Here is a 72,089-nt window from a genome sequence, read left to right as displayed (position 1 = left end):
GGTCTTATTAGAATGGAAGCTAAAGCTCCTGACAACAACATATATGTCAAGTGCCCATCCTCAGAGGCAGTTTCTCAAGAAGTCTTTAGGCCGGCAGAGTTCCATGTTGGTGGAGTGTTTACCTTTTACACCGGGACGCAATAAAAGACCACTGACTTCAATTAAAATCAAATTAAAGCAAGCTTATTATTTTCATCACCCCAGCTGCCTCTCACTCCTAAAATGGCAGGAACAAGACAGCAACCCCACCTTTCCTACAGTCCAGCTTTATAGCCCATGAAGATACACAAAAGTGGGATTACAGATAATAGAACTCTGACAAGCATCACACTAATGGTAGTTTACATTTTTTTTTTGCTGGCCCCAACATCAGAATTTATGAGGACCATTAGAGCCTCAGAGAGGGTCGTTGTCTGGCCAGGGAAGGCCAATATTCATGAGGTGTTAACAAAGATTCAGAGAGGGCTGTTATATGGTCAGAGAGCCAGGCATGGGTGAGTTCAAGGCACAGGAAGGCATTCCAAGGAGGTTCAGAATTTGCTGTAATTTATAGTTAAGCCAAAATTATCTTTTCATGATTGTGGCATGATGTCTCTCAATTTTAATTAAAGATCAGTTTGGGTCTATCATTCCCCCCTTTTCTAATGTTTCCCTTTCAAATCTTTGATAGGGTAGGGGAAGAGCACTGAGGGGATTTTAATATCTCTGGTCACAGTCTCCCTATTTTTGAACTCACCCAAAACTGGACTCCCTGATTTTACCTGACTTAATTATTTAATTATATTGATAGTCTATTTATTTTTGGCTCCATTGTTGTAAGAAGAGAGGCATCACTCATTTTAGATTCTTCTGAGCTGAGAGAGGGTGAAGTGAGGGGGCATGGCCTGAGGGACATGAGTTGCCTTTTAGAAGTCAGTTCGGTTCGAAGTCTGGTTGAGGAAGAACAGGTTGTTAAGTCATCTGGGGATGGGTTCTTCTATGAGAGAAACAAAAAAACATGAGTACTGAATAAATGTTGCAGCAGCTGGAACATGTCACTGTATAGAAGTTCCCTCACCAGTCTTTAATATCCCCAGTTATCAGGACTGTCAACTTAATATTTAACTTTTAGTGTTACAGTTTTCCCTCCCCATAAGATACAGTTTAATTATTTAATGTCCTCTGATCTTGCAAAATCCTTTTTTTAGTATGAACTCTGTGTCTAATAGAGAAACCTTTAATTCTGTAACTCAGGATGGATAATCGTACTAGCAAACACCAAGCCTACCTGTGTAGGTTAGGAATATCTGTAGGCCTTAAACTAATAACTACTGCCTCTGGCAGCTCCTCTTGATAGTCTCTTTTTATACTTATCAGGCATTCTTGTCTGAGAATCCTTCTTTGTAGACTCCAGTCTTACTTATTTTGGGAGGCTAACATAAACTGTATACCTTAAAATATTATTATTACTCTTATTATTTGAAATGCCCAGGAATGGTTGTATTTTGGTTTTCACTGTCTTTGCTATGTGTTTAAGATGAAGCAGTCAAACTGACTTTTGTTTCTATCTATTGTCAACAATCATCTGAGCTTTTATGGGAGTCATTCCTGGGGAAACTTGAGAGCAGCTTCTCAGTTCTGCTAGTGCCATTTGCGCTAGGTGGGTCCAGGTCTTGCTTGACCATGTGTCTTCCCTCAGAAGCATCAGGGATGTCTTCCTTCTCTGATGACTGTCTTCTTCATAGAAAATACAATGATTGGCTTTCTGTTCTCCAGTAGTCTCTTTAATCTCCCTGATTAGGAGGTTATGTGGCTAAGAGTTGCAATGCTTTTTAGAGAAGTGCCCTGTTCCCTGGATACAGACTGACTCAGAGGGCAAGAACCAAATATTGTTTTTTTTTTGTCCCTTTTCATTTAACTTTAATTTTAAATCCTAATCTTAAACATCCAGCAAATAAATTTTTACAGTCTTATATTAAGAGTACTGGGCTTTAATGTCTATTATTTAAAATTATTTATCTTTTTATTAATTTGGATCTGTATTATTCTTTCTGTCTTGTAGGTGATGACTTATTATCTTAAATTAACCCATGTTGTGTTCTTAAAGCAACACTTCTCTAAAACAATAACAGGGAATCTTTAGATCATTTATTAGGAAATTACAAAATAAAATTAACAAGAGTAAATATACTTAGTTCGTGTAATAGCTACCCTGAATTTTTTGGCTGAGTTATACATTTTATCCCCTGTATGAGATCCTAGTAATCTTGACAGAAAAAAAAAAAAAAACTTTTGAACATAACTTTAAATGAAATAACATATGACCTACAGCTTTCGTAGCCATTCTCACATGTAGTAGGATGGGACACAGAGCCGTATCTCAGGTAAGGCAGGGCTCTTTATAAATTGTAAGTGTTTTAGTTTTTAAGCTAATTTTTGTTTTTTAAATATCATTTTACAAAGTTTACATGAATTGTTTGAGGTCAAATGAACATTAGCTAACACCATATGATATAACATTTGAAACATGAATTAAAGAAAGGCTGAAAGTTTTTAACCTTTACATAGATTAGGCTCTCATTAACTTAAAAATACATTGAAATTGTTCCCCAATGTAAAAAGTAACATAAAAGTTTACATATCTTTTTGATAACAGGTAAATAAATCCCCAATATATATATATTTTTACCATGCAACTTCAGAACACCAGCTTGATATAAGGCTCTTTTAAAGTTTCTACCTTACAGGCTTGTACACCTGGAAGATATGTGCACATTAATAGCATCACAATTACATTGATATTTCCACATTAACCAAGTTTAGCTTTTAAAGAAATGGCAGTACAGTGCTCTAAAATAACAGTTCTTATTTAATCAGTTGTTTAATTTTTATGGTTGCTTGCTCTAGAAAAATAAAACCTAATAAACACAATGTTATGGGTAAACTTATGTTTTAAGAAATTTTTGTCTCTTCAACACATGACTGAATTTTACAATCTTATACAGACTTTAGAACAAACTTATACAGATCTTAGTAAATCAATCAGATATCTAACAAAAGTACTCATGAATGAGTAATCCCATATCAAATTTACATTACTTATTTATCAAAATATTAGACAAATGTATTGAACAGTGTAAACCATTTTATTTGTTGAAGGAAAAGTCCTAGAACCAAGGCATATTAGACCTTTTGTTGACATTAATATTTTATTAGATTTTTGAACACCTAGAAAAACTTGTAAGCTTAAATTTAAAGACATTTATTTTTATCTGTTTTTCCAATTTAAATAGAACCATTTAAACCACGTGAATTAAAGATCTTTGAATCCACTTTTTAAAATTTGTTTTTATGAGTGCTCCTTTTTTTATGAGCACACCTTATATATGTTAATTTGTGTATCATATATATGATAGACGTATATATGTATATATAGACATACAACACATACCAATGTTTGCACACATAATAATAGTAAAGACCTTGTAGATTTTTGCAGGTGAAATCTCCATTGCAATGTTTCAAAAACTCCACTGTTGGTGAAAGAGTACTTATCAGAAAAACATTAACCTAGGTCTGTAAGATCAAAATCATGAGCTCAAAAAACTAAGGAAAAAAATAAGAGTCCTAGAAAAAATGACTGGCCAGTAATTAGTAAATACCATCCAATTTACACTTTCCCCACCCTAGGCCTCAGATAAGTCTCCTACTGAGCTTGTAGGCTACTTTCATTTGCATTTCAACATAAGTCCTGGCTGAGGAATGGAAGAAGCAGGGAAAAACTGCTATTCTGAGCAGACACCTCAGGCCTAAGGCATTTTAACCATAATTTTCAGGTTCCCATGTTGAAAATTATGATACAAGTTTAAGACACAATTCACAAAAATTTATATCTTTACATCTTGTTTTGTCAACAGATACCATACTATGATTTACTATCCTTGTCCAAATTAATGCACTGGTACACACTGTGATATTTTCCCAGTCAACCCAATTCAAAATTGGTGAAAAATAAGACTGAATGTTTGGGAAGTTACATGCCAACTTGAAAGTAGAGTTCTTTAGTTTTCCATCCTAAGTATTTAAGTTCTCTGGTATGAATTATCTGAAATCATAAACTAAACAATTACCTAAACCCGACTTTTAACTGCAAGATTGTGCAATGCTTCAAAAACCCATTCAGATACCAGATTGTTACAATAAAACATCATCATTTAGACACACATTCAGCCAAGATTATTCCCAAGAAACAATTTATAAAATCAACACATTATTGCACAAGTCTTAAAGGGCCAGAAACAAAGACACAAGACAGACAGAAAGGAGCTCCAGACTATGGCTGACAGACAAAAACCTTTAAAACAGAGCAGATAAGAGAACAATCTCCTACACCAGTGGCACCATAGATTTCCCCACAAGGGGACCAGATGTTTTCACAGAGAGGCAACCTGAAATGTAATATCAAGGGTCTCCATGCTGACTTTACTGCCTTTAGTGTCCCCTTTTACCTTTTCTTTATTTTTAAGAAGGCAGAGGTGGCATAATCCTTACAGTGCAGGGAAGGAAGGAGGGAATTCCCTGAAGCAACAGGGCTTTGGCAGCTGCTCAGAGTCCCTAAGTTCCTCTTTTTACTTACAGGATTAGTTCCTCTGGTTTGGTTCCACCTCAAGTATTCTCCATCTCCTAACATTTCAGTAGTCAGCTCTCAAAAAGTTCCAGGGTCGGGGGGCGTATCAAAATTTGTAACTTAAATTTCTGTTCCTGACCTTGAAGCCAATTAATACCAATTTAATAATGAGGACAGGGTTTGAGAAAAATAAAAATGGACGTTTACTGCTTTGCTAACAAAGGAGAGACACAGGGGACTCTGTCCATTGTGGTGACTCTCTTCATCTGGAGGGACAAGGGGTTTTAAAGGAGTTTCACTTGTTAACCTGAGAGATACTCAGTTCTTAGGTTGCCAGCAGTCATTGCCCTCTGCAGTGGGTGTGCTCCAGGTAGCCAGCTAGGGGATTCTCTCATCCTGCTTAACAAAGGGGGGTAAAGTTCATCACAGTTCCTTAAAACACAGTCCAAAATGGTGTCAGGCTTACTTGCTTTATTACCCATTTTCATGTCCAAGATCCTTAAGTTTTTACCACAGAAATCACACAACAAAACACACAAAAACAAACAAACAAAAATACAGAACACAGAACAAAACACAAAGAAACAGAAACCCGGTGCCGAAACAGAAAAACAGAGGAGCAATGCAACGTTTTGCTAAAGCTCTGGGGTAGTAGCTCCTGCATGCCCGTCGGCACCTTTCTACCCTTTCAGAGGAATTCCTTACAGAGCAGAACAGAGGACAGAATGATTCTTGTTACTGTCCCAGGCAGTAGTATATGTGAGCCTCCCCAGGCCACCTCTCAGTCATCACAAGAGTTTTCACTTAACCAGATATCAGATGTTATAAATGTGCCACTTAACTATAGAGGCCTCCTCCACCAGAAGCTCGCTAATAGTTTTAGTGCGATGGTTCACTGCAGTGCTCCCCCCGGAATGAAGGCTCACTCCAAGGCTTTGGAACTTGGCTCTACAGCCCGGAGCCCTGGAGGAAAAGCCAGCTTCAGAATTTCCAGCAGTCTGGTCTTGTGATCTGGTCAGATCATCTCGCTGGGGAAATCCAAAATGTTAGACCAGGACGCAAGAAAAGACCACTGACTCCAATTAAAATCAAATTAAGGCAAGCTTATTATTTCAACCGGCCTGGCTGCCTCTCCCTCTCAAAATGGCGGGAACAAGACAGCATCCTCACATTTCCTACAGCCCAGCTTTATAGCCCAGAAAGTTACACAAAAGGGGGGTTACAGAAAACAGAACTTTTACAAGCATCACATTAATTGTAGTTTACATTTTTTTTTGCTGGCCCCAGCATCAGAAATTATGAGGACCATTAGAGCCTCAGAGAGGGTCATTGTCTGGCCAGAAGAAGGCCAAAATTTATGAGGTGTCACCAAACTCTCAGAGTGGGCTGGGATCTGGTCAGAAAGCCAGGAATAGGAGAGTTCAAGGCATGGGCAGGCATTACAAGCAGGTTCAGAATTTGCAGTAATATATAGTAAAGAGAAATTATCTTTTTATGGCTTTGTGGCAAGATGGCTCCCAATTTTAATGAAAGATCAGGTTGGGTGATCAACCCTGTCCCTTACTTTTTGAAAATCCTCTACCACCTCCAAGGTTGTGAACTCCTGAGCATTTTTCATTCCAGATATGTATTTACAGAATTTCTAACTCTTCTCCTCTAATTGTGTCTTACTTGGGGCGAAGGTAATGTAAAGGCATTGTTCTGGATGAGAGTGGGAAGATAATTGTATACCACATATTTGCATACACATTGGATTCATTTTCGAATTTTTCATTCAAAATACTAAATCCCTCACAATAACCCATACCCTACTAGACTCTAACTACTAATACTAATATGATGGAGAAAAATAACCCAAAGAGAATTGAAATACAAGAGTTCAGTGGAGGCAAAGTGTATATTGGACTTGCCCTTTGCAAGATAAAAGGTAGGTGTTATAAATCTAGTCAATTTTAATTGAACAAGTTCTCCATGTGTTTTTAAATTTAACAAATATGTGAATTCCTGTCTCCCTTTCTCTGTAGCCTATTCAGCACATATATTTTTATATGCACATATAGACTCCAATCTGATATCACAGGTAAATTTTTGTGAGGTGCCTGACTTGGCAGATACAAATTGTGAGAAGAGATCAATCCTCCTAAACTCTGTTGGAACTGAAAATTCAAACTAAGGGGAGCTTCTTAGTTGAACAACATTATACATAAATCCATGTTCAGTAAAATGAATGTTTTTGGATCTGTGGATGATATATATTTCATGGTGAAATTCTATTGGCATATATATAGCGACTTCTTAATGTCTGTTTGTGTGTGTGTGTGTGTGTGTGTGTGTGTGTGTGTGTGTATATATATATATTTACTATCCAGATTTTTCAAATTATCAAATATGTGTTTTATATACACTCCCTAAATTCATTCATGTTCATGTATGTGGATTAATAATCAACATTTCACAGGATTATTCTCAGAAATATTCATCCACCTGAAATACATATTTGTTTCCTAGTACTGAAAACTAACTTCAGTGAAAGGTGCATACAAATCCTAATATTTCTAGAGTAACTGACTCAGTTTAACATCAATGCAAGTAGATTCCTATTGGAAATGATGTGTATTTTGACATTCATTTTTATTCAACACTGGTACATTACTATTTCTGCAGTTTATGCACATCATAGGTTATATATTTCATCCACTAATTTGCGAATTTATAGGCATTTGTTTCACTTTCAGTCACTTCCTGCTCCAGAACACATGTATTTCTCTCTGTTTCTTGACTGGACTTTTCATGAAACTTCTTGCCAAATACATTATTTTCGAATTCCATAATCACTTTTGAAACAGAACTCACACACCCTTCATGATATACCATAACCATAAGATGACCATTAGATATATAACTGGTTGGAATGAATGATTGTATATCAATATAATATTTCTTATATATTTTCAGATATCTATTCAATCCATTATTTAAAGTGGATCCAGTTATATTAGTTATTCAGAGTATGGTGTATTCATGCTTTATCTCTATATTCACAGACACAGGATACACCAATTTGTACTCCCATACTAATTTATACGTCTTTAAAATATTGCTCCCAGAAATGGTGGAAGAAATACTCATGTCAACTGATCTACATATATATTTTATCACAGAAATATTCTGGACACAAAAAGCAAAAGTCACACTTACAATTGTACCAAAACCTAATTTGAAAGTGATCATGGATTACTAAAATCTTCCATGTACAGGTTGCCTAATGCTCTCAAATGTCAATCCTATTGGTGACCACATATTTGTTTCTTCCTAAGATTATATATTCAACCTCAAGCCTGTTGAAAATGTCTAATCCTATCACTCTCTTTATACTTTGCTGGATTTCCTAATATCTCTATTGATGTCTGCTTTCCTACATGTTTTCCCCAGTTCATCATTGTGACTGACTCTTCACATTTGCTGACATTTACATTCACTCTCTACCTGAAACCCTACTGCTAAAGAACTTTTAGTCCAAATCCTATACTCACTCTTCTTTCTAAGCCAACGGACTACCTTCCTAATCCTACCCACCATGGCTTTTTAACTGGGTGTTCTCTTCATCATTCAATCATCCAAGGTACAACGTCCTATACCATTGTATATTGATTTATCTGAGACAACTGTGCAGCACATAATTCAAAGCTTATTATCCCACTAAAGTGCCCAATGCCCTTCTGGGCTTCAAATCTTACCTAATTTCTGCTTTCATACTTATATTTCACCTATATACTCTTGTAAATATCGCAAGTTTCCAATACCATTATTCATCCCACAGAATGATTCCTAACCCAAATTGAAGCTGTTATTAAACCTAACCATACACTCTTCCCTTAATATAACTTACAGAAGAGCTGGTACAGAGTTGGTCTTACAATATAGAAATGTAGGTGATCTTCCACCTGCTGAGAACGTCAAAGATCCATGGAGAAGTGATCCTTGGAGAAGATGTAAGCAGCTATGTAGGACCTGAGAGAGCAATAGTCATCTTCCATGCCAAACATCCTGGTCAGGATGAATTGATGTGTCTAAATCAGCCTCTCTTTTCTTATTGTACAGAAGATGGACCAAACCAGGCCTGTCTGGATGGCAGTTCCCGAGTGCCTATGGTTGACATACAATTCTAACTTCTTAATGTGTCACAGGTTGTAGGGGCAGCCTCCATCTCATGGGAACCTTGGAAGCAACTGTTAGGACAAAGTGGTTTCCAAGGCAGTGACCTCATTCAGTTCCTGAAGGAAGTGACCTTACCTCACTTCCTTGGTGATGGAATTCTCTGAACTTGGGATCCAGGAAGCCAAGCACCCAGAACCAGTCCCAGTCCCAGTCCCAGTGGGCTAACTTGTTTGCTTTTCCCAAGGTCAGAGTCAGTCTTTCTTGGTACCTACTGATGTGAGGATGGGCAAATGCTAGCAGAGCACTGAAGAGGGGCCTTTCTGGAGTAAGCAGGTAGGGGCTCACCACTGGCTCCTGATAACTTCACAGAGTTGGCTAAGAAGAACAGATCTGAGACAGGACATGCCATTTTGAGGGAACATACTGTGGCCCACCAGTCAGAGGACACTACGGATAGTCTCAGAATTACTTGGGGAAAGGAGGTGCCTTTGTGGGTGTGGGTGTAGGTTTGTGGTTTTCTCTTGTTCTGAGAATAGGTATGAAAGGCGGTTTGTTTGGATTCAGTGAACTGTTTCTAGTAAGTCCTTTGACAAGGCGAGTATTTCTATGACTGTATATTCCATGGTGTCCGTGGATGTAGGCATGAGAAGAGAGAATACATCAATGGATGTGTCCTGTCTAGTAGAAAGCTTTCCAGCATTCATCATGCCCAATTTATGAATGGACTGCAACTTGACTTATGGATGGGCAATACATGCTATCCTCCTAAGTTCCTGTTTTCTTTCTGAATTCTGGTTTCTCTAAAGAATAGGCTCATGGTTTTGTGTCCAAGATATGTACCACCTCCAAGCTCTGTGACATGGATATGTACTGGTTAGCTGAAGGGCATGGCCAGCTTCTTTGAAAACTCAGACATCACTGTGACCAGTAAAGTCTCAGTGGAGAAACTCTGCTTTGGGCCTTTGCTTACCTATTGTTTTATTGCCCTGAATGTCAGGAAGGTCTCTGCATCAGGTCAACCATTTGTGAAGCCTGAAGAAAAGAATTTTCAAATGGAAATGAATAGGCATCACCTGTGTCTCTTTGCTTAATTGCTTTAGAAAGGGATGTGTCTGAATCAGCCTCTTGGCCCTGTGTGAGGCTGTGGCTTATATTCTCAGCACCAGATGGATCAAAAGAAAGATCCCATCTGTGCATTCAATACCAAAATGGCCAAAATACCAGTTATTCTGGATGAACTCTCTCGCCTTCCAATGTAAAGTCCCTGACCTCCATTAAGTGAGAATAGGGATCTTTTGGGTCAAATGACATCTTTAAAGCCCTGCAGAGGCTAGCCTATAGGTGCTTGGGTTTTCTCATGACTCCAATTCAGATAAAGAATCTAAAACCCACAGTCATTAGGCCTCAAATTGGAGAAGCAGAGCAGCATTAAGGCAGGCCTATTTGATCACTCCTGGTTCACAGGAAGGGTGTCCAAGCAACCCTAAATTTAGGCAAATGAGGAGCAAGGGAGTTTATTTTGGACACTGTCGTGGGCTGCGCCCCTCATGGAAACCTCCAGCCAGAGGATATGATGAGTGTCTATATGGAAGAATATGAGGGTCATGTGGGAGTATTTTGGATTTAATTGTGGACATTTGTATCGCGGTTGGAAGTGATGACTGGGTCCACCTGGGCTTTAACTCTGGTGTGATTCCCCTTTGAGACTGAGTTCTGGAACTGAACTCAAAGAAGTATTACTATGAATTTTGTTGGGATTTTATTAGGCCACGCATGAGAGTCGCCCTTGGAAACTGAGATCTAGGCCCAGTGTGGCTTTCCACAGAGCACTGTGAATCTAAGCCAGGATATTACATGATTTTATTCTGAAAGACATGGCAGCCATAGTTGAGACTCAAAACACACATGGACCTCACATTGTAGACCTCAATGGGCCTGGCTTCATGTGACCATTTGGCCACTCTTTGGGAAGCCTTGCCTGTGAGAGTTCTCCAGAGTTTCACTGAAATGATCTTTCTCAACATTTAACGGTTCCTGAATGAATTGAAACCCACAGTGCCTCCAACTTCATCCTTGAAAAATGGCTAGATAAATACCATAAAATTTTTGAAATTCCCATCACCAGGTAACACTGGAGAAAGTTTGGATATCCGGTTGCTGATCATGAGTATACCAGACAGTGCCTTGATTGACTGGGTTTCATGAAAATGGTGTAGAACAGAGATGCCAGTAAGTTGGAGCCTGCTCAGTAGTTGGCCTACAGCAGTGGAGGGCAGGTGTGTGATAAAACTTCTGTTGTAGGGCCATGTGGATCTTCCAGGGGCTTCCAAATGGATTGTGACTGACATGGTGCAGCCAGCAGATCATTATATGTAAAAACATCTTGTTAATTGGAGAGGTTTCACGGCAATGTTCAGAATCAGGATGCTATGGTCAAGGGGGCAAGCTATGTGGGGTAGAAGGATGCTTGGTGCATTCTCTTGCAGACAATGACTCACCACACTTGACAGAACTCCCTCCAGCACTGTGTCCCAATTGAACTCCTTGTATTTCGTGAAGCAAATACCAAACTCCCACTGCAGCAGCAAGAAACACCAGGAAAAGTGGAGAATGACCAAATGGCTTTACAGTCCACACAGGGAGACACTTAGCCCCCAGTGGACAGAGTTAACCTACATATAGAGAATTCAGCAATGCTGCCTCATGTTCAGAGGACAATAAGGAACTATGTCCTCCATGTCACATAGATGCAGACCCAGCTTTGATGGTTTCACTACACATATTTCAAGTGCCCGACCTCAGAGGCAGTTTCTCAAGAAGTCTTTAGGCCAGCAGAGCTCCATGTTTGTGGAGCGTTTACCCTGTTCCTAACTTTTGGAGACTCCTCTACCACCTCCAAGGTTGTGAACTCCTGAGCATATTCCATTCCTGATATGTATTCAAAGAATTTTTAACTTTTCTCCTCTAATTATGTCTTAATTGGGGTGAGGGTAATGTCAAGGCATTGTTCTGGATTAGAGTGGGAAGATTTTTGTGCATCATATATTTGAAATACTGAATCCCTGACACTAACCCATACTCTACAAGACTCTGACTACTAATCCTAATATGATGGAGAAAAATAACCCAAACACAATAAAAATACAAGGATATCAGAGGAGGCATGCTTTATAGTAGGACTTGCATTTTGCATTACATAGGGTAGGAGTAATACATCTAGTCAATTTTTAATTGAAATAGTTCTCCATTTGTTTTTAAATTTAACACATATATGAGTTACTGTCTCCCTTTCTCTCTAGCCTATTCAGCACATGTGTTTTTATATGCACATATAGAATCCTAACTGGTATCACACATACATTCTCGTGAGGTGGCAGACTTGGCAGATAGAAATTGTGGGAAGTGATCACTCCTCCTAAACGCTGTTGGAACTGAAAATTCAATGCATGGGGGAGCTTCCTATTTGAACAACCTTATACAAAAATACATGTTCAGTAAAATGAATATTTTTGGATATGCGGATGAGTTATTTTTCATGATGAATTTCGATTGGCATATATATATTGCTATTTTTAATGTCTCTGTGTGTGTTTTGTGTATATATATATATATATATATATATATATATATATATATACACTCTCCAGATTTTTCAAAATATGAAACATATGTATTATTATACTCTCCCTAAATTCTTTCATATTCATGTTTGTGGATTTATAATCAAGTTTTCTCAAGATTATTCTCAGAAAGATTCATCCACCTGAAATACATATTTGTTTCCTAGTACTGAAAACTAACTTCTTTGAATGGTGCAAACATATCCTAACATTTCGATAGTAACTGACCCTGTTTAACATCAATTCAAGTAGATTACTATGAGACATGATGTGGATTTTGATGTTCATTTTTATTCAACATTGGTACATTGTTATTTCTTCAGTTTATGCACATCAGAGGATATATATTTCATCCACAAGTTAGCAAATTTATAGGCATTTGTTTTACTTTCAATCACTTCCTGCTTCAGAACACATGTATTCCTCCATGTTCCTTGACTGATCTTTTCATGAGACTTCTTTCCAAACACATTATTTTTGATTTGCATACTCACTTTAGAAGCAAAACTCACACACCCTTCATGATAAACCATAACCCTAATATTACCATTAGATGTATTACTCGATGGAATGAATGATTTTATACCAATATAAGATTTCTTATATATTTTCATATATCAATTCACTCCATTATTTAAAGTGGAACCAGTTATATTATTTATTCACTTTATGGTCTATAAATGCAATATCAATATATTGTATGACACAGGGTACACCTTTTTGTACCCCCAAAACTAATTTATACTTCTTCAAAATAATGCTCCCAGAAATGGTGGAAGAAATAGTCATGTCACCTGATCTACATATACATTTTATCACAGTAATATTTGGGACACAAAATGCAAAGGTCACACTTATGATTGTACCAAAGCCTAATAGGAGAGTGAGCATGGATTACTAAAAACACCCATGTCCAGCGTGCCAATGCTCTCAAATGTCAATCCAATTCATGACTACATATTTGTTTCTTTCTAAGATAATATATCCAAACTCAACCCTGTTTAAAATGTCTAATCCTATCACTCATTTTATACTTTGCCTGATTTTGTAATGTCTCTATTGATATCTGCTTTCCTACATATTTTCCCCAGGTCATCATTCTGACTGTTCACATGTGCTCACATTTACATTCACTCTCTAACCGAAACCCTATTGCTAAAAAACTTTTGTTCCAAATCCTATGCTCAATCTTCTTCCTAAACATACCGACTATCTTCCTAAATCTACCGACCATCCCTTTTTCACTGGATGTTCTTTTCTACATTCAATCATCCAAGGTACATGGTCCTATTCCATTGTATATCGATTTATCTGAGACATCTGTTCAGAACGTAATTCAATGCTAAGTGTCCCAATCAAGGGTTCAATGCCCTTCCAGGCTTCAAATCTTACCTAGATTTCTGTTTTTATACTTATATTTCACGTATATATTCTTGTAAATATCACAGGTTCCCAATACCATTGTTCAACCCTCAGAATGATTCCTCACTCAAATCGAACCTGTTTTTGACCCTAATCATACACTGTTCCCTCAATCTAACTTTACAGAAGAGCAGGGATGGAGTTGGTATTTCAACACAGGAATGTAGGAAATCTCCCACCTGTTGAGAACCTCAAATGTCCATACAGAAATGATCACTGGATTAGTTGTAGGCAGCTATGAAAGACCTGAGAGAGCAAAAGTCATCTTCCATGGCAAAAAACCTGGTCAGGATGAAGGGATGTGTCTGAATCAGCCTCTCTCTTCTTAATGTAGCGAAGATGGACCAAACCAGGCCTGTGTGGAGAGCTGTTCCCAGGTGCCTATGGTTGATATACCATTCTAACTTGTGAAAGTGTCACAGGAAGCAGGGGCAGCCTCCATCTCATGGGACCCTTTGAATCAACTGTTAGGACAAAGTGGTTTCCAAGCAGTGAACTCATTCAGTTCCTGAACTAAGTTAATTGCCTCACTTCCTTGGTTGTTGGAACTCTCTGAACTTGGGATCCAGGAAGCCAGGCACCCAGAGCCAGTCCCAGTCCAAGTCCCAGTGGTCTCACTTGTTTGGATTTACCAAGGACAGCGTCATTCTTACTTGGTACCTACTGATGTGAGAATGGCCAAAAGCCAGGAAAGCTCTGAAGAGTTGCTTTTCCTCAGCAAGGAGGTAGGGGCTCACCGCTGGCTCCTGACAACTTCACAGAGTTGGCCAAGGAGAGCTGATCTGATACAGGACAGGCCATTTCAGGGGAACATAGTGTGGCCCACCAGTCAAAGGACACTCCAGATAGTCACAGACCCATTTGGGGGAAGGAGGTGTCTTTGTGGGTGTGTGGGTATGGGTTTGTGGTTTGTTTCATGTTCTGAAAATATGTAGAAAGTTGGTTTGTTTGGTTTGGAGTGAACTGTTTTTAATAACTCATTTGACAAGGTGTGTGTTTCTATGTTTGTGTATCCCATGGTGTCCGCGGTTGTAGACATTAGAAAAGAAAATGATTCAATGGATGTATCCTGTCTAGTAGAAAGATTCCCAGCATTCATCCTGCCCAAATTATGACTGGACTGTGGCTTGCCTTATCAATGGGCAACACCTGCTAATTTCCTAAGTTGCTGTTTTCTTCCTGAATTCTGGCCACTCTCCAGAAGAGGCTCATGGTTTTGTGTCCAAGATATGTACCACCTCCAAGCTCTGTGACATGGCCATGTTCTGGATAGCTGAAGGGAATGGCGAGCATCTCAGAAAACTCAGGTATCAGTGTGACCTGTAAAGTCTCAGTGGAGAAACCCTGCTTTGGGCCTTTTGCTTACCTATTGTTCTGCTGCCCTGAATGTCAGGAAGTTCTTTGCCTCAGGCCACCCCTTTGTGAACCCTGTAGAAAACAGTTTTCAAATGGAAATGAATGGGCATCACCTGTGGCTCTTTGCTTAATTGTTTGAAAAGGGATGTGTCTGAATCAGCCTCTTAGCCCTGTGTGAGGCTGTTGATTAAATTCTCAGCACCTGATGGATCTAAAGAAAGATCCCATGTGTGCATCCAAAACCAAAATGGTCAAAAGAGCAGTCATTGCACATGAAGGCTTTCGCCTTCCTCTGTAAGGTTCCTGACCTGTGTCAAGTGAGAATAGGGAACATACACCAAGCCAATTGATTGCTCCTTTTGGAAAAATTGTACTACCGATGACAGCATCAGCATAAATACCCCAACATTACCACAAGTCGCTGCACCAACAGTGCAGAATGCATAAAAGTGCGTTCACAATGCATAGAAGTGATACATAGTCCAGGCAAGTTCTGCAAGCAGTTCAGTGATGGCTATTGCAGAAGCTGTAGATTAGTTTTATCATTGTCTTCACCGGCACTAGGATGAAGATAGGAATTTTGGCAATAATGGATAAAGAAAAAATTATGTAACATTCCAGAAGGCACTAAAGGAAAACAATTTTCTTAACAATTTACATTATCTTGAAGACAATTATTAAATATAATGAAAGGGAAAGGTGAAAGTAAACAAAAAGTTCTGTTAACCTCTATTTTGTTCACATGTTAAAACAATCCTCAAAAGTTGTTTATCCAATTTAATTTAAACCATTTAAATCACGTGAATAAATAAAAATATTTGGATCCATTTTTTCATTAGTGCTCATCATATATGATATATGGACATATGTACATTCAAACATATAACACAAAACACAAGTGTGCACACATAATATAATACATAAAACACATAACATAATAGTAAAGGCCTTATAATTTTTTACAGTTGAAATCACCATTGGAATGTTTAAAAACTCTATAGATAAAAAATAGGACTGATCACCAAAACATTAATCTAGGTCTGTATGAGCTCAAAAAAACAAAATAGAATGTGGGAAAGAACAATAATAAAATAGATATTGATAAAAGCATCCTGTTTTTTTTTGCAGATGTAAGGATAGCCAAACTGGAGTTTTTGATATCAGCTATTATGGATTTGAGCCAAATCATCTTCTTTTTGGTCTATAGAAATCACTTTAGGTAATCTCTCTGGAATCCAAATTGGCTGCTGTTCTTCCTGTGGAAACACACAAACAGACACCTGACTCCAGACAATTACTGGGTCAGCATCTTTCCATTGTCCTGTTAGAATATCCTTCCAAAGTATCTTGGGATTATACACATTTTTTGGACACATATGCCTTTCCACAGCACTAAGTCCTGAAGAATGCAAATTTTAAAAGTTTAGAGTAAAAAGGGTTATTTTAAGTTTATCTTTGAGGAATATATACCCCTTCGCAATTCCGTCATTTTGCCTTAATAAGTACATTTTAATAGTTTGATGTGCTCTTTCAACTATGCCTTGTCCCTGTAGATTGCAAGGGATTCATGTAATATGAGTAATGCCAAATGATGAGCAAAATTGTTTAAAAGAGGTAGAAGAATAACCGGGGGCATTATCTATTTTTAACTGTTTTGGAATGCCCACAGTGGCAAAATTTTTTAAGCAATGAGCTATAACATCTTTAGTTTTTTTCTCCAGCATGAAGGGAGCCCATCAAAAATCCAGAAGAAGTATCAATGGTAACATGCAAATATTTTAATTTTCCAAATTCTGGCAAGTGTGTGACATCCATCTGCCAAATATGGTTAGGTATCAATCCTCTAGGATTGACTCCAAGATTAACTTGTGGTAAAAAGGTCACACAATTTTGACATTGTCTTATTATTTGTCTGGCTTGTTCCTTAGTTATTTTAAAACTGTTTTGTAAAGTATTAGCATTGATATGGAACTTTTTTTAAAAAAAGTATATCTTCTTCTAGTGTAGACAAAATATGTATGTATGTCATGTGTAGTTTTATCTGCTAAATCATTGCCCAAAATATGGGCTCCAGGCAATCCTGTATGTGCCCTGATATGTCCTATAAAGAACGGATCTTTTTGTCCCAGATTAGACATTGTATACTGGAAAGCAAAGAGAAAACACTACAGGAAGGGAAAATCCTACCAGCATCTTCAAGGGATACTATAGCATTCACTATATACTGACTATTGGAAAATAAATTAAATACAGAAAATTAAACATCACAAAAGGTTGTAATACTGCATTAAGCTCTACCTTTTGAGCTGATTGTTTCAGTACTAAAAATGTAAAAGTTTGATCAGGTGTAACTATTGCTGCTGTACCATTATTTGACCCATCAGTGAATATATTTGGAGAATTCATGATAGGTGTGTTTCTTGTCATTTTTGGAAAAATTATAGGATGCAATGACCAAAAAGACAATAAAGGATTAGATGGTAAGTGGGTATCAAATGAAACATTAGATTTACACATGATTATTGCCCAAGTATTTAACTCATTAGCTAATTCATCAATTTGACTCATAGTATATGGAGTATTAATTTTATTGGAAGAAATGGCAAACACTCCCTTTGCTGCTTTTATTCCTATGATTATTAATTGTCCCTCAGCCTCAGGATACCTAGTAATAATAGTGTTAGAAGAATAAGATAAATGTATCCATAATAATGGACCTTCTTGCCAAAATACTCCTGTAGGAATATTTTTGTTGGTAGTACAATAAATAATAAAGGCAAAATTATAGGAAATCTATTCAATTTCATATTTCCCATATATATTTCAATGATTTTTAATGCCTTTCTTGCTTCAGGCGTTAACATTCTGGGTGAATTTGGATCTGATGGACCTTTTAGTATATCAAATAAAAGTCCCAACTCTCCTGTTAGTATACCTAGATAAGGCCTTATCCAATTTATGTCTCCTGATAACATTTGAAAGTCATCAATTGATTTGAGTTGATCTACTCGTATTTGAATTTTTGGTGGACTGATCATGGTTGAGGATAATAGAACTCCTAAATAATTAATTGGAAAATTTAATTGTACTTTATCTATTGCTATCTCTAGATTATAATTTTTTAATAAGTTTGTTAGTGTGGCATAACATTCTAGCAATGGGTTTTTAGTTTGGTGTGTTTAGGTTTTTCCATATAGTGAAATATTTGTAGTGTAGGATTTCGATCTCTAAGTGGCTGGATTACTTTGTTAACATAAATTTGACCCATAGTTGGGCTGTTAGCCATCCCTTGAGGGAGTACTTTCCACTCATATCTCTGATCAGGACCTTCATGATTCAGTGCAAGGATAGTAAATGAAAAACGTGGACTATCCTCAGGATGAATTGGAATTGAAAAAAAAAAAACAATCTTTAATATCTATAATGAAAACATACCAAGTTTTTGGCAAAGCAGACAATTGAGGAATCCCTGATTGAGCAGGTCCCATAATAACTATCTCATTATTAATGGCTCTTAAATCGTGCAATAATCTCCACTTTCCAGATTTCTTTTTGAGGACAAAAATGGGAGTATTATGTGGAAATACAGAAGGTTGTATCTGTCCTTCCGCTAATTGTTGTTTGACCAGGTCACGGGCTGCTTGTATCTTTTCTTTAGTCAGGGGCCACTGAGGAAACCGTACTGGTCATTCTGATTTCCTAGTAATTTTTATTGTCTCGTCTCATTGCCTCTTTCTAAAAATCCAACCCATGTCTATCTCTTCCTTGATCTATTTGTATTGGTGCTGCTATAACTTGTTCTTGTTTTTCTTATCTTTTTCCTTTCCTAAAAACCTGTCTAGCCATAATAGTGGGTGCATTTTGATTGATGTTATTTGTTAATGTCAAACTTAATTGATCTAGGACGTCTCATCCCCATGAATTTACGGGAAGTTGATCCAATACATATGGCTGTATAGTTCCTTCACATCCTTCAGAATTTTTCCAATCTAATACCATTGCACTTTTATGGGGATTAGTTGCCATTCCTTGGCCTCAAAGCATTTGAGTGGCTTGTTTTAATGGACAATGTTTTGGCCATTCTTGATGAGAGATGATGTATCCAGTAGCCCATTAAATTCATGTCCTTGAATATTTAGTTTTAGCATGGGGTGAGAATCTAAATTTAAAGAAAGCATAGCCAAATCTACACCTGTGGAGCCTAATCCCTCATAACGTCTTTCTACAGTACGACTCAAAAATTTATCATGTAAGCTGGGTATTATTAGTAACTGTGCTATTCTATCTCTTGGTGAAATTACTTATATACCCTTTGGAGAACTGGCACTAATTTTTATTTCACCTTCATAATAGGATCAATTACCCCAGGACTAATCATAAGTTCTTTTAGAGTAGAAGAGCTGCATCCAAAAAATAAGCCTACTGATCCTTTGGGAAGAGGTCCTTTCACCCCTGCGGGAATGATTTGATCTCCCATCTCTGGAGTTAGTACTGATCTGGTGGAGGCGCAGATGTCCAACCCTGTGCTCCCTCTGGTTTGTCTGATGAACGATCTGATGGACAATGTGTTCTGGGCACTAATCTGATGGGGTTGCTGGGTTCTTCCAGTGCTCCGTATATTTGTGGTTTTGGGCCCCAGAGCATTGGGGCCCCATGTCGATTTTTTGCCAATGGAGCCCGAAGCCTTTCTCCATGATATCGTGGATAAACACCTAGTCCTTTTTTCGTTTTTTGATAATTAAGTACCCTCTATGGTGGTTTGAGAATGGCGTTCATTAGCCCAGTGTCTCCCTCTACGACATCGTGGGCAAATACCGGGTATTCTACTCTTTTGATACCTAGTTTTGTTAAACCCTCCTCCTATGGGGCAATTCCTTTTAAAGTATCCTGTTCATTCACTATTGTAGCATGTGCTTGTCCTGGCATCTAAAGCCTGTTTTACTGCAGCTGAAACAATTGGCCCTTGTTCATTAATGTGTCTGGCATCTAAAGCCTGTTTTACTGCAGCTGCCACGACTTGCTCTTGTTCATTAATGTCTCTACATAATTTAATAAATGTGTTCAAATCTTCATGTTTCCATGGCCTGTTGATATCTCTGCACCAACGATTTGCTTGGTCATAAGCCAGTTGTTTTATTAATGACATTGCTTGTTCTGTATTCCCCAAAACTCTGGTAGCTGTTTGAATAAAGCTACTTACAAATTCAGCTCCTTGTATTACCTTAGATAATTGACCTTGTAAACCTCCATGTCCTTGTAAAGTCTTCCATGCCCTAACCGCCTCTTCAGCAATTTTTGCGTATACGCCAGGATCATATGCAATTTGTTGGTGCTAATCATCATAAGGTCCCTCTCCTAACAACATTTCTAGATTTCTCTGAGGATAACCAGCTGCTGCATTTCGCCTAGCCGTCTCCTTGCAAAATTCCTCATTGGCAACCTTCTGTGACAGGTATTGACCTCCATTTAGCACAGCTTTACACATATTAGCCCATTCTGCTGGCGTCATGTTCAAGTTGTTAATGGATTCGACCAAGCTTACTATGAAGGGTGCTTTAGGACCATAGGTTGTTACATCCTCTTTTAGCTGCTTCACTGTTTTGAAATTTAAAGAATTGTGAATTCGCTGACCTCCTACCTCAAATAGAGGTCATGTTAATACTTAAGATCCTGTCTCAGGATCCGATCTATCGACTTCAAGGTTTTGGGGCCTCCCAGGATGTGGAGGAAGCCTTTTTAGTTGGACATTTACATCCTCTGGTGATAGAAAGGTGTTAATCACAGTCTCCTGTAGAGGTGGCGCTGTTGGTTGGGTACTTACATCCTCTGGTGATAGAAAGTTGTTAGTAGCAGTCTCCTTTTGTAACTTTCCCACTGATGGCCTTTTCTGCTCTAAGCTTTGTTCCTCTATCTTTGTCTGAACTGAAGGCTTTTGACTAAGCAAACCAGATATGAACGTCCACAATGGCAATGTGCTAACTGGAAGAGTCCCTGGGCTGTTCTATTCTATTCTGTTTAAATCTTCACCATGATGATTCCATTGTGATATATTCAACAAATCCTCCTTAAAAAGCCATGGGCTACATTTTTGTATTGTATCAATGAATGCTCTGACTGTTCTTGATTTTCCTGAGATGCCTCCTTCCTCTAACAATTTACTTAACACTCTTTCAGTTTGTTATTTACTAATTTCTGATTCAGTAATTCTACTATAATACAACCCAACAAGATGACGCCAAACAAAACCAAGACAGAATGAAATAAAAAGGGAGCAACAAAAAGTCATTATAGCCTTTCTATCCTTCTGACATGTGCATTCGTCCTTTATCCCTCTCTGTTCCTCAGACTTAAATAGTTTTTCCTCAGATGCGAGCAGTTTTTTTTTTTTTTTTTTTTTTTTTTTTTCGTCTCACTCATCTCCAGGGACAGGCAACTTAAACCAAAGTGAATTAAAACAAAAGAGTAATCTTAAAATGGCTACCCATCCTTTCGACCTGCCCTCAGGGCCGAGCAGTTTAACTTATCACTTACCCTCAGTCACTCCCCGTGCGAGCCACCAAATGCTGCAGTCTGGCTGGGCACGATTCAGGAGGCATTTGTCAAGAGAATTGAACTTTATTTTTAGAACCACACATGCCAAGCAAAATAGCTCCTCAGGAAAAACCCTCAGAGCCCAACTGTCACCACTGTCTTCCTTGTAAAGTCTCTCTCACACCCATAAGCCTCTCCACCTCCCAAAATCCTCCTGTTTTTGAGGCTGATTGGCTGGGTCACGTGGGTGGAGCCAAAAAAGTCCCCCAATGAGCAGCTCTGTGGTTTGAAAGGGCAGGGAAACAACACAATGTGCATCACCGCAGAGGACCCAATCAGCTAGATGTTGCTGGGGCTGCTGTGAGCCAATAATCAACCGGCAGCTGGAAATGTGCTGGCAGCTGAAAGTTTGCTGGGGCCCCTTCAGCTGTGGTTCTCAACAAATTCCTGTCTCCTCTCTTAGTAGCCTATTCAGCACATGTATTTTTATATGCACATATACGATCCTACCTGGTATCACACAAACATTTTTGTGAGGTGACTGACTTGGCAGATACAAATTTTGAGAAGTGATCACTGCTCCTAAATGGTGCTGGAACTGAAAACTCAACCTATTAGTGAGCTTCCTAGTAGAACAACATTATACATACATCCATTTTCAGTGAAATAAATACTTTTGCATCTGTGGATTATATACGTTTTATGATGAATTTCGATTGGCATATATGTTTCTGGTTTTTAATATCTGTGTGTGTGTGTGTGTGTGTGTGTGTGTGTGTGTGTATATATATATATATATATATATATATATATATATATATATACACTCTCCAAATTTTTCAAAATATGAAATATATGAGTCAGTTTATACACTCCTTAAACTCATTCATATTCATGCATGTGGATTTATGATCAACTTTTCAAAAGATTATTATCAGAAATATTCATCCACCTGAAATATAAATTTTTTCCTAGTACTGAAAACTAACTTCAGTGAATGGTGCATACAAATCCTAATATTTCTAAACAATACCCAGTTTAACATCAATGCAAGTAGTTTCCAATGGGACATGATGTGTATTTTGCAGTTCATTTTAATTCAAGTGTGGTACATTACTATTTCTTCAGTTTATATTTCATCAACAAGTTCACAAATTTATAGGCATTTGTTTCAATATCAATAACTTCCTGCTTCAGAACACATATATTCCTCCAGGTTACTTGACTGGTCTTTTCATGAGACTTCATTTCAAACACATTATTTTCGATTTTCATAATTACTTTTGAAGAAGAACTCACACACTCTTCATGATAAACCATAACACTAATATAACCGTTGGATGTATAACTGGTTGTAATAAATGTATGTATATCAATTTAAGATTTCCTGTATATTTTCAGATAACAAATCAATGCATTATTTAAAGTTGGAACCAGTTATATTATTTATTCACAGTATGGTCTATTCATGCTTTATTTCTATATTCATTGACAGAGGGTACACCTCTTCATTCCCCCAATACGAATTTATACATCTTAAAAATTTTGCTCCCAGTAATGGTGGAAGAAATACTCATGTCACCTGAACTGCATATACATTTTATCACACTAATATTCTGGACACAGAAAGCAAACGTCACTCTTATGATTGTACCAAAGCCTAAATGGAAAGTGAGCATGGATTACCAAAAACATCCATGTCCAGATTGCCTAATGCTCTCAAATGTAAATCCTATTGTTGACTATATATTTGTTTCTTCCTAAGATTATATATTCAATATCAAGCCTGTTGAAAATGTGTAATTCTATCCCTAACTTTATACTTTGCCTGATTTCTTAATGTCTCTATTGATATCTGTTTTCTTACATATTTTCCCCAGTTCATCATTGTGACTGACTTTTCACATGTGCTGACATTTACATTAACTCTGTACCCGAAAACGTATTGCTTAAGAACTTTTGGTCCAAATCCTATACTCACTCTTGATTCTAAACCTAGCAACTCTCTTCCTAATCCTACCTACTTTCCCTTTTTGACTGGATGTTCTCTTCAACATTCAATCATCCAAGGTACAAGGTCCTATGCCATTGTGTATCAATTTATCAGAGACATCTGGGCAGAAATAAATTCAAAGCGAAGTAACCCAATCAAGGGCCCAATGTTCTTCTGGGCTTCAAATCTTACCTAGATTTCTGTTTTCCTACTTATATTTCACCTACATATTCTTGTAAATATCACAGGTTCCCAAAACTATTATTCATCCTGCAGAATGATCTCTAACCCAAATCAAACGTGTTATTAACTCTAACCATACACTGTTTCCTCAATCTAACTTTACAGAAGAGCAGGGACAGTGTGATCAGGAAAGTCTCAGTGGAGAAACCCTGCTTTGGGCCTATTGCTTACCTATTGTTCTGTTGCCCACAATGTCAAGAAGGTCTTTGCCTCAGGCCACCCATTTGTGAAGCCTGAATAAAACAGTTTTCAAATGAAAATGAATGGGCATCACCTTTGGCTCTTTGCTTAATTGCTTTGGAAAGGGATGTGTCTGAATAAGCCTCTTGGCCCTCTGTGAGGCTGTGTCTTAGATTCCCAACACCTGATGGATCTAAAGAAAGATACCATGTGTGCATCCAAAATCAAAATGGCAAAAATTGCAGTCATTGTTGATGAAGTCTCTCGCCTTTCTCTGTTAGGTTTCTGACGTCCATCAAGGAAGAATAGGGATCTTTTAGGTAAAATGAGTTCTTCAAGCCCTGAAGTGGTTCTTGTGTTTTATCATGACTCCAAATCACATAAAGAAACTATACCTATCAGTCAGTAGTAGTCAGTCAATATTACTCCGAGAATTGGTTGAAGAAATACTCATGTAACCTGATCTACATACACATTAAATCACAGAAATATTCTGGACACAAAATTCAAAGTTCACATTTTTGGTTGTGCCAAAGCCTAAATGGATAGTAAACATGGATTACTAAAAACATCCATGTCCAGGTTGCCTAATGCTCTCAAATGTCAATCCTTTTGTGACTACAAATTTGAATTTTCCTAAATTATATATTCAAACTCAACCCTGTTGAAGATGTCTAAGCCTATCTCTCACTTTATACTTAGCCTGATTCCATAATGTCTCTATTGATATCTGCTTACCTACAAGTTTTCCCCAGTTCATCATTGTGACTGACTCTTCAAATGTGCTGACATTTAAATTCATTCTCTAATCGAAACCCAATTGCTAAAAAACTTTTGTTTCCAATCCTACACTCACTCTTCTTCCTAAACTGACGGACTACCTTCCTAATCCTACCTACAATTCCCTTTTTGACTGGATGTTCTCTTCTACATTCAATCATCCAATAACGTTCAGACGAGCGTCAGAGGAAGAGACCACCAAGAGACTGTCCTATGCAACAGCTAAGGGTTTAATGGGGGTCCATCATGCTGGGGCTCAGAGGTCACTTGAATAGAGCAGAGAGCCCTGAGAAGAGCTTAAGCAGATCTTATATACTTTCCTTGGAGAGGACAGGGATGGAAATTTATTGATGGGTCAGGGTGAGTGTACGGTTTGTGTGCAACCGGGTGAGGGAGTACACTCTGCATTTGGCAGTTGGGGACAGCACATTCTGGGAAAAAGATTAGCAAACAGTTGTCAATATTTCAACAGTGTTTTTCTAAGCATACAGAAAAACAGGAAGTGACAAGTATCTATTTTATTAACCTTTCATTCCCCACATCTTTTTCTGGCTACTTTTAATCATAAAAGTGATCATTAGGGTGTGTACACTCTATTTCTGCTAGTGGGGTATTGCCATATGTTTAACTTGTCCAATTTGAGCTTGGAGAAAAGAAATTACACAGTTGAGCAAACAGGGTTATATAGTTTGCAATAATATGAGGATTATTATTGGACCGGCCAGGGTTGATAAAAGCGTAGTTAACCAGGGGGAATGTGTGAACCAAGACTCCAACCACACTTTTTGGGCCTCTCTCTCTCATTGATGCTCTTCAAGGTGTCCCTTTATTTTACTCATAGATTTTTTTTACAACTCCAGTATGGTCGGCATAAAAACAACATTCATCCTTCAATGCAGCACAAAGGCGCCCTTCTCTCATGAAGAAGAGGTCCAACCCCCGACTGTTCTGAAAACAACATCAGATAGAGAGGTAAAAGATTCCTGCAAAGCTCTGAAGGAGGTTTCTAATATCTTTAAGTTTTGGTCTATTGCTGCTTCTAATTGGTTCATTTGTTGTGTCCCATGGATGAGGACAGTGGTTTCTGTGCCCACCCCTGCAGCAACTCCTATTCCTAATAGGATGGCTAAAGTGAGGGTTTATGTTCCCAGTGGAACCAGGTTGTATGCCCTCCTATTTGATCTTGAAATGAACCTGCATCATGATAGTGCACTCTGGGAAACATCTGCATCATTACAAAATTAATCACATCTGTTGATCATTTTATGAAAACATACACAATGTTTAAGTATATAAAATTATATGGTTGTAAGGACGGACAAGGCAAGGCACCTAAGATAGCACTGAAGACAGGGAAACATTCCTATTTGGATGCAACCAGATTCAGAGGGCATGGCTTCTGTTGTAATCAATTAATCCCCTGAACCCCAAGTTTAGATAGTTTCAGAATTTTGTACCAAACATGTAAGGGAAGGAGCTCAGAAGTTCACAGTCTGCAGAAGTTCACAAAAAAGCAGTTTTTGTTTCTGTTTTTTCCTCTGTTCTGGGCAAGTTAACTTTTCAAGGATACCTGGGAGGGGGAGAGCTTTTCCTTCCCTTTCTTTTTTCCCCCTGCCAGCTGTTACCATAAAGTTCAGTTGGTAACTTCTTTATCTTAGAAATGTAGCCATCTCTGTGAAGCCTCAGCTAAGGCCAGAGGCCTTGTTCACATATTTTGTGAAAAACTACTAAGGGGGTGTCTATCTTAGATGTGCTGTGTTTTTTATCCAGTAACCAAGTTGAAAAATGCAACACGAAAAGAGAAAGTTTATCTACATTGAACTCTTTTATACGGACTCTTTTGCCTAAAGTCCTAAAGTCAGTCATGGAGGAGACTTCTGGAGAAGGTCAGTTAAGACATTTCTGTGGGAATGATACAGCAGTGGAAAACGCAGAAGGTGGGGCTGAAAGCAGCTCCGAGTATCTGAGAATGAGGAAGAAGACATGTAAAAGAATAATTGGAAAGAGATTTGGGATTTTTCTAGGAAGAAAAACATGAGCAGTAGAACATTTGGAGCAGAGGGGAAGACGGGAGTGAGTATCCCACAAAGCCTGTGAGGGACTTTAAATTCTTATTAACCTGTTTTCAGTGATGACAAAGCAACTTTAAAGGTCATTTTCATTACATCTTGAATAAGGGTCTGAGGGCTCTCCTCATCTGGTTTGAGCTTTGGGTTAGCTGGTAAGAGGACCTGGTGGGACCCGGTCCTGGCACTGACAGGAGAAGAGAGGAATGAGTCAGTGGAGGGCTACCTCAGTACCTTCTACCTCAGCAGAAGGACAATTGTCTGAGAACCGGTGGAGGTTTGGGTTTTTGATCAAGTAATTGGAGGGGAGAAAACAGATTGCTGAGGTGGGAGTGACAGCAGAGATTCTGGAGCAGAAGGCTGAGGGTGAGCATCGATTGGAGAAGCGTAGTTCAGGATGTGAGTGAAGGAGGGAAAAGGCTTCCACATAGGGGAATCTCCTTTCACCCTTATGAGCACTTGCAGAAGTTAAACAGTTCATGCAGAATTTGAGGATCTAGAGACCCCTCTGGGGGCCATCGGTTTTGGTTATGTAATTGGTAATATGGCCAATGATGTGTACTAAATTTGATGAGGAGTTTGGGTTCCATCAGGCAGCCCCTGTATGCTCACATCCCCATGACTTACAGAAGAAGTCGGCTTTCCCCCACACAGCCGTGGCTGTTTGTGGCTTTGATAGTCCCCCAGCCAAACATAGCAATCTAGGCTAGCCAACCTGCATCTGACTCGTGTGTCCCTACATCCATAATATTTGTTTCCATTTTATATGGTACAGATGGGATTTAATGGAATTTTAGTGGGATCCCCTTCATCAGGGATATCCCAATTGGAAAGACCTATAGCCAGCTGACAAATGTTTGGGTGGAGAGATGGCCACCAGGTCCCTAAGGGGGCTATATGCAAGATAGATTATACTTCTTGTCCAGTAGTATTTGTGATCAGTCAAAGCTGCTGAACTGGCTGATGAGGGTTAGGAGTACTGGTGGTCAAGGTGAGAGTCTATAGCCTTATCCACATGGTGAATGTGCAATTTGAAATTGTTACCAGTCTTTTCCAGTTTCCAGCCAGAGTCTGGACAGGGCACAGGCTTCAGATGAGAGGCATGGATCCAGGAAGTGATTCTGTCTACCTTTCCCATCTAGGTGTTATAAGTAGCTCCTGGTATGGTCCTTTCCAGTGGGGTTCCAGGAATGACACCTGATGTTGTCTTATGCAGACGAAGTCTCTTACTTGATATCTATATGGAGTCCCCTCGTCCCCAGGTTGGTAAGCAGTGGCCCGTTGTTTTCACAGGTATTGCTGAGTTCTTTCAAGAGCTTTAAGTCTGTCAAGCATGGAGGTGTGGAAGGGATCGTTAGGTCTTAGAGTTTGGGATAGGTCCCTTAGGGAGGAGGGGCTCCATAGAGCATTTCATAGGGGGTGAGGTTACACAAAAAAACAGAGTGAGTATTTCTTACATGAAACAGTGCATAAGGCAAGAGCATAGTCCAATCTTTTATGCCGGTCTCTAAGCTTAATTTTGTTAAGGTCTCTTTAATGGTTCTATTTATTCTTTCTACCTGTCCTGAACTCTGGGATATATAAGCACATTGTAACTTCCAATTAATCCCCAGGGTCCTGGCTAACCCCTGACTTACCTGGGTCATGAACACCGGTCCATTATCAGATCCTATTACCTTAGGCAGGCCGTATCTTGGAAAAAGATCTTTCAGGATCTTCTTGATTTGCGCTGTTTCTTTTCTTTTTCTTTTTCCTTTTTTTTTTTTTTTTTTTGTGGGGAAGGCTTCAATCCATGCTGAAATTGTATCTACAAAGACTAGGAGATATTTAAGTCCATACCTTGCTGGCTTAATTTCAGTAAAGTCTACTTCCCAGAATTGTCCTGGTCTGCTTCCTCGTAGGTGATTTCCTGCAGGAAGCTTGGAAGGGTAAGCATTAACCAATTGATGGACCTGACAGGCTTTTGTAACCATTCGGTTATTTCCTTTTGCTGTGAGTTGGTTAGTGGAAAACTATGTTCTTGATTCTTCAGGAAAGCCTGCAGTTTCTTTGAAACAATGTGAGTGAGTTGATATACATTTTCTAATTACATAGATAGAAGAGTGACTATAGGAGATTTTACTGTAGAATTTAGAAATTCCACTTGGGTCCTTCAGGGTTAAAAGTTATTTTGGCTCCAAGCTTGGTGAGGAGATCTCTACCCATTAATGGGGCCAGCCATTCTGGGAAAACTAGGAAGGAGTGATGGATTTTTCCTTTCCCCAGGTCCATGGTCCTCTTAGTTGTCCAAGCCCGATATTTACTGCCATTAGCCCCTTGAATTATAGACCTTTTGTTTGTTAGAGGGCCAAATTGGGCCTTAAGGGCAGAGTATATTGCCCATGTATCCACTTCAAAGTTTGCTGGGGTCCCCTCCACTTCAAAACTGAGCCTGAGCTCGGGGAGGGGATCTGAGCCCCAACTTTCGTAGTCATCCTCTAGAGTCAGAATGGTTGACTGGTGTGGCTATCTATTTCTGGGGCACTCTTTGCCAGTGTTCTTTTTCTTTACAGTAGGCACATTGATCTGAGGCCAGGGGTGGCATCTGGCGTGGGTCCAGGTATCCTTTCCTGTCTCCCTGTTTCTTAATTTCTGGCCTATTTGTTGTTGTGACCAAGACCTTAGTCAACGCCTTAGTCTGTATTTGTTTCTTTTATCCTCCCTTTGCTCCTTTCTCTTCCTCAGTTTCTCTCTTATAGTATACCTTCTCGGCATCTCTGACTAAATCTCTCAAAGTCATATCTTTTAATCCATCTAAGCTATGTAAATTTCTTTTACTATCGAGGACAGCTTGTCCAATAAAGGCCATCATGACAGGTGCCTTTTGATCCTCTGCCTAAGAATGGAAAGGAGTATATCTCATAAATTCCTCCATAATTCTCTTTAGAAACATAGAGGGAGATTCAACAGGCCCTTGAATATTCTCTCTTACCTTGGCCAAATTAGTTGGTCGCCTAGCGCCACTCAGAGTCCCACTATTAGAGCCCGGTGATAAGTGGACAGATTCTTCCTACCTTCAAATGTTTTGGGATACCAGTTGGGTCAGTTCAAAGGTGAGCCGGCTTTGATTATGTTGGGAAGTTGTGTTGGTCACCCATCTGGTCTGAAGATATTTTTTTCTAGCTTTCAGCAGGATTCTCTTTTATTTCTCTGTCATGAAGAGAGTCCCTAGGAGTTGTTGGCAGTCATCTCAAGTAGGCTGGTGTGAAAACATCAATGACTCAACCAGACCTGTGAGCCAGGTGGGTTCCTCAGAAAAAGGGGGATAGTTATTTTTCCAGTTATATAGGTCTGAAGAGGAGAAAGGCTAATACTGGTAGGCTTGCATTTTTCCCCCGTGGCATCCTCAATCGTTGGCCCGTAGGGACGGAGGGGGTGCTTCACTGGATTTCCAAGGTTTTCAATCATTCACCGCTGGCGAGTTTCTTTAGCCGGGCCAGCTTCCTCAAGGGAAAGAGTGGGTGTTTGTGCCATGGGGGGAGTTATCTGGAGGGCGCTGGGCTGGCTTAGCTTCCTCCAATGGCAGAGAGACTGAGCCAGCAGAAGGAGAATCACTTAGAGGGTGTTGTGGGTTAGGGGATGAGGGCAGGGGATAAGTCGGGGGAGGAGAGTCCAGTAGAGTCAAATCTTGTGACTTAGGGAGAACAGAAGGTGGAGGAGGTGGAGGCACATAGGGTTTGAGAGATCATGGGGGAAGGAGTAGGAGCGGGGGCAGGGGCAAGTAAAGACTTCACCCATGGAGGAGGAGATTTGCAGAGGTCCTGCCAAGTTAAGATATATGGCTGTTGATCCGGATGGCTATATGGCCCCGGCTGAAAGACAATATCTCTAAATTTATAAATTAGCGGGAAGTAGAAAGATACTTCTAGGGGCCATCTGACTCCAAAGGTGTGCCATTCTGAGGCACAGAGAGTCTGCCAGGTCCAGTGTTTTACTAAATAAGAAATATCTGAGCCCTTAAACGGACTTTGGTGGAGTGACCAAGGGTCAGCGACAGAGGCATTGAAGTGTTCTGTCCCATAATGAAAGGTACACAAACAGTAAAAGCAATGACACAGGACACAGACAATACAAGACAATAAAGACAGGCAAAGGACGTCCAACACTGAGACCAGGACTGAGTAGCTGGCAAAACCCGATGGGATGGCAATACCGAATCTGAAACAAAATATCACTGAGTTGAGGAGACTATTGCTCCTTGATTTCCCGAGTCCTCTGGGGCATTCCCCAAGGACGTGCCCTGTGTCTCTGTGACACGTCTCTCTGCCACCATAGGAGAGCCTCTTCATCGCCAGCGATTTTGCCAAGCCCTAACCTGAAACATGAAACCAGAAAGAAGCGCCTATCTTGCCCCGAGAGGAGCCCGTTGGGGTCTCTCGTCCGCAGCTGCTGGAACTCGGTGGAACCTTAATATGTAAAGGTCGGGCTAGCTTCGGAATAAGAGACCACCAAGAGATTGTCTCATAAAACAGCAAAGGGTTTATTTGGGGTCCAAAATGCTGGGCCTCAGAGCTCACTTGAATAAAGCAGAGAGCCCTGAGAACAGCTTAAGCAGAGCTTATATACTATCCTTGGAGAGGGAAGGGAGGGAAGTTTACTGATGGGTGAGGGCGAGTGGGCGGTTTCCATGACACAAAGTGAGGGAGTACATTCTGCACTTTGGCAGATGGGAACAGCACATTCTGGGAAAAAGATTAGCAAACATTTCTCAGGATTGCAACAGTGTTTTGTTAAGCATACAGAAAAACAGGAAGTGAAAAGTATGTATTTTATTAACCTATCAATACCGACTATCCCTTTTTGACTGGATGTTCTCTTCAACATTCAATCATCCAAGATACAAGGTCCTATGCCATTGTATATCGATGTATCTGAGAAATCTGTGCAGAACGTAATTCAACGCTTCATATACCAATCAAGGGCCCAATGCCCTTCTGGGCTTCAAATCTTACTTAGATTTCTGTTTTTATACATATATTTCACCTATATATTCTTATACATATCGCAAGTTCCAATACCCTTATTCATCCGGCAGTATGATTTTTAACCCAATCTAACATGTTATTAACTAAAACCATACACTGTTATCTCAATTAAACATTACAGAAGAGCAGGGAAGGAGTTGATCTTACAATACAGAAATGTAGGGGATCTTCCACCTGCTGAGAACCTCAAATGTCCATACAGAAATGATCACTGGATAAGTTGAAGGCAGCTATGAAAGACCTGAGAGAGCAAAAGTCATCTTCCATGGCAAAAAACTGGTCAGGATGAAGGGTTCTGTCTCAATCATCCTCTCTCTTCTTAATGTAGAGAAGATGGACCAAACCAGGCCTCTGTAGAGAGCTGTTCCGGGGTTCCTATGGTTGATATACCAATCTAACTTTTGAAAGTGTCACAGGAAGTAGGGGCAGCCACCATCTCATGTGACCCTTGGAAGCAACTGGTAGGACAAAGTGGTTGCCAAGGCAGTGACCTCATTCATTTCCTGAAGGAAGTTACCTCACCTCACTTCCTTGGTGATGGAACTCTCTGAACTTGGGATCCAGGAAGCCAGGCACCCAGAGCCAGTTCCAGTCTCAGTCCCAGTGGTCTCACTTGTTTGGATTTACCAAGGACAGAGTCAGTCTTTCTTGGTACCTACAGATGTGAGGAAGGCCAAATGCATTAAAGATCTGAAGCAGGGCTTTTCCTGAGAAAGCAGGTAGTGGCTCACCGCTGGCTCCTGACAACTTCAGAGAGTTGCCCAAGGAGACCAGATCTGAAACAGGACAGGCCATTTCGGGGGAACATAGTGTGGCCCAAAGTGAGAGGACAATCCATATAGTCACAGACCCACATGGGGGAAGGAGGTGCCTTTGTGGGTGTGGTTGTGGGTTTGTAGTTGTGTCTCATGTTCTGAGAATAGGTAGGAAAGTCGGTTTGTTTGGTTTGGAGTGAACAGTTTCTAGTAAGTCGTTTGACAAGGTGAGTATTTCTATGTCTGTGTATCCCACTGTGTCCGTGGTTGTAGACATTAGAAAAGAGAATGCATCAATGGATGTGTCCTGTCCAGCAGAGAGCTTCCCAGCATTTATCCTGCCACATTTATGAATGGACTGTAGCTTGCCTTATGATGGGCAACACCTGCTATCTTCCTAAGTTCCTATTTTCTTCCTGAATTCTGGCCACTCTCCAGAATAGGCTCATGGTTTTGTGTCCAAGATATGTTCCACCTCCAAGCTCTGTGACATGGTCATTAACTGGATAGTTGAAGGGAATGGTGAACATCTCAGAAAACTCGCATATCAGTGTGATGAGGTAATTCTCAGTAGAGAAACCCTGCTTTGGGCCTTTTGCTTACCTATTGTTCTGTTGACCTGAATGTCAGGAAGGTCTTTGACTCAGGCCAACCCTTTGTGAAGCCTGAAGAAAACAGTTTTCATATGGAAATGAATTGGCATACCTGTGGCTGTTTGCTTAATTGCTTTGGAAAAGGATGTGTCTGAATCAGCCCCTTGGCCCTGTGAGGCTGTGGCTTAGATTCTCAGCACCAGATGGATCTAAAGAAATTTCCCATGTGTGTATCCAAAACAAAAATGGCCAATAGAGCAGTCATTGGGATGAAGTCTCTTGCCTTCCTCTGTAAGGTTCCTGTCCACCATTAAATGAGAATAGGGATCCTTGGGTCAAATGAGTTCTTCAAATCCTGCAAAGGCTAGGCCAGAGGTGCTTGGGTTTTCTCATGACTCCAATTCACATAAAGAATCTAAACCCCACAGTCAGTAGGCCTCAGATTGGAGATGTGGAGCAGTATTAATGGCAGGTCTATTTGATCACTCCTGGTTCAAAGGAAGTGTGTTCAGGCCACCCTGACTTAAGGCAAATGAGAGACAAGGGAGTTTATTTTTTATACTCTCTTGGTCTGTGCCCCTCATGGAAACCTCCAGCCAGAGGATATGATGAGTATCTATATGGAAGAAGATGAGGGCCATGTGGGAGTGTTTTGGTTTCAATTGTGGACATTTGTGTGGCTGTTGGAACAAATGACTGGGTCCACCTGGGCTTGAACTCTCGTGTGATTCCCCTTAGAGACTGAGTTCTGGAACTGACCTCAGAGAAGAATTGCAATAAATAGTGTTGGGATTTTAGGATGCCACGCATGAGAGTCACCCTTGAAAAATGAGATCTAGGCCCAGGTTGGCTTTCCACAGAGCTCGGGTTATCTAACCCAAGATATCACATGATTTTATTCTTAAAGACTTGGCAGCCGTAGTTGAGAGTCCAAAAACACATAGACCTCACATTGTAGACCTCAATTGGCCTGGATTCATGTGACGTTTTCGCCACTCTTTGGGAAGGCTTGCCTTTGAGATTTCTCCAGAGTTTTCATTTAAATGAGCTTCCTCACCATTTCATGGTTCCTAAATGAATTGAAACCCACAGTGCCTCCAACTTCATCCTTGAAAAATGGCTAGATAAATACCATGAAATTTTTGAATTTCCCACTATCAGGTGGCACTGGAGAACCTTTGGATGTCCTGTTGCTGATGGAACAAATGACTTATATTTCATGATGAATTTCGATTGGCATATATATTGCTACATATTAATGTGTGTGTGTGTGTGTGTGTGTGTGTGTATGTGTATATATATATATATATATATATATATATATATATATATATATACACATATATGTACTCTTCAGATTTTCCAAAATATGAAATATATATGTCTTATTATACACTCCCTAAATTCATTCATATTCCTGTATATGTATTTATAAATTACATTTCACAAGATTATTTTCAGAAATGCTCAACCACCTGAAATACATATTGGTATCCTAGTACTGAAAACTAACTTCAGTGATAGGTGCTTACAAATCCTAATATTTCTACAGTAACTGACCCATTTTAACATCAATGCAAGTAGATTCCTATGGAACATGATGTTTATTTTGAAGTTAATTTTTATTCAAAACTGGTACATTACAATTTCTTCAGTTCATGGACATTATAGTATATATTTTTTCATCCACAAGTTCACATATTTATAGGCATTTGGTTCACATTCAATCACTTCCTACTTCAGAACACATGTATTCCTCCACGTTTTTTTACTGGTGTTTTCAATAGACTTCTTTTTAAACACAATATTTTCGATGCCATAATCATTTTTGAAGCAAAACTCACACACTCTTCATAATAAACTGTAATCCTAATATTACCATTAGATAAATAACTGATTGGAATGATTGTAAATATATATATATATATATATATATATATATATATATATATATATATATATATATACACATATATATATGATTTTCTATATATTTTCACAGGTAAAATCAATCCATTATTTCAAGTTGGAACCAGTGATATACTTTATTCACTATATGGTCTATTCATGCATGATTTCTATAATCATCAACACAGGGTACACCTATTTTTATCTCCAGTACTAAATTATAAGTTTTCAGAATTTTGGTCCCCGTAATGATGGAAGAAATACTCATGTCACCTGATCTACATATACATTTTACCACAGTAGTATTCTGGACACAAAATGCAAAGGTCACACTATGATTGTACCAAAGCCTAAATGAAAAGTGAACATGGATTACTAAAAACATCCATGTCCAGTTTGCCTAATGCTCTCAAATGTCAATACTATTTGTGACTGCATATTTGTTTCTTCTTAAGATTATATATTCAACCTCAAGCCTGTTGAAAATATATAATCCTATCACTCACTTTATACATTGCCTGATTTCCTAAGGTCCCCATTGATATCTGCTTTCCTACATATTTTCCCCATTTCATCATTGTGACTGTCTCTTCACATGTGCTGACATTTTACATTCACTCTTTAACCGAAACACTATTGCTAAAGACCTTTTGGTCCAACTCCTAAACTCACTCTTCTTCCTAAACATGCTGACAATCTTCCCTTTTTGACTAGATGTTCTCTTCTACATTCAATCATCCGAGGTACACGGTCCTATGCCATTGTATATTGATTTATCTGAGACCTCGGTGCAGAACATAATTTTCAAGCTAAGTATCCCAATCAAGGGCCCAATGCCTTTCTGGGCTTCAAATATTTCTTAGATCTCTGTTCTCATACATATATTTTACGTCTATATTCTTATAAATATCACATTTTCCCAATAGCATTATTCATCCAGCAGAATGATTGTAAACCCAAATCGAACATGTTATTAACCCTAATCATACACTGTTCACTCAATCTCACTTTAAAGAAGAGCAGGGACAGAGTTGGTCTTACAATACAGGAAGATAGGGGATCTTCAACCAGCTGAGAATCTCAAAAGTCCATGCAGAAATAATCCCTGAAGAAGATGTAGGCAGCTATGAAGGACCTGAGAGAGCAAAAGTCATCTTCCATGGCTTTTGAAAGGATGTAAGGATGTAAATGAATCAACCTCTCTTTTCTTAATGTAGAGAAGAAGGACAAAACCAGGCCTGGGAGGAGACTTGTTCCCATGTACCTATGGTTTCTCTACCATTCTAATTTGTGAAAGTGTCACAGGAAGTAGGGGCAGCCTCCATCTCAGAGACCATATGAAGCAACTCTTAGGACAAAGTGGTGGCCAAGGCAGTTACCTCATTCAGTTCCTAAACAAAGTGAACTCACCTACATTCATGGTGATGGAACTCTCTGAATTTGGGATCCTGGAAGCCAGGCACCCAGAGCCAGTCCCAGTCCCAGTCCCAGTGAGTTCACTTGATTGGATTTACCAAGGAGAGAGTAAATCTTTCTTGGTATCTGCTGATGTGAGGGTGGCCAAAAGCCAGGAAAGCTCTGAAGAGAGGCCTTTCCTGAGAGGACAGGAAGGGGCTCACCGCTGGCTCCTGACAACTTCATAGAGTTGACCAAGGAGACCAGATCTATGACAGGAACGGCCATTTTTTGGGAACATTGTATGGCTTACCAGTCAGAGGACACTTCGGATAGTCACAGCCCTACTTGGGGGAAAAGGTGCCTTTGTGTGTGTGGAGAACAGTTTGTGATTTTTGTCTCATGTTCTGAGAATAGGTATAAAAGTCGGTTTGTTTGTTTTGGAGTGGAATGTTTCTAATAAGTCTTTGACAAGGCTAGTGTTTCTATGTCTGCGTATCCAACTGTCTCCGTGGTTGTAGACATTAGAAAAAAGAATGCCGCAATGGGTGTGTCCAGTCTAGTAGAAAGCTTCCCAGCATTCATTTTGCCCAATTTATGAATGAACTGCAGGTTGCCTTATCCATGGGCAACACCTACTATCATCCTAAATTCCGGTATTCTTCCTGAATTCCTGAATTCTGGCCATTCTCCATAATAGTCTAATGGTTTTGTGTCCAAGATATGTACCACCTCCAAGCTCTGTGACATGGCCATGTACTGTATAGCTGAAGGGAATGGCGACCATCTCAGAAAACTCAGATATCAGTGTGACCAGGAAAGTCTCAGTGGAGAAACACTGCTTTGGGCCTTTTGTTTACCTATTGTTCTGTTGCCCTGAATGTCAGGAAGGTCTTTGCCTCAGACCACCCCTTTGTGAAGCCTGAAGAAAAAAGTTCTCAAATGGAAATACATGGGCATCACCTGTGGCTCTTTGCTTAATTGCTTTGGAAAGGTATGGGTCTGAATCAGCCTCTTGGCCCTATATGAGGCTGTGATTTTGATTCTCAGTACCTGATGGGTCTAAAGAAAGATCCCAAGTGTGCATCCAAAACCAAAATGGCCAAAAGAGCTGTGATTGTGGGTGAAGTCTCTTGCCTTCCTCTGTTAGGTTCCTGACTTCCATCAAGTTAGAATAGGGATCATTTGGGTCAAATTAGTTATGCAAATCCCTGCAGAGGCTAGCCCATAGGTGCTTGGGTTTTCTAATTACTCCAATTCACATAAAGAATCTAAACCCCACTGTCAGTAGGCCTCAGATTGGAGAAGTGGAGCTGTATCAATGGCAGGCCTATTTGATCACTCCTGGTTTGCAGGAAGGGTGTCCAGACCACCCTGACTTCGGCAAATGAGAAGCAAGGGAGCTTATTTTGGACACTGTCTTTAGCTGTGCCCCTCAGGGAAACTTACAGCCAGAGGTGATGATGAGTGTCTATATGGAAGAAGATGAGAGCCATGTGGGAGTGTTTTGGTTTTAATTGTGGTCATTTGTGTGGCAGTTGGAAGAGATGCCTGGGTCAACTGGGGCTTGAAGTCTGGTGTGATTCCCCTTAGAGACTGAGTTCTGGATCTGACCCCAGAGAAGTATTGACATAAATTATGTTGGTATTTTTGGCAGCCAAGCATGAGATTCACCCTTGGAAATTGAGATCTAGGCCCAGGATGGCATTCCAGAGAGAAGGGAGAATCTCAGCCAGGATATCACATGATTTTATTCTGAAAGACTTGGCTTCCATAGTTGAGAGCAATAACACATATCTACCTCACATTGTAGATCTCAATGGCGCTAGTTTCTTGTGACTTTTTGGCCACTCTTTGGGAAGCTTTGCCTGTGAGAGTTTTCCAGAGATTTCAGTGAAATGAGATTCCTCACCATTTAAATGTTCCTGTATAAATTGAAACCCCCAGTGCCTCCAACATCATCCTTGAAAAATGGCTAGATAAGTACCATGAAACTTTTGAAATTCCCATGACTAGGTGGCACTGGAGAACCTTTGGATGTCCTGTTGCTGATCATGAGTGTACCAGACAGTGCCTTGTTTGACTGGTGTAGAACAGAAATGCCAGAAAGTTGGACCCTGTCGAGTAGTGGGCCTAGAGCAGTGGAGTGTAGGTGTGTGAAAAAACATCTGCGGTGGGGCCACGTGGATCTGCCATTGGCTTCCAAATGACTTGTGACTGACATGGTGCAGCCAGCCGACCCTTATATGTAAAGGCATCTTGTTATATGCAGAGGTTTCAGGGCAATGTTCAGAATCAGGTTGCTATGGTCAAGGGGGAAAGCTATGTAGGATATAAGCCTAGTCGGTGCATTCTTCTGCAGACCCTGACCCACCACACGTGAGAGTACTCCCTCCAGCACTGTGTCCGAGTTGAACTCCTTGTATTTCGTGAAGGCAACACCAAACTCCCAGTGCAGCATCGAGAAACACCACGAAAAATTGAGGATGACTAAATGGCTTGACAGACCAGACGGGGAGACACTTAGCCCACAGTGGCCACAGTTTATTAAAAAGAGAAAATTCAGAACTGCTGCCTCATGTTCACTAGAAAATAAGGAAGCATGTCGTCCAGGTCACATAGATGCAGAGCCAGCATCAGTGGTCTCACTACCAAGGAAGCTAAAGCTCCTGACAACAACAAATATTTAAAGGGCCCAACCTCAGAGGCAGTTTATCAAAAAGTCATTAGGGCGGCAGAGCTCCATGTTTGTGGAGGGTTTACCCTCTTCCTTACTTTTGGAAACTGTTCTACCACCTCCAAGTTTGTGAACTCCTGAGCATTTTCCTTTCCACATATGTATTCACAGATTTTCGAACTCTTCTCCACTAATTGTGTCTTAATTGGGGTGAAGGTAATGCCAAGGCATTGTTCTGAATGAGAGTGGGAAGATTTTTGTGTAGCACATATTTGCATACACAATAGATTCATTTTGCTCTTTTCCATTTGAAATACTGAGTCCCTAACACTAATCCATACCCTACTAGACTATGACTACTAATCCTAATATGATGGAGAAAAAGAAACCTAACAGAATAGGAATACAGGCCATTCATAGGAAGCATGGTGTATACTTGCACTTGCCTTCTGCTTTAACAAGGGTATGTGTTATAAATCTAGTCAATTTTTCATTGTAATACTTCTCAATGAGTTTTTAAAGTTAACACATGTAAATTCCTGTCCCCCTTTCTCTGTAGCCTATTCAGCACATGTATTATTTTATGCATTTTTAGAATCCTACCTGGTTTCACATGTACATTCTTGTGAGCTCACTGATTTTGGAAGATACAAATTGTGAGAAGAGATCACTCCCGCTAAATACTGATGGAACTGGAATTCAACCAATGAGTATGTTTCCTAGATGAACAACATTATACATAAATCCATGTTCAGTAAAATGAATATTTTTTATATGTGGATGATAAATATTTCATGATGAATTTCGAATGGCATATATATTGCTACATTTTAATGTCTGTGTAAGTGTGTTTCTATCTATCTATCTATTTATCTATATCTATCTATCTATATCTATATCTATATCTATATCTATCTATCTATCTATCTATCTATCTATATATATATATATATATATATATATATATACTCTCCAGATTTTTAAAAAATATGTAATACACGTGTCTTATTATGCACTTCCTAAATTCACTCATGTTTCTATATGTGGATTTATAATCAACATTTCAAAAGATTATTCTCAGAAATATTCATCCAACTGAAATACATATTTATTTCTTAGTACTGAAAACTAACTTTGGTAAATGGTGCTTACAAATCCTAATATTTCTACAGTAACTGACCCAGTTTAACATCAATGCAAGTAGAATCCTATGGGAGATGATGTATATTTGAAGGTCATTTTCATTCAATACTTGTACATTACTATTTCTTCAGTTTATGGACATCATAGGATATATCCTTTCATCCACAAGTTCAAAAGTTTATAGGCATTTGGTTCACTTTCAATCACTTCCTGCTTTAGAACACATGTATTACTCCATGTTTCTTGACTGGTCTTTTTATGAGACTTCATTCAAAAAACATTATTTTCGATTTCCATAATCATTTTTGAAGCAAAACTCACACACTCTTCATGATAAACCATAATGCTAATATCAAAATTAGATGTATAACTGGTTGGAATGAATGACTGTATATCAATATAAGATTTCCTATATATTTTCAGATATCAATTCAATCCATTATTTAAAGTTGGAACCAGTGATGTTATTTATTTACAGTATTTTCTATTAAAGCATCATCTCTATATTCATAGACACAAGGTACACCACTGGTATCCCCAATACTAATTTATAAGTCTTCAAAATATTGCTTCAGAAACGGTGGAAGAAATACTCTACTCACCTGATATACATATACATTTAAAATCAATATTATTCCTGACACAAAATTCAAGGGTCCCACTTATGATTGTACCAAAGCCTAAATTGAATGTGACCATGTATTACTAACAACATCCATGTCCTGGTTCCCAAATGCTCTCAAATATCATTCCTATTGGTGACTACATATTTCTTTCTTCCTCAGATTATATATTCAACCTCAACCCTGTTAAAAATATCGTTTTCTCTCACAGACTTTGTACTTTGCCTGATTTCCTAATGTCTCTATTGATATCTGCTTTACTACAACTTTTCTCCAGGTCATCATTGTGAATGGCTCTTCACATGTGCTGACATTGACATTTACTCTCTAACTGTATCCCCATTGATAAAGAACTATTGGTCCAAATGCTGTACGCACTCTTCTATTGAAACCTACAAAGTATCTTCCTAATCCTACTGACTATTCCTGTTTGAGTGGATGTTCTCTTCTACATTTTATGATCCAAGATACAAGGTCATATGACATTGATGATCTATTTATCTGAAACCTCTGTGCAGAACGTAATTCAAAGCTAAGTATATCAATCAAGTGCCCAATGACATTCTGGTCTTCCAATCATTCCTAGATTTCTGTTTTCATACTTATATATCACCTCTATAGTCTTATAAATATCGCAGGTTCCCAATACCAATATTCATCCAGTAGAATGATTCCTAACTGAAATCGACAATGTTATTAACCCTAACCATACACTGTTTCCTCAATCTAACTTTACGGAAGAGCAGGGAAAGGGTTGGTTTTACAATAGAGGAATGTAGGGGATCTTCCACCTGCTGAGAACCTGAAACGTTCATGCAGAAGTGATCCCTGTAGAAGATGTAGGCAACTATGAAGGACCTGAGAGAGTAAGACTCATCTTCCATGGGAAACAACTGGGTCAGGATGAAGGTTTGAGTCTGAATCAGCCTCTCTCTTCTTAATGTATAGAAGATGGATGAAATCAGGCCTGTGTGGAGAGCTGTTCCTGACTGCCTATGATGAATATAACATTATAACTTGTGAAAGTGTCACAGGAAATAGGGGCAGCCTCCATCTCATGGGACCCTTGGAAGAAACTGTTAGGACAATGTGGTTGCCAAGGCAGTGACCTCATTCAGTTCCTGAAGGAAGTGACCTCACGTCACTTCCTTGGTAATGGAACTCTCTGAACTTGGGATGAAGGAAGCCAGGCACACCGAGCCAGTCCTAGTCCCAGTCCAAGTGGTATAACTTGTTTGGATTTACCAAGGAGAGAGTCAGTCTTTTTTGGTACCTACTGATGTGAGGATGACCAAATGCCAGGAAAGCTCTGAAGACGGGCCTTTCCTGAGAAACCAGATAGTGGCTCACTGCTGGCTCCTGTCAACTTCACATAGTTGAACAAGGAGAACAGATCTGAGAAAGGACAGGCAATTTCAGGGGAACATAGTATGGCCCACCAGTCAGAGGACCCTCTGGAGAGTCACAGACTTACTTGGGGGAAGGAGGTGCCTTTGTGTGTGTGTTTGTGGGTTTGTGGATTTTTCTCATGTTCTGAGAATGGTAAGAAAGGTGGTTTGTTTGGTTTGAAGTGAACTGATTCTAGTAAGTCGTTTGACATGGCTAGTGTTTCTAGGTCTGTATATCCCACTGTGTCCATGGTAATAAAGATTAGAAAAGAGAAAGCTTCAATGGATGTGTCCTTCTAGTAGAAAGCTTCCCAGCATTCATCCTGAACAATTTATGAATGGACTTTGGTTTGACTTATGGATGGGCAACCCCTGATATCTTCCTAAATTCCTGTTTTCTTTCAGAATTCTGGCCACTCTCCAGAAGAGGCTCACGGTTTTATGTCCACGATATGTACCACCTCCAAGCTCAGTGACATGGCCATGTACTTGTTAGTTGAAGGGAATGGCGAGCATCTCAGAAAACGCAGATATCAGTGTGATCAGGAAAGTCTCAGTGGAGAAACACTGTGTTAGGCCTTTTTTTTTACCTATTGTTCTGTTGCCCTGAATGTCAGAAAGGTCTTTGCCTCAGGCCACCCGTTGGGAAGCCTGAAGAAAACAGTTTTCAAATGAAATGAATGGGCATAGCCTGTGGCTCTTTGCTTAATTGCTTTGAAAAGAGATGTGTCTGAATCAGGCTCTAGGTCTTGTGAGAGGCTGTGGCTAAGATTCTCAGCACCTGATGGATCTAAAGAAAGATCCCATGTGTGCATCCAAAACTAAATTGGCCAAAAGAGCAGTCATTGTGGAATAAGTCTCTGGCCTTCCTTTGTATGGTTCATGACCTCCATCATGTGAGAATAGGAATCTTTTGTTCAAATGAGTTTTTCAAATCCTGCAGAGGCTAGCCTGTAGGTGCTTGGATTTTCAAATGAATCCAAATCACATAAAGAACCTATACCTGCCACTCAATAGGCCTCAAAAGGAGAAGCAGAATAGTATTAACAGTAGGCCTATTTGATCACTCTTTGTTCCCAGGACAGGTGTCCAGGCCACCCTGACTTTAGGCAAATGAGGGGCAACTGAGGTTAATTTGGACACTGTCTTGGGCTGCACCCCTAATGGAAACATCCAGCCAGAGGGAATGATGAGTGTCAATAGGTAACAAGATGGGGGTTATGTGGAAGTGTTTTGGTTTTAATTGTGGTCATTTGCGTGGCGGTTGGAAGAGATGACTTGGTCCACCTGAGCTTGAACTTTGGTGTGATTCTCCTTATGGACTGAGTTCTGAAACTGACCTCAGAGAAGTATTGCCATGAATTGTGTTGGGATTTTAGGAGGCCACACATGAGAGTCGCCCTTGAAAACTGAGATGTAGGCCCAGGGTGGCTTTTCAGAGAGCAATGGGAATCTCAGCAAGTATATCACATGATTTGATCCTGAAAGACTTGGCATCCATAGTTGAGAGTCAAAACATACATGGACGTCACATTGTAGACCTCAATGGGCCTGAGTTCATGTGACATTTTGGCCACTCTTTTTGAAGCCTTTCCTGTGAGATTTCTCCAGATATTTCATTGAGATGAGCTTCCTCACCACTTAATGGTTCCACTTAATTGAAAACCACAGTGCCTCCAACTTCATCCTTGAAAAATGGCTAGACGAATATCATGAAATTTTTAAAATTCCCATGACCAGGTGGCATTGGAGAATTTTTGGATGTCCTGTGGCTGATCATGAGTATACCAGACAGTACCTTGATTGACTGGTTTTCATGAAAATGGTGAAGAACAGAGATGCCAGGAAGCTGGAGTGGGTCTAGAGCAGTAATGGGCAGGTGTGTGATAAAACATCTGTGTTTGGGCCATGTGGATCTCCCATTGGCTTCCAAAAGGCTTGTGACAGACATGGTGCAGCCAGCAGACCCTTATATGTAAAGGTATCTTGTTATATGGAGAGGTTTCAGGGTAATGTTCAGAATCAGGTTACTATGGACAAGGGGGCAATATATGTGGGTTATAAACCTTTTTGGTGCATTCTCCTGCAGACCCTGACCTACCACACGTGAGAGAACTGCCTCACGTACTGGGTAACAGTTGAGTTCTTTGTATTTCGTGAAGCAAATACCAAAATCCCAGTGCAACAGCAAGAAACACCACGAAAAGTGGAGAAAGACGAAATGGCTCAACAGTCCACAAGTGGATACACTTAGCCCCCCATGGCCACAGTTTACCTACAAAGAGAGAATTCAGCACTGCTGCCTCATGTTCAGTAGAAAATAAGAAACCATGTCCTCCAGGTCACATAGATGCAGACACAGCTTTGATGGTCTCATTACAAAGGAAGCTAAAGTTCCTGACAATAACATATATTTCAAGTGCCCAACCTCAGAGGCAGATTCTCAAGAAGTCTTTAGGCCAGCAGAGCTCAATATTTGTCGACAGTTTACCCTGTCCCTTACCTTTGGAATCTCCACTACCACCTTCAAGTTTGTGAACTCCTGAGCATATTCAATTCCAGATATTTATTCACAGATTTTCTAATTCTTCTCCTCTAATTGTGTCTTACTCTGGGCGATTGTAATGTCAATGCATTGTTCTGGAGAAGAGTGGGAAGATTTTTGTGCACCACATATTTACATACACATTGGATTCATTTTCCAATTATCCATTCGAAATACTGAATACCGGACACTAACACCTACCCTACTAGACTCTGACTACTATTCCTAATAAGATGGAGAAAAATAACCCAAAAAGAAAAGAAATACAAGCACTTCAGAAAAGGCATGGTGTATAGTTGGAATAGCCTTTTGCATTATATAGGGTAGGAGTAATAAATCTAGTCAATTATTTCTTGAAATAGTTCTCAATGTGTTTAAAGTTAACAAATATGTGAATTCCTGTCTCCCTTTCTCTGTAGCCTATTCAGCACACTTAATTTTATAAGCACATAAAGATTTCTACCTGGTATCACACGTACATTCTTTTGAGATGGCTGATTTGGCAGATACAAATAGTGAGGAGAGATCACCCCTTTTAAACCCTTTTGGAACTGAAAATTCAAACTATGGGTGAATATCCTAGTTGAACAACATTATACATAAATCCATTTTCAGTAAAATCAATATTTTGGATATGTGGATGATTTATATTTCATAATGAATTTCAATTGGCATATATATATTGCTACTTTTTAATGTCTGTGTGTGTTTTGTGTATATATATATATATATATATATATATATATATATATATATATATATACACACACACACACATTCTCCAGATTTTTCAAAATATGAAATATATGTGTCGTATTATACACTCTATAAATTCATTCATGTTCATGTATGTGGATTTATAATCAACATTTCAAAAGATTATTCTCAGTAAAATTATTCCACCTGCAACACATATTGTTTCCTAGTACTAACAATTAAATTCAGTGAATGGTGCATACTAATCTTATTATTTCTACACTAACTCACCCAGTTAACATCAATGCAAGTAGATTCCTATGTGATATGATGTGTGTTTTGACATACGTTATTATTCCACACTGTACTTTACCATTTCTTCAGTTTATGCACAGCATAGGGTATATATTTCATCCAGTAGTTCGCAAAATTATAGGCATTTGTTTCACTAACAATCACTTCCTGTTTCAGAACACATGTATTAATCCTGGTTTCTTGACTGGTCTTTTCATGAGACATCTTTCCAAACACATTATTGTCGAATTCCATAATCACTTTTGAAGCAAAACTCACACACCCTTCATGATAATCCATAACCCTAATGTTAACATTAGATGCATAACTGGTTGGAATGAATGAATGTATATCAATATAAGATTTCTTATATATTTTCAGATATCAATTAAATCCATTTTTTAAAGTGGAACCAGTTATATTATTTAATCACAGTACCATCTATTCATGCATAATCTCTATATTCATAGACACAGGGTACACCTATTTGTACCCCCAGTACTAACTTATACATCTTCAAAATATTGCTCCCAGAAATGGTGGAAGAAATACTCATTTTACCTGATCTACATATTCATTTTATCAGAGTAATATTCTGGACACAAAATGCAAAGGTCACACTTGTGATTGTACCAAAGCCTACATAGAAAGTGAACATGGATTACTAAAACATTCATGTCTAGGTTGCTTAATGCTCTCAAATTTCAGTCCTATTGGTGACAACATATTTATTTCTTCCTAAGATTATATATTCAAACTCAACCCTGTTGAATATGTCTAATACTATCACTCACTTTATACTTTGCCTGATTTCCTAATGTCTCTGTTGATATCTGCTTTCTTACATATTTTCCCCAGTTCATCATTGTGACTAACTCGTCACATGTGCTAACATTTACATTCACTCTCTAACCGAAACCCTATTACTAAAGAAATTTGTTTCAAATCCTTTACTCACTCTTCTTCAAAACCTACCAACTATATTGAAGATCCTACCGACTATCCCTGTTTGAGTGGATGTTTTCTTCTACATTCAATCATCCAAGGAACAAGGTCCTATGCCATTGTATATTGATTTATCTGAGACATTTGTGCAGAACATAATTCAAAGCTAAGTATACCAATCAAGGGCCCAATGCCTTTCTGGGATTCAAATCTTACCTTGATTTCTGTTTTCATACTTACATTTCACCTATATATTCTTGTAAATAATGCAGGTACCCAATACATTTATTCATCACGCAGAATGATTCCAAACTGAAATCGAACCTGTTATTAACACTAACCATACACTGTTCCCTCAATCTTACTTTACAGAAGAGTAAGGACAGAGTTGGTCTTAAAATACAGGAATGTAGGGGATCTTAAACCTGCTAAGAACCTCAAAGGTCCATGCAGAAATGATCCCTGGAGAAGATGTAGGCAGCTATGAAGGATCTTAGAGAGCAAAAGTCATCTTCCGTGGAAAGCAACCTGGTCAGGATGAAGGGTTGTGTCAGAATCAGCCTTTCTCTTCTTAATGTAGAGAAGATGGACCAAACTAGGCCTGTGTGGAGAGCTGTTCCCAGGTGCCTATGGTTGATATACCTTTCTAATTTTTGAAAGTGTCACTGGAAGTAGGGGCAGCCTCCATCAAATGGGACCCTTGGAAGCAACTGTTAGGACAAAGTGGTTGCCAGTCAGTGACCTCATTCAGTTCAGGAAGTAAGTGACCTCACCTCACATGCTTGGTGATGGAACTCTCTGGACTTGGGATCCCTGAAGCCAGGCACCAAGAGCCAGTCCCAGACCCAGTCTCAGTGGTCTCACTTGTATGGATTTACCAAGAACAAAGTCAGTCTTTCCTGGTACCTACTGATGTGAGGATGGCCAAATGCCAGGAAAGCTCTGAAGACGGGCCTTTAATGAGAAAGCAGGTAGTGGCTCAATGCTGGCTTCTGACAAGTTCACAGAGTTGGCCAAGGAGACCAGATCTGATATTGGACAGGAAATTTCCTGTGAACATAGTATGGCCCACCATTCAGTGGATATTCCGGAGAGTCACAGACCTACTTGGGGGAATGAGGTTAATTATGGGTGTGGGTGTGGGTTTGTGGTTTTGTCTCATGTTCTGACAATAGGTAGGAAAGGCGGTTGGTTTGGTTTGGAGTGAACTGTTTTTAGTAAGTCAATTGACAAGGCGAGTGTTTCTATGTCTGCGTATCTCACTGTGTCCGTGGTTGTAGACATTAGAAAAGAGAATGCATCAATGTATGTGTCCTGTCTAGTAGAAAGCTTCCCAGCATTCATCCTGCACAATTAATGAATGGACTGCATCTTTCCTTATCGAAAGGCAAAACCTGCTATCTTCCTAAGTTCCTGTTTTCTTCCTGAATTCTGGCCACTCTTTAGAATAGGCTCATGGTTTTGTGTCCAAGATATGTACCACCTCCAATCTCTGTGACATGGCCATGTACTGGATATCTGAAGGAATTGGAGAGCATTTCAGAAAACTCAGATATCAGTGTGACCAAGAAAGTCTCAGTGGAGAAACCCTGCTTTGGTCCTTTGTTTACTTATTGTTCTGTTGCCCTGAAAGTTTTTGTTTCTCTGTGAGAGAAACAAAAACCATGAGTACTGAATAAATGTTGCAGCAGTTGGAACATGTCACTGTATAGAAGTTCCCACACCAGTCTTTAGTATCCCCAGTTATCAGGACGCTGAACTTAACACTTTACTTTTAGTGTTACAGTTGTCCATCCCCATAAGATACAGTTTAATAATTTAATGTCATCTAATCTTGCAAAATTCTTTTACTAGTATGACCTCTGTGTGTAATAGATAAATCATTAATTCTGTTATTCAGGGCTAGATAATCATACTCTCAAACACCAAGCCTACTTGTGTAGGTTAGGAATATCTGTAGGCCTTAAACTAAAAATTTCTGCCTCTGGCAGCTCCTCTTGATAGTCTTTTTATACTTATCAGGCATTCCTGTCTGAGAATCCTTCTTTGTAGCCTCCACTCTTACTTATATTGGGAGGCTAACATAAAGTGTATACCTTAAAATATTATTATTATTATTATTATTATTATTATTATTATTATTATTATTTAAAATACCGAGGAATGGCTTTATTTTGGTTTTAACTGTCTTTGCTAAGTGTTTAAGATGAAGCAGTCAAACTGACTTTTGTTTCTATCTATTGTTAACAGTCAGCTGAGCTTCTATGGGAGTCATTCCTGGGGAAACTTGAGAGCAGCTTCTCAGTTCTGCGAGTGCCATTTGCGCTAGGTGGGTCCAGGTCTTGCTTAACCATGTGGCTTCCCTCGGAAGCATCAGGGATGTCTCCTTTCTCTGATGACTCTCCTCTTCTTAGCAAATGCACTGATTGGCTTTCTGTTCTCAGGTGGTCTTATTAATCTCCCTGATGGGGAGGTTATGTGGCCCAGAGTTGCAAAGCTCTTTAGAGAAGTCCCTTGTTCCCTGGATTCAGACAGACTCGGAGGGCAAGAGCCAAATATTGATTTTTTTTTTGGCCCTTTTCATTTAACATTAATTTTAAATCCTAATCTTAAATATCCAGGAAATAAATTTTAACAGCCTTATATTACGAGTACTGGGCTTTAGTGTCTATAACTTTATAATTATTTATCTTTTTATTAATTGGGATGTGTATTATTCTGTCTGTCTTGTTGGTGATGACTTATTATCTTAAATTAACCCATGTTGTGTTCTTAAAGCAACACTTCTGTAAAACACTAACAGGGAATCTTTAGATCACTTATAAGGAAATTACAAAATAAAAATTTTTAACAAGAGTAAAAATACTTAGTTTGCGTAATAGCTACCCTGAATTTTTTGGCTCAGTTATACATTATATCCCCTGTTTGAGATCTAGTAATCTAGACAGAAAAAAAAAAAAACTTTTTAAAAAACTTTAAATGATATAAAATCTGACCTACTGCTTTCATAGTCATTCTCACATGTAGTAAGATGGGACACAGAGCCTTATCTCAGGGAAGGCAGGGCTCTTTATGAATCTTAAGTGTTTTAGTTCTAAAGCTGATCTTTGTTTTTTTAAATATCATTTTACAAAGTTTACATAAATTGTTTGAGGTCACATGAAGATTAGCTAACACAATATGATAGCACATTTATATCATGAATTAAAGAAAGTTGAAAGTTTTCAACCTTTATATAGATTAGCCTCTCATAATCTTAAAAATACATTTAAATTGTTCCCCAATGTAAAAAGTAACATAAAACTTTTCATATCTTATTGATGACAGGTAAATAAATTCCCAATATATTTTTTTTACCATACAACATCAGAACACCAGCTTGATATAATGGTCTTTTAAAGTTTCTACCTTACAGACTTGTATACCTGAAAGATATGAGCACATTAATAGCATCACAATTACATTGATGTTTCCACATTGACCAATTTTAGCTTTTAAAGAAATGGCAGTACAGTGCTCTAAAATAACAGTTCTTATTTAACCAGTTGTTTAATTTTTATGGTTGCTTGCTCTAGAAAAAATAAAACTTAATAAACACAATGTTATGAGTAAACTTATGTTTTAAGAAATTTTTGTCTCTTCAACACATGACTGATATTTACAATCTTATACAGACTATAGTACAAACTGATACAGACCTTAGTAAATCAATCAGATATCAAACAAAAGTACTCATGAATGAGCAATCCCATACCAAATTTACTTTACTTATTTATCAAAATATTAGACAAATGTATTGAACAGTGTAATTCATTTTTTTGTTGAAGGAAAAGTCCTAGAACAAAGGCATATTAGACCTTTTGTAGACATTAATATTTTATTAGATTTTTGAACACCTAGAAAAACTTGTAAGCTTAAATTTAAACACATTTATTTTTATCTGTTTATTCAATTTAAATTGAAACATTTAAATCACATGAATTAAAGATCTTTGGATCCACTTTTTTAAATTTGTTTTTATTAGCGCATTTGTTATGAGTGCTCCTTATATATGTTAAGTTGTGTATCTTATATATGATATAAGGACATATATATATATATATATATATATATATATATATATATATATATATAGACATACAACACATAACAAAAGTGTGCACACACAATAATAGTAAAGGCCTTGTAGCTTTTCGCAGATGAAATCTCCATTGGAATGTTTCAAAAACACCACAGTTGGTCAAAGATAGAACTGATCAGAAAAACATTAACCTAGGTCTGTAGGATCAAAATCATGAGCTCAAAAAAAAAATAAAATAAAATAAAGAATCTAAGGAAAAAATAAGAGTCCTAGAAAAAATTACTGGATATTAATTAGTAGATACCATACCATTTACATTTTTTTTTCCCACTTAGGCCTCAGATCAGTCGCCTACTGAGCTTGCAGGCTTCTTTCATTTGCATTTCAACATAAGTCTTGGCTGAGGTCTGGAAGGAGCTGGAAAAACTGCTTTTCTGAGCAGACACCTCAGGCCTAAGGCATTTTAACCATAATTTTCAGGTTCAGATGTTGAAAATTATGATAGAAATTTAAGATACAATTCACAAAATTTTATATCTTTACATCTGGTTTGGTCAACAGATAACATACTATGATTTAATAGCCTTGTCCAAATTAATGCACTGGTACACACAGTGACATTTTCCCAGGCTACCCAATTCAAAATTGGTGAAAAAAAAGACTGAATGATTGGGAAGTTACTTGCCAACTTGAAAGTAGAGTTCTTTAGTTTTAAATCCTAAGTATTAAATTCTCTAGCATGAATTATCTGAAATCATAAACTAAACAATTACCTAAACCCGACTATTAACTGCAAGATTGTTCAATGCTTCAAAAAACCATTCAGATACCAGATTGTTACAATAAAACATCATCATTTAGACACATATTCAGCTAAGATCATTCCCAAGAAACAATTTATAATATCAACACATTATTGCACATGTCTTAAAGGGCCAGAAACAAAGACACAGGACAGACAGAAAGGAGCTCTAGACTATGGCTGACAGACAGAAACCTTTAAAACAGAGCAGATAAGAGAACAATCTCCTACACCAGTGGCACCATAGATGTCCCCACAAGGGGACCAGATGTTTTCACAGAGGGGCAACCTGAAATGTAAAATCTAGGGTCTCCATGGTGACATTACTGCATTTAGTGTCCCCTTTTTCTTTTTTCTCTTATTTAAGAAGACAGAGGTGGCATAATCCTTACAGTGCAGGGAAGGAAGGCGGAAATTCCCTGAAGCAACAGGGCTTCAGCAGCTGCTGGGAGTTCCTCAGTCCCTCCTTTTACTCACAGGATTAGCTCCTCTGGTTTGGTTCCACGCCAAGCATGCTCCATCTCCTAACATTTCAGTAATCAGCTCTCAAAACATTCCTGGGCGGGGGGGGGGGGGCGGGTTATCAAAATTTGTAACTTAAAGTTTGGTTCCTGAACCTGAAGCCAATTAATGCCAATTTAATAATGAGGACAGGGTTTTGAGAAAAAGAAAAAGGGAGATTTATTGATTTGCTAACAAAAGAGAAACACAGGAGACTCTGCCCAATGGTTGTGACTCTCTTGATCTAGAGGGACAAGGAGTTTTAAAAGAGTTTCACTTGTTAACCTGGGAGATACTCAGTTCTTAGGTCCACAGCAGGCATTGCCCTCTGCAGTGGGTGTGCTCCAGGCAGCCAGCTACTGGCTTCTCTCATCCTGCTTAACAAAGGCGGGTAAAGTTCATCTCATTTCCTTAAAACACAGTCCAAAATGGGGTCAGGCTTACTTGCTTTATTATCCATTTTCACGTCCAATATCCTTAAGTTTTTATCACAGAAATCACACAACAAAACACACAAAAACAAACAAACGAAAAACATACAGAACACAGAACAAAACACACAAACAAAGAAACCCGGCACCAAAACAGAAAAAAAGAAGAGCAATGCAACGTCTTGCTAAAGCTCCGGGGTAGCAGCACGTGCATGCCCGTCGGCACCTCACTGCCCTTCCAGAGAAATTTCCTACAGAACAGAACAGTGGACAGAACAATTCTCGTTACTGTCCCGGGCAGGAGTATATGTGAGCTTTCCAGGCCACCTCTCTGTCATCAGAAGAGATATCCCTTAACCGAATATCAGATGTTATAAAGGCGCCACTTACCTATGGAGGCCTCCTCCACCAGGTGCTTGCTAATAGTTTTAGTGCGGTGGTTCACTGCAGTGCTCCCCGGAGCAAAGGCTAAATCCAAGGCCTTGGAACATCTCAAGTTGAGCACCACCTAGAGTGGCTCTCCAGCCTGGAGCCCTGGAGGGAAGACCAGCTTCAGAATTTCCAGCAGTCTGGTCTTGTGATCTGTTGGGGCAGGGTCATCTCGCTGGGGAACTCCAAAACGTTAGACCAGGATGTAAGGAAAGACCACTGACTCCAATTAAAATCAAATTAAGGCAAGCTTATTATTTCAACCGACCAGGCTGCCTCTCCATCTCAAAACAGCGGGAACAAGACAGCAACCCCACTGTTCCTACAGCCCAGCAATAAAGCGCAGAAAGATATACATAAGGGGGGTTACAGATAACAGAACTTTGACAAGCATCACAAAATGAATATATTTTTTTTTGCTGGCCCCAACATCAGAAATTATCAAAACCATTAGAGCCTCAGAGAGGGTTGTTGTCTGGCCAGGGAAGGAAAATATTTATGAGGTTTCACTAAAGTTTCAGAGAGGGCTACTATCTGGTCAGAGAGCCAGGCTTGGGTGAGTTCAAGGTGCGGGCAGGCATTCCAAGCAGGTTCAGAATTTGCAGTAATTTATAGTAAAGCCAAAATTTTCTTTTCATGGCTTTGTTGCAAGACGGCTCCCAATTTTAATAAAAGATCAGGATGGGTCTATCAAACATGTCCCTTACTTTTGGAAATCCTCTACCACCACCAAGGTTGTAAACTTGTAAGCATTTTCAATTCCAGATATGTACTCACAGATTTTCTAACTCTTCTCCTCTAATTGTGTCTTTATTGCGGCGACGGTAATGTCAAGGCATTGTGCTGCATGAGAGTGGGAAGAATTTTTTGTAGTACACATTTGAATACACATTGGATTCATTATCTAATTTTCCATTTAAAATACTAAAAACCTGACACTAAACCATACCCTACTAGACTCTGACTACTAATCCTAATATTATGGAGAAAAATAACCCAAACATAATAGAAATACAAGCAGTTCAGAGGAGGCATTGTTTATAGTTGGACTTACCTTTTGCATGATAAAGGTTTGGTGTTATAAATCTAGTCAATTTTTAATTGAAATAGTTCTCCATGTGTTTTTAAAGTTAAAAAATATGTGAATTCCTGTCTCCCTTTCTCTGTAGCCTATTCAGCACATATATTTTTATATGCAACATAGAATCCTACCTGGTATTACACGTACAGTCTTGTGAGGTGGCTGACTTGGCAGATACAAATTGTGAAAAGTGATAACTCCTCCTAAACACTGCTGGAACAGAAAATACAATCTATGTGTGAGCTTCCTAGTTGAACAACATTATACATAAATCCAAGTTCAGTAAAATAAATCATTTTGGATCTGTGGATGATATATAATTCATGATGAATTTCTATTGTCATATATATTGCTATGTTTTAATGTCCATGTGTTTGTTTTGTGTTATATATATATATATATATATATATATATATATATATATATATAGAGAGAGAGAGAGAGAGAGAGAGAGAGAGAGTATATATATATATATATATATATATACTCTCCAGATTTTTCAAAATGTGAAATATATAGGTCTTATTATACACTCCCTAAATTCATTCATGTTCATGTATGTTGGTTTAAAGTCAAATTTTCACAAAATTATTCTCAGAAATATTCATCCACCTGAAATACATAATTGCTTCTAGTACTGAAAACTAACTTCAGTGAATGGTGCATAGAAATCCTAATATTTCTAAAGTAACTAACCCATATTAACATCAATGCAATTAGATTCCTATGGGACAGGACATGATGTGTATTTTGAAGTTCATTTTTATGTAACAGTGGTACATTACTGTTTCTTCAGTTTATGCACATCATAGGATATATATTTCATCCACAAGTTCACAAATTTATAGGCATTTGTTTCACTTTAAATCACTTCCTGCTTCAAAACACATGTATTCCTCCAAGTTTCTTGACTGGTCTTTTCATGAGACTTCTTTCCAAACACATTATTTTAGATTTCCATAATCACTTTTGAAGCAAAACTCACACATTCTTCATGAAAAACCATAACACTACTATTACCATTAGATGTATAACTGGTTGGAATGAAGGATTGTATATCAATATAATATTTTCTGTATATTTTCAGATACCAATTCAATGCATTATTTAAAGTTGGGACCAGTTATATTATCTATTCACAGTATGGTCTATTCATGCATTATCTCTATAATCATAGACACTTGGTACACCTATTTGTATCTCCAATACTAATTTATACATCTTCAAAATATTGCTACCAAAAATGGTGGAAGAAATACTTATGTCACCTCATCTACATAGACATTTTATCACAGAAATATTCTGTACACAGAAAGAAAAGTCAAACTTATGTTTGTACCAAAGCCTAAATGGAAAGTGAGGATGGATTATGGAAAACATCCATGTCCATGTTGCCTAATGCTCTCAAATGACCATTCTATTGGTGACTACATATTTGTTTCTTTCTAAGATTATATATTCAACTTCAAGCTTGTTGAAAATGTCTAATCCTATCACTCACCTTATACTTTGCCTGATTTCCTAATGATTCTATTGATATCTGTATTCCTACATATTTTCCCCAGTTCATCACTATGATAGACTCTCCACAAATGCTGACATTAACATTCACTCTATACCTGAAACCCTATTGCTAAAGATCTTTTGGTCCAAATCCTATACTCACTCTACTTTCTAAACCTACCGACTATCTTCCTAATCCTACCAATTATCCCTTTTTGACAGGATGTTCTCTTCAACATTCAATCATCCAAGGTACACGGACATTTGCCACTGTATATCGATGTATCTGAGACATCTGTGCAGAAAATAAATCATAGCTAAGTATCACAATCAATGGCCCAATGCCCTTCTAGCCTTCAAATCTTACCTAGATTTCTGTTTTCATACTTGTATTTCACCTATATATTGTTGTAAATATCGCAGGTTCCCAATACCATTATTCATCCAGAAGAATGATTCCTAATCCACCTCAAACCACTTATTAACCCTAACTATACACTGTTCCCTCAATCTAACTTTACAGAAGAAGAAGGGACAGAGTAGATCTTACAATACAGGAATGTAGGGGATCTTCCAACTGCCGAGAAAGTCAGAGGTCCATGCAAAAATGATCCCTGGAGAAGTTGTAGGCAGCTATGAAGGAACTGAGAGAGCAAATGTCATTTTTCATTGCAAACAACCTGGTCAGGATAAAGGGATGTGTCGGAATCAGCCTCTCTCTTTTTAATATAGAGAAGAAGGACCAAACCAGGCTGTTTGGAGAGCTGTTCCCAGTTGCTTATGGTTGATATAACAGGAAAGTCTCAGTGGAGAAACCCTGCTTTGGGCCATTTGCTTACCTATGTTTCTGTTTCCCTGAATATCAGGAAGGTCTTTGCCTCAGGCCAACCCTTTGTGAATCCTGAAGAAACTGGTATTCAAATGGAAATGAATGGGCATCACCTGTGGCTCTTTGCTTAATTGCTTTGGAAAGGGATGGGTCTGAATCAGCCTCTTGGCCATTGGTGAGGTTGTGGCTTAGATTCTCAGCACCAGAAGGATCTAAAGAAAGATTCCATGTTTGCATCCAAACCAAAATGGCAAAAAGATCAGTTATGGTGTATGAAGTCTCTTGCCTTCCTTTGTTAGGTTCCGGACCTACATCAAGTGAGAATAGGGATCCTTTGGGTCAAATAAAATCTTCAAAGCCCAGCAGAAGTGCTTGGATTTTCTCATGACTCCAAATCACATAAAGAATCTATACCTGTCTATCAGTAGGCCTAAAATTGGAGAAGCAGAGCAGTAGTAACTTCAATTTATCACTCCTGGTTCACATGCAGTGTGCCCAGGCCACCAAGACTTTAAAAAAATGAGGGGCAAGGGAGATTATTTTGGACACTATCCCATACCCTACTAGATTCTGAGTACTAATACTAAAATGATGGAGAATAATAACCCAAACAGAATAGAAATACAAGCAGCTCAGTGGAGTCTTGTTGTATAGTTGGACTTGACTTTTGCATTATATAGGGTAGGAGTTAAAAATCTAGTCAATTTTTAACTGAAATAGTTCTCCATGTGTTTTTAAAGTTAACAAATATGTGAATTACTGTCTCCCTTTCCCTATAGCCTATTCAGCACATGTGTTTTTATATGCACATATAGAATCCTACCTGGCATCACATGTAAATACTTGAGAGGTTCCTGACTTGGCAGATACAAATTGTGAGAAAATATCACTCCTTCTAAATGCTGTTGGAACTGAAAATTCAAACTGTGGGTGACCTTCCTAGTTGAACAACATTATACATAAATCCATGTTCAGTAAAATGAATATTTGGATCTGTGGATTATATATATTTCACAATGAATTTTGATTGGCATATATATTGCTATTTTTAATGTCTGTGTGTGTGGTTTGTATATATACACTCTCCAGATATTTCAATATATGAAACATGTGTCTTATTATACACTCCCTAAATTCTTTCATATTCATGTATGTGGATTTGTAATCACTTTTCAAAAGATTATTCTTAGTAATATTCATCCACCTGAAATACATATTTGTTTCCTAGTTCTGAAAACTAACTTCTTAGGATGATGCATACATATCCTAACATTTCTACAGTGACTGACCCTGTTTAACATCAATTCAAGTATATTACTATGGGACATGATATGTATTTTGATGTTCAATTTTTTTCAACACTTCAACATTACTATTTCTTCAGTTTATGGACATCATAGGATATATATTTTATCCACAAGTTAGCAAATTAATAGGCATTTGTTTCACTTTCAGTCACTTCCTGCTTCAGAACACAAGTATTTTTCCATGTTTCTTGACTGTTCTTTTCCTGAGACTTCTTTCCAAACACATTATTTTCAATTTCCATAATCACTTTCGAAGCAAAACTCACACACCCTTCATGATAAACCATAACCCTAGTATTACCATTTGATATATAACTCGTTGGAATGAATGACTGTATATCAATATAAGATTTCTTATATATTTTAGGATATCAATTCAATCCATTATTTGATGTGGAACCAGTTATATTATTTATTCACATTATGGTCTATTCATGCATTATAAATATATTCTATGACTCAGGGTACACCTGTTTGTACCCAAAATACTAATTTATACATCTTCAAAATAGTGCTCCCAGAAATGGTGCAAGAAATACTCATGTTACCTGAGATACATATATATTTGATCACAGTAATATTCGGGACTCAAAATGCATAGGTCACACTTATGATTGTACCAAAGCCTAAATGGAAAGTGAACATGGATTACCAAAAACATCCATGTCCAGGTTGCCTAATGCTCTCAAATGTAAATCCTATTAATGACTACATATTTGTTTCTTCCTAAGATTATATATCCAAACTCAATTCTGTTGAAAATGTGTAATCCTATCACTCACTTTATACTTTGCCTGATTTCATAATGTCTCTATTGCTATCTGCTTTCCTACATATTTTCCCCAGTTCATCATTGTGACTGTTCACATGTGCTCACATTTACATTCACTCTCTTATGGAAACCCTATTGCTAAAGAACTTTTGTTCCAGATCCGATACTCACTCTTCTTCCTAAACATACCGACTATCTTCCTAATCCTACCAACAATCCCTTTTGACTGGATGTTCTCTTCTACATTCAATCATCCAAGTAAATTTTGGGCAAGAGTCGAAGGAGGAGACTACCAAGACACTGTTTCATGCAACAGCAAATGGCTTATTGGGGGTTCAGCATTCTGGGGCTCAGAGCTCTCTTGAATAGAGCAGGAGCCCTGAGAACAGCTTAAGCAGAGCTTATATACTTTCCTTGGAGAGAGCAGGGAGGGAAGTTTACTGATGGGTCAGGTCTAGTGGGCGGTTTGCGTTTAACCGGGTGAGGGAATACATTCTGCAGTTTGGCAGTTGGGAACAGAATATTCTGGGAACAAGTTTAGAAAACAGTTCTCAAGAACTGTTTTGTTAAGTATACAGAAAAAGAGGAAGTGACAAGTACCATTTTATTAACCTTTCATTCCCCACTTCTTCTTCTGGCTACTTTTAATCATAAAAGTGATCATTGGGGTGTGTCACATTCTACGTCTGCTAGTGCGGTATGACCATAAGTTTAACTTGTCCAATTTGAGCTTGTAGAAAAGAAATTATACGGTTGAGCAAACAAGGTTTTATAGTAAGCAATAATGTGAGGATTATTATTGGACCTGCCAGGGTTGATAAATGCGTAGTTAACCAGGGGGACTGTGTGAACCAAGACTCAAAACACCCTTTTTTGGCCTCTCTCTCTCCTTGATGCTCTTCAAGTGTCTCTTTATTTTACTCATAGATTTTTTTAGAACTCCAGTATGGTCGACATAAAAACAACATTCTTCCCTCAATGCAGCACAAAGGCCCCCTTTTCTCATGAAGAAGAGGTCCAACCCTCAACTGTTCTGTAAAACAACTTCAGAGAGACAGGTTAAACATTCCTGCAAAGCTGTGATGGAGGTTTCTAATATCTTTAAATTTTGGTCTATTGCTGCTTCTAAATGGGTCATTTGTTGTGTCCCATGGACCAGGGCAGTGGTTCCTGTGACCACCCCTGCAGCAACTCCTATTCCGAATAGGATGGCTAGGGATATATGTTCCAAGCAGAACCGGGTTGAATGCCCCCCTGTTTCGTCTTCAAATGAGCCTGCGTCATGATAGAGCACTCTGGGACACATCTGCACCATTACACAATTAATCACAGATGATGACCATTTCATGAAAACAAAAAAATGTTTAAGTATGTAGAATTATACTGTTGTAGGGACGGACAAGACAAGGCACCTAAGATAGCACCGATGCTAGAGAAACAGTCCTATTTCGTTGCAACCAGATTCAGAGGGAATTGATTCTGTTGTAATCAATTAATCCCCTGAACCCCAAGTTTAGGTAGATTCAGAATTTTGACCCAACATGTAAGGGAAGGGGCTCAGAAGTTCACAGTCTGCAGAAGCTCACAAAAAGCAGTTTTTGTTTCTGTTTTTTCTTCCTCTGTTCTGGGCAAGTTAACATTTCAAGGACACCTTGGAGGGGGAGAGCTTTTTCTTCCCTTTCTTTTTTCCCCCTGCCAGCTGTTACCATGAAGTCCAGTTGGTAACTTCTTTATTTTAGAATTGTAGCCATCTCTGTGAAGCCTCAGGTCAAGGTCAGAGGCTTGTTCATATATTTTGTGAAAAACTAGTAAGGGGGGGTGTCTAGCTTAGGAGTGCTGATTGTTTTAGCCAGTGTCCAAGTAGAACAGGGCAACAGGAAAAGAGGAAGTTTATCTACAATGAACTCTTTTATAGGGAATCTTTTGCTGAAAGTCCTAAAGTCAGCCAAGGTGAAGACTTCTGGATAAGGTCAGTTAAGATTTGTGTGGTCCTGGGACAGAGGGGAAAGATGGGGAAGGAGGGGCTTAGAGCAGCTCCAAGGATCTGAGAATGAGGAAGGAGAAATGTAAAAGAATAATGGGAAAGGGGTTTGGGATTTTCCTAGCAACAAAAACTTGAGCAGTAGAACAGGTAGAGCAGAGGGGAAGACAGGAGTGAGTATCCCAAAAAGCCTGTGAGGGACTTTAAATTCTTAGTTACCTGTTTTCAGTGATAACAAAGCAACTTTAAAGGCCATTTTCATTCCATCTTGGATAGGGGTCTGAGGGTTCTCCTCAGCTGGTTAGAGCTTTGGGTTAGCTGGTAAGAGGACCTGGTGGGACGGAGTGTGGGCACTTACAGGAGAAGAGAGGAGTGAGTGGGTGGAGGGGTACGTCAGTACCTGCTACCTCAGCAAGGTTGCAATGGTCTGAGTACCGGAGGAGGTTTGGGTTTTTGATCTAGTAACTGGAGGGGAGAAATCAGGTTGCTGAGTTGGGAGTGACAGCAGAGAGTCTGGAGCAAAAGGCTGAGCGTGAGGATCTATTGGAGAAGCATAGTTCAGGATGTGAGCAAAGGAGGGTAAGGGCCTCCACATAGGGGAATCTCCTTTCACCCTTTTGAGCACTTGCCGAAGTTAAAAAGTCAATCAGAATTTGAGCATCTAGAGACCCCTCTGAGGGCCATCGGTTTTTGTTACATAATTAGTAATATGGCCAATGCTGTTTACTGAATTTGATGAGGAGTTTGGGTTCCATCAGGCAGCCCCTGTTTGCTCAAATTCCCATGACTTACAGAAGAAGTCGGCTTTCCCCCACACAGCCATGGCTGTTTGTGGCTTTGATAGTCCCCCGGGCCAACATAGTAATCTAGGCTAGCCAACCTGCATCTGGCTCGCCTGTACCTAAATCCATAATATTTGTTTCCATTATATATGGTACAGATGGGATTTAATGGAATTTTAGTGGGATCCTCTTCATCGGGGATCTCCCAATAGGAAAGACCTACAGCCAGCTGACAAATGTCTGGGTGGAGAGATGGCCACCAGGTCCCTAAGGGGGCTGTATGCCAGATAGACCATACTTCTTGTCCAGTAGTATTTGTGATCAGCCAAAGCTGCTGAACAAGCTAATGAGGGTTAGGAGTACTGGTGGTCAAGGGGAGAGTCTATAGCCTTATCCACATGGTGAATGCGCAATTTGAAAGTGTTACCAGTCTTTTCCAGGTTCCAGCCAGAGTCTGGACAGGGAGCAGGCTTCAGATGAGAAGCATGGATCCAGGAAGTAATTCCATCTACCTTTACCACTCTAGGTGTTATAAGTAGCTCCTGGTATGGTCCTTTCCAGCGGGGTTCCTGGGATGACACCTGATGTCATCTTATGTAGACGAAGTCTCTTATTTGATATCGATATGGAGTCCCCTCGTCCCCAGGTTGGTAGGCAGTGGCCAGCAGTTTTCACAGGTATCGCTGAGTTCTTTCAAGAGCTTTAAGTCTGTCAAGCAAGGGGGTTTGGAAGGGATCGTTAGTTCTTAGAGTTCAGGATAGTTCCCTTACTGGAGGAGGGGCTCCATAGCGAATTACATAGGGGATGAGGTTACACAAATAAACAGAGTGAGTATTTCTTACATGAAACAGTGCATAAGGCAGGAGCATAGTCCAATCTTTTATGCCAGCCTCTAAGCTTAATTTCGTTAAGTTCGAACAGGGTTTCATAGTTAGCAATAATGTGAGGATTATTATTGGACCTGCCAGGGTTGATAAATCAATCTAATTCATTCTTTCTACCTGTCCTGAACTATGGGATATATAACACAATGTAACTTCCAATTAATCCCCAGGGTCCTGGCTAACCCCTGACTTACCTAGGCCACGAACACCAGTCCATTATCAGACCCTATTATCTTAGGCAGGCGTATCTTGGAAAAATATCTTCTAGGATCTTCTTGACCAAAATTTGAGCTGTTTCTTTTCTTTTTTTTTTGGGGGGGGGAAGGAAGGCTTCAATCCATCTTGAAAATGTATCTACAAAGACTAGGAGATATTTAAGTCCATACCTTGCTGGCTTAATTTTAGTAAAGTCCACTTCCCAGAATTGTCCTTGTTTGGTTCCTCATAGGTGCTTTTCTTCAGGAAGCTTGGAAGGGTAAGCATTAACCAATTGATGGACCCAACAGGCTTTTTTTACCTATTCAGTTATTTCCTTTCACTGTGAGTCAGTTAGTGGAAAACTCTGTTCTTGATCCTTCAGCAATGAATGCAGTTTCTTTGAACCAAGGTGAGTGAGTTGATATACATTTTCTACTAACATAGTTAGAGCCGGGACTCTTGGAGTTTTTACTGAAGGATTTAGAAATTCCACTTGGGGGCCTTCAGGGTTAAAAGTTATTTTGTCCTGTAGCATGGTGAGCAGATCTCTGCCCATCAATGGGGCAGGGCATTTTGGGACTACTAGGAAGGAGTGAAGGATTTTTCCTTTCCCCAGGTCAATGGTCCTCTTAGTTGTCCAAGCCCAATATTTACTGCCGTTATTCCCTTGAACTAGAGACCTTTTATTTGATTAGAGTGCCCAATGGCATCTTAAAGGCTGATTATATTGCCCCTGAATCCACTTCAAAGATTACTGGGGTCCCGTCCACTTCAAAAGTTACCCTGAGCTTGGGGAGGGGATCTGAACCCCGACTTTCTTAGTCATCCTCCAGAGTCAGAATGGCTGGCTGGTGTGGCTGTTGCTTTCTAGGGCACTCTTTGGCCCAGTGTCCTATTTATTTAGAGTAGGCACATTGATCTGAGGCCAGGGGTGGCCTCCTGTGTGGGCCAACGTATCCCTTCCTGTCTCCCTGTTTCTTAATTTTTGGCCTATTTTTTGTTGTGACCAGGACCTTCGTCAACGCCTTAGTCTGCCTTTTGTTTCTTTTATCCTCCATTTGCTCCCTTCTCTTCCTCAGTTTCTCTCTTATAGTATACCTTCTCGGCTTCTCTGACTAAATCTCTGAAAGTCATATCTTGTAATCAATCTAAGCATTGTAACTTTCTTTTAATATCCAGGGCAGCTTGCCCAGTAAAGGCCATCATGACAGATGCCTTTTGATCCTCTGCCTGATAATCAAAATGAGTGTATCTCATATATGCCTCAATAATTTTCTCTAGAAACATAGAGGGAGATTCATCAGACCCTTGAATAATCTCTCTTTCCTTGGCCAAATTAGTTGGTCGCCTAGTGGCTGCTCGGAGACCCACTGTTAGAGCCCGGCAATAAGTGGACAGATGCTCCCTACCTTCAAAGGTTTTGGGGCCACAGTTGGGTCGGTTCAAGGGATAGCCGGTTTTGATTATGTTGGGAAGTCGTGTCGGTCGCCCATTGGTCTGTGGATATTTTTTCTAGCTTCCAGGAAGATACTCTTTTGTTCCTCTGTCATGAAGAGAATCCCTAGGAGTTGTTGGCAGTCATCCAAAGTAAGCTGGTGTGAAAACATCAATGACTCAAACAGACCTGTGAGCCAGGTGGAGTCCTCGGAAAAAGGGGGATTGTTATTTTTCCAGTTATATAGGTCTGAAGAGGAGAAAGGCCAATTCTGATAGGCTTGCATTTTTGCCCCATGGCCATCATCAATCATTGGCCCATAGGGATGGAGGAGGAGCATCCCAAGAGTTCCAGGGTTTTTAATCATTCTCCGCCAGTGAGTTCCTTTAGCCGGGCCTGCTTCCTCCAGGGAAGGAGGGGCTGCATGTACCGCAGGGGAATTATCTGAAGGGTGCTGGGCCCCCTTTGCTTCCTCCAATGGAGGAGAGACTGAGTGAGCAGCAGGGCAATCACTTAGAGGGTGTTGGGGTTTGGGGGATGAGGGCAGGGGATAAGGAGGGTGAGGAGAGTCCAGTAGAATCAAATCTGGTTACTCAGGGAGAACAGGGGGTGGAGGAGGAGGAGGAGCAGAGGGTTTGAGAGATAATGGGGGAAGGAGTAGAAGTGGGGGCAGGGGCAAGGAAATGCTTCACCCATGGAGGAGGAGATTTTCAGAGGTCCTGCAGAGTTACGATATATGACTGTTGATCCGGATGGCTATGTGGCCCCCGGTGAAAGACAATATATCTGACTTTTTAAATTAGTGGGAAGTAGAAAGATCCTTCTAGGGGCTATCCAACTCCAAAGTTGGGCCATTCTGTGGTACAGAGAGTCTGCCACATCCCGCGCTTTACTTAAAGAGTAAGATTCTGAGCCGTTAAGTGGACTTTGGTTGAGTGATCAAGGGTCAGGGACAGAGGCATTGAAGTGCTCTGTCCCATAATGAAAGATACACAAACAGTGAAAGCAATGACACATGACACAGACATGACAAGACAATAAAGTCAGGCAATGGACGTCCAACACTGAGACCAGGACTGAGTATCCGGCAAAACCCAATGGGCTGGCAATACCGAATCCGAAACAAAATATCACTGAGTCAAGGAGACTATTGTTCCTCGATTTCTCAAGTCCTCTGCTGCATTCTGCAGGGACGTGGCCTGTTGTTCTGTAACACGAATGTCAGCCACCGCTGGAGAGATCTCACACTCTTCACTGACAGCCATTTTGCCAAGCCCTAACCTGAAACCTGAAATCAGAGAGAGGTGCCTACTTACCTGAGAGGGTTCCCTTGGGGTCTCTCATCCACCGCTGGTGGATCTCGGTGGAATTTCCATATGTAAGGTCGGGCGAGCGTTGGAGGAAGGGACAACCAAGAGACTTTAGCATGCAACAGCAAAGGATTAATTGAGGGTCCAGCATGCTGGGGCTCAGAGCTCACTTGAATAGAGCAGAGAGCCCTGAGAACAGCTTAAGCAGAGCTTATATATTTTCCTTGGAGACGGCAGGGAGGGAAGTTTATTGATGGGTCAGGGCGTGTGGGCAGTTTTCTTGCAACCAGGTGAGGGAGTACATTCTGCAGTTTGGCAGTTGGGGACAGCACATTTTGGAAACAAGATTAGCAAACAATTCTCAAGATTTCAATAGTATTTTCTTAAGCATACAGAAAAACAGGAAGTGACAAGTACCTATTTTATTAACCTTTCACTACCGACTATCCCTTTTTGACTGGATGTTCTCTTCTACATTCAATCATCCAAGGTACAAGGTCCTAAGCCATTGTATATGGATTTATCTGAGACAGATTTGCAGAAAGTAATTCAAAGCTAAGTATCCCAATCAAGGGCCCAATGCCCTTCTGGGCTTCAAATCTTATTTAGACTTCTGTTTTTATACATATTTTTCACCTATGTATTCTATATATATTTATATATATATAGCATGTTATATATATTTCATCCACAATTTCACAAATTTATAGGCATTTGTTTCACATTCAATCAATTCCTTCTTCAAAACACATGTATTCCTCCACGTCTCTTGACTGGTCTTTTCATGAGACTTCTTGCCAAACACATTATTTTTGATTTACATAATCACTCTTGAAGCAAAACTCACACATTATTCATGATAAACCATAACCCTAATATTACCATTAGATGTGTAACTGATTTAAATGTATGATTGTATATCACTATAAGACGGACCAAACGAGGCCTGTGTGAAGAGCTGTTACCAGGTTCCTATGGTTGATATACCATTTTAACTTGTGAAAGTGTCACAGAAAGTAGGGGCAGCCTTTATCTCATGGGACCCTTCTAAGCAACTGGTAGGATAAAGTGGCCGCCAAGGCAGTGTCATAATTCAGTTCCTGAAGGAAGTGAACTACCAAACTTCTTGGTGATGGAACTCTCTGAACTTGGGATACAAGAAGCCTGGAACCCTGATCCAGTCCCAGTCCCAGTCCCAGTGGGCTCACTTGTTTGGATTTACCAAAGATAGAGTCAGGCATTCTTGGTACCTACTGATGTGAGGATGGCCAAATGACAGCAAAGCTCTGAAGAGTGGCCATATCTGAGAATGCAGATAGTTTCTCATCGCTGGCTCCTGACAACTTCACAGAGTTGAACAAGGAGACCAGATCTGAGACAGGACAGGCCATTTCGTGGGAACATAGTATGGCCCATCAGTCAGAGGACACTCCGGATAATCACAAACCTTCTTGGAGGAAGGAGTTGCTTTGTGGGTGTGTGTATGGGTTTGTGGCTTTGTCACATGTTCTGAGAATTGGTAGGAAAAGCGGTTTGTCTGGTTTGGAGTGGACTATTTCTAGTAAGTTTTTTGACAAGGCGAGTGTTTCTATGTCTGTGTATCCCACTGTGTCCGTGGTTGTAGAAATTAGAAAAGAGAATGCATCAATGGATGTGTCCTGTGTAGTAGAAAGCATCCCAGCATTCATCCTGCCCAATTTAAGAATGGACAGCAGCTTGCCTTATGGATGGGCAGCACCTGCTATCTTCCTAACTTTCTGTTTTCTTCCTGAATTCTGGACACTCACCAGAATAGGCTCATGGTTTTGAGTCCAAGATGGGTATCACCTACAAGGTCTATGACATGGCCATGTACTGGATAGCTGAAGGGAATATGAGCATCTCTGAAAACTCAGTTATCACTTTTACCAAGAAAGTCTCATTGGAGAAACCCTGCTTTGGGCCTTTTGCTTACCTATTCTTCTCTTGCCGTGAATGTCAGGAAGGTCTTTGCCTCAGGTTACACTTTTGTGAAACCTGAAGAAAACTGTTTTCAAATGGAAATGATTGGGTATCACCTGTGGATCTTTGCTTAATTGCTTTGGAAAAGAATGTGTCTGAATCAGCCTCTTGGCCCTGTGTGAGGTTGTGGCTTAGATTCTCACAACCTGATGGATCTATAGAAAGATCCCATGTGTGCACCCAAAACCGAAATGGCCCAAAGAGCAGTCATTGGGGATGAAGTCTCTCACCTTCCTCTGTAAGGTTTGTCACCTCCATCAAGTGAGAATAGGGAATTTTGGCATCAAATGAGTTCTTCAAAACCCTATAGACAGTAGCCAATATGTGCTTGTGTTTTCTCATGACTCTAATTCACATCAAGAATCTATACTCCACTGACAGTAGGCCTCAAATTGGAGAAGCAGAGCAGTATTAAAGTCAATTTTCGATTCTTTAATCATTTTTGAAGCAAAACTCACACACACTTCATGATAAACCATAACCCTAATATTACCATTAGATGTATAACTGGTTGGAATGATTGAATGTATATCAATATAAGATTTCCTGTATAATTTCAGATATCAATTCAATGCTTTATTTAAAGTTGGAACCAGTTGTATAATTTATTCACTATATGGTCTATTTATGCATCATCTCTATATTCATCAACACAGGTTACACCTATTTTAACCCCAATTCTAATTTATAAGTTTTCAAAATATTGCTCCCCATAATGGTGGAAGAGATACTCATGTCACCTGATCTACATATACATTTTATCACAGTAATATTCTGGACACAAAGTGCAAAGGTCACACTTATGATTGAACCAAAGCATAAATTTAAAGTGAGCATGGATTACTAAAAACATCCATGTCCAGGTTCCCTAATGCTCTCAAATGTCAATCGTATTGGTGACTACATATTTGTTTCTTCCTAAGATTATATATTCAACCTCAACCCTGTTAAAAACGTCTAATTCTATCACTCACTTTATACTTTGCCTGATTTCCTAATGTCTCTGTTTATATCAGCTTTCCTACATATTTTACCCAGTTCATTATTGTGACTGACTCTTCACATATGCTGACATTTACATTCACTCTCTAACTGAAACCCTATTGCTAAAGAATTTTTGGTCCAACTCCTAGACTCACACTTCTTCTTAATCCTATTGACAATCTTCCTAATCCTAGGAACTATCCCTTTTTGACTGGATGATCTCTTCTAAATTTAATCATTCGAGGTACAGCATCCTATGCCATTTGTATATCGATTTATCTGAGACCTCGGTGCAGAACATAATTCAAGCTTAGTATCCAAATCTATGCCCAAATGCCCTTCTGGGCTTCAAATCTTACCTAGATTTCTGTTTTCATACTTATATTTCACATCTATATTCTTATAAATATCACAGGTTCCCAAACCATTATTCATCCAGCAGAATGATTTCTAACCAAAATCGAACATGCTATTAACACTAAGCATACACTGTTTCCTCAATGTAACTTTACAGAAGAGCATGGACAGATTTGGTCTTACAATACATGAAAGTAGGGGATCTTCCACATGGTGAGAACCTCAAATGTCCATGCAGAAATGATCCCTGGAGAAGATGTAGGCTGCTATGAAGGACCTGAGAGAGTAAAAGTCATCTTCCATGGCAAACAACCTGGTCAGGATGAAGGGATGTGTCTGAATCAGCCTCTCTCTTAATGTTGAGAAGACGGACCAAACCATGCCTGTGTGGAGAGCTGTTCCCAGGTGCCTATGGTTTTTATACCATTCTACTTTGTGAATGTGTCACAGGAAGTAGGTGCAGCCTCAATCTCATAAGAATCTTGGATGCAACTGTTAGGACAAAGCGGTGGAAACGACAGTGACCTCATTCAGTTCCTGAAGAAAGTGACCTCACTTACTTCCTTGGTGGTGGAACAATCTGAATTTGGGATCCAGGAAGTCAGGCCCTCAGAACCAGTCCCAGTCCCAGTCCCAGTGGCCTCACTTGTTTGGATTTTCCAAGGATAGAATCAATCTTTCCTGGTTCCTACAGATGTGAAGGTGGCCAAATTCCAAGAAAATTTTGAAGAGGGTCCTTTCCTGAGAGGATAGGAAGTGGCTCACCACTGCCCCCCGACAACTTCACAGAGTTGGCCAAGGAGACCATATCTGAGACAGGAAAGGCCATTTCAGGGGAACATTGTATGGCCTACAAGTCAAAGGACACTCAGGATAGTCACAGACCTACATGGGGGAAGGACGTGCCTGGGTGTGTGGATGTCACTTTGTGGTTTTGTCTCATCTTCTGAGAATAGGTAAAAAAGATTATATATTTGGTTTGGAGTGGACTGTTTCTAATAAGTCATTTGACATGGAGAGTGTTTCTATGTCTGTGTATCCCACTGTGTCCGTGGTTGTAGACATTAGAAAAGAGAATGCATCAATGGATGTGTCCTGTGTAGTAGAAAGCTTCCCAGCATTCAACCTCTCCAATTTATGAATGGACTGCAGCTTGCCTTACCAATGGGAAACACCTACAAACTTCCTAAGTTCCTGTTTTCTTCCTTAATTCAGGCCACTCTCCAAAATAGGCTCATGGTTTTGTGTCCAAGATATGTACCACCTCCAAGCTCTGTGACATGGCCGTGTACTAGATAGCTGAATGGAATGGCATGGCAAGCATCTCAGAAAATTCAGATATCAGTGTGGCCACTAAAGTCTCAGTGGAGAAACCCTGCTTTGGGCCATTTGCTTACCTAATGTTCTATACCCTGAATGTCAGGAAGGACTTTGCCTCAGGCCACACCTTTGTGAAGACTGAAGAAAACAGTTATCAAATGGAAATGAATGGGGATCACCTGTGGCTCTTGGCTTAATTAATTTGGAAAAGGAGGTGTCTGAATCAGCCCCTTGGCCCTGTGTGAGCCTCTGGCTTAGATTCTCAGCACCTGATGGATCTAAAGAAAGATTCCATGTGTGCATCCAAAACCAAAATGGCAAAAAGAGCAGTCATTGTGGAGGAAATCTCTCGCCTTTCTCTGTGAGGTTCCTGACTCCATCAAGTGAGAATAGGGATCCTTTGGGTCAATTGAGTTCTTCAAAAACCTGCAGAGATGCTTGGGTTTTCTCATAACTCCAAATCACATAAAGAATCTATACCTGACATTCAGTAGGCCTCAAATTTTAGAAGCAGAGCAGTATTAATGGCAGGTCTATTTGGTCACACCTGGTTCACAGGAAGGGTGTCCAGGCCAACCTGACTTTAGGCAAATGAGGGGTAAGTGAACTTATTTTGGACACAGTCTTGGGTTGCACCCTAATGGAAAACATCAGCCAGAGGTTATGATGAGTGTGTATATGGAGAAGATGAGGGCCTTTTGGGAGTGTTTTGGTTTTAATTGTGGTCATTTGTGTGGTGGTTGGAAGAGTTGACTGGGTCCACCTGGGCTTGAACTCTGGTGTGATTCCCCTTAGAGTCTGAGTTCTGGAACTGGCCAAAGAGAAGTATTGCAAAGAATTGTGTTGGAATTTTAGGAGGCCACGCATGAGAGTCGCCCTTGGAAACTGAGATCTAGGTCCAGGGTGGCTTTCCACAGAGCACTGGGAATCTCAGCCTGGATAACACATGATTTTCTTCAGGAAGACTTGGCAGGCATAGTTGAGAGTCAAAACACACTTGAACCTCACATTGTAGAACTCAATGAACCTGGATTCATGTGACCTTTTGGCCACTCTTTGGGAAGACTTTTCTGTGAGAGTTTTCCAGAGGTTTCATTAAAATGAGCTTCCACACCATTTAATGATTCCTGAAAGAATTGAAACACACAGTGCCTCCAACTTCATCCTTGCAAAATGGCTAGAAAAATATCATTAAATTTTTGAAATTCCCATGACCAGGTGGCCCAGAAAAACTTTGTATGTACTGTTGCTGATCATAAGTGTACCAAACAGTGCCTTGATTGACTGGGTTCATAAAAATGGTGTAGAACAGAGATGCCAGTATGTTGGAGCCTGTTGAGTTGTGGTACCAGAGTTTTGGTGTGAAGGTGTGTGATAAAACTTCTGTTGTAGGGCCTTGTGGATCTGCCTTTGAGTTCCAAATCCTTGGGGCTGACGTGGTGCAGCCAGCATACCCTTATATATAAAGGCATCTTGTTATATGGAGAGGTTTATGCCAATGTTCACAATCAGGTTATTATTGTCAAGGGGGCAAGGTATGTGGGAAAGAAGTCTAGTTGGTGCATTCTCCTGTATACCCTGACCCAAAACATGTGACAGAACTACCTCCAGGACTGTGTCCCAGTTGAACTACTTGTATTCTGTGAAGCAAATACCAAATTCGCAGTGAAACACCAAGAAAGACCACGAAATGTGAAAGAAGACCAAATGGCTTTAAAGTCCACACAGGGACAAACTTTGCCCCCAGTGGCGACAGTTTACCTACAAAGAGAGAATTAAGCACTGCTGCCTCATGTTCATTAGAAAATTAGAAACCATGTCCTCCAGGTCACATAGATGCAGACCCACCTTTGATGGTCTCACTACAAAGGAAGCTAAAGCTCCTGACAATGAATTATATTTCAAGTGTCCAACCTCAGAGGAAGTTTATCCAGAAGTCTTTGGGCCTGCAGAGTTCCATGTTTCTGGAGTGTTTACCCTGTCCCTTTCTTTTGGAAACTCCTCTACCATCTCCAAAGTTATGAACTCCTGAGCATATTCCATTCCAGATATGCATTCACAGAATTTCTAATTCTTCTCCATTCATTGTGTCTTACTTGGGGCGAAGGTAATGTCAAGGCATTGTTCTGGATGAGAGTGGAAAAATTTTTGTGTAGCACA

Source organism: Callospermophilus lateralis, chromosome 16 (genome assembly GCF_048772815.1).
Source record: "Callospermophilus lateralis isolate mCalLat2 chromosome 16, mCalLat2.hap1, whole genome shotgun sequence".
Classification (NCBI taxonomy): domain Eukaryota; kingdom Metazoa; phylum Chordata; class Mammalia; order Rodentia; family Sciuridae; genus Callospermophilus; species Callospermophilus lateralis.
This window is presented reverse-complemented; position numbering follows the sequence as displayed.